Here is a 72089-nt window from a genome sequence, read left to right on the forward strand (position 1 = left end):
AGGGAGAAGCAGACTCCCCATTGAGCACAGAGTCTGACACTGGGCTTAATCCCAGGACCCCAGGATCATGACCTGAGGTGAAGTCGGACACAACCAACTGAGCCACCCAGGTGCCCCTGTTCCTAGGGTTTTACTGACGAGGTACATTGGAACAATATATGGGCATGAACATCTTAGTCATATGAAGAAAAAATTATCCATTATGTCATTATGCCAGGCAATTTGCTGGTCACTGATGATACAGGGCATGAGCATGAATCCTGAGATACACTGGATGAGCTACAGCCCTTGCCTTCCTTGAGAATAGGTTTTAATGGGGTAACATTCTACTGTGGCTGGAGCAGAGATAAACAAGGGAGGTGAAGAGTTAGAAATCAGCATTTCAAGGACTTTTTATGTCATATCAGAACTTCTGCAATTCATCCTAAATACACTGGGAGCTGTTGAGTGGTTTTAAAAAGAAAAGTATTAGGTATCTATTTCTGAAGGTCCTTGCCTGGCTATAATTTGGGAACCGGGTTGGATTAGAGCAGTTTTGTAGGTATGAGGCTCAGTTACGGCTGTTCTAGAAATCTGGGTCAGAAACCAGTTTGCTAGCAGTGAAAATGGAAATAAGTTGATGTATTTAAAATAAATACTGGAAATAGAAATGACAGGATTTTCCCTGAAAATACCTTAGGCTCAAGACACTCTGGATTTTGTTCAGCTCTCTGGATTTATAATTCCTTTGCTGTCATCTAGACAAGAATTTATAGATGTTCTTGTGTGTGTGTGTGTGTGTGTGTGTGTGTGTGTGTATACATATCTTGTTGCCTAGTGAATTTTTAGTCATCCTCTAGGACTGAGCTTATAATAATTTCCTCTGTGAAACATTCTCTGGTGTCTGAGACTGAGTTAGTTTCCCCTGATGTGCATTTCATATGTATCCTATAATTTTTACAAATCTTTCAGTGGGTACTAACTTTGTCCACAAACTGAAGGGTGGATGAAATAGATTTTATTTGTATACTGAACTACATTTTTCCAAGCCCCCATTCCATGAAAATTGCAGAAATTTTACCTAGTTTGGTGTGGGACTTACCTCCTCTTTCACTTGGGGTTTTATCTTTATTTCCAGGGATGGGGGTGGGAACTAGACATCTTGTACCAAAGGTTATCTGTCTGTGATCTTCTGAGCTATCTATTTTTACTGTGTTCCCCATTGTCAGACCACAAAGTTCACTGTGGAGATAATAAGAGCTAGTGCTTATAGAATGTTTACCTTGTGATAAATAACAGCTCTAAGCTATTTTTTGTAAATTTCAAATATTAAATCAATGAATCCTCACAACATCTTCATAGGTAGCTACTATTTAGTGGTTTCATTTTAAAGTGAGAATACTAAAACATAAAGAAATTTAAAGCAACTTGCTAAAGTTCACACAGCATATGACTAATGGAGCCAGATTTGCTGAGCAGTTTAGCCTCAGAATCTAAAATCTCATCCTCTACATTGTAATGTCCTTAAACCCCAATCAGCTGTGATAGTTATTTTGCTAATTTTTTTTTTTTTTTTTTTTTTTGCTATTTTGCTAATTTAATGCCACTTTAGGTACCTTGAAAATTCTTCCATTTCCAGAACATGCTGTGAGTTTCTAAAGCTCCTTCTGGCTTTAGCTAGTTCTCTTTTGCCACAACCAACCATTCAACTGGGTCTTGTTCAGCAAAGTCTTTTACTTAGAATCTGCAAAATCAGTTAAAGTCCAAGGTTTTGTTCCATCTACATCTGACCAGACTCACGCATGTACGTGCATGCATGCAAACACACACAGGGGTGGGCCTAATGGAAACTGCTACCGTCCCTAGGCAGTCCTAAGCTTAGGAATCTTTTTTTATGGAAAAGGTCTCCTGGCTTCCCCTTACCTCCCAGAGTTCAAAGCATTCACCATACAATCTAATAATGATTTTCAAATCTGGATATAGCAAAAAAAAAAAAAAAAAGGAAGGCCAAGGATTTCTTTTTGTATGTAGAAATATTCTCCACCTATATAACAAAGGAAAAATAACAATCTATCGCCCTTGTTGAGTTGGTTCTTGTGCAGGCAATTAACTTTTTCCCTCAGTTTTTAGTAATGAATTATTATTGTTTCTCAGTTGTGAAACATGATTTAGGGGCCTATGAAGTTTTTATAACAATACAGAGTCTTGAACTTGACTTACACATAGAGTAACAGAGGAATGAATGGGCATCTTCCTGAACTACTTTCCACAAATGAACATTCTGGAAAATAGAAAGAAAGATGAGCTTAAATACCTGTCATCACTGAACTGTGAACACCATTTTGAACTTAAGAGCCTATCACATTCAAAAAGACACACAGTTCGAGGCACTGTGTAACAATAGGTGAAATAAGAAGTGGCATTGAACATAGGATCGAGTGTCCAACTCTTATGCTTATGTATTGTCGTTTAGAGCACCACTACTCCTGACAGAGCCACCGAGTTACGTGTTTTATAAATATTATCTTACATCATTGTCAAAAAACAACCCAGACATGGCAATTAAAACAATCAAAGTCTGATTAAAACAAATCCTGTCTTATTCAAACTGAGACTCAGAAAGATTACATGTACTATCCATTGTTATGCAGGAATTAGGAGAACTAAGATTCATACCTGACACATTTCTGAAGTACTCTTTTCTTGTCTTCTGCATTTATTTTTGGGTGCATACTTTTTTGATAATTTCCTGATAAGATGAATATTTTCTGATTTTTCTATAAGAAAGAAAATAAAACTATTTCTATCATTTTATTCAAATCCTGATTTTTATCAAATTGTTGTCTTCATAATTCATTTTTGTCTTCATAAGTTATAATTGGTAAATGTCTAGGAATGTTGTCAAATTGCTGTCAAATGTTTAGGAGTGTTGTAGGAAAAAAAATAAGCTCCTTTTACATGTCAGGTATAAGATTTCAGGCATTTCAAGGTTCCTTAAGCAATGGCAAATCTTAAATAATTCTTGAATTCTTTAGCAGTTTGTTGTCAGTGTTCTTAAGGCACTGTTTTATTAGAGTTTCATGTAAGCTCTTTCAATGCTGGAATTTCATGGAGCATCAGGAAGAAATTTAAATCTGTTTTTCCAATGTGTTTATTTGATTTATTCCTCTTTACAGTTGGATTATCAAATAATCCAAGAGCTTTCTTGTTAGTGTTTTCTAAAAATATGTCTCTTCCACTTAGTAAGTTACTACTTTTGATCTAACCTGGTTTATATAACTGATTTTCTTGATTTTAAAGTATCTACTGATGTCATTGCTTATCTTTATCACTTCTGTATTCAATTTTAAATATTAATGTTCTCTCAATTTTATAAGTAATTTTATAAGTGACTAAATAAATTATCTTTCATAATAAACAAATCAGGAGTTTTTAACTTCTTATTGTTTTTTTGAGGTGTTCCAAAATATTTTTACGATGGCATGTTTTTGATTCAAATTTTCTTTAGCTGAATACTAAAAATGCCAATCTTCACAAAAGGAAGGGTAATAGAGGGAAAGTTGTAATAGAAAGATGTAATGTTCTTAACCAAAACTCTTAAATACCTTAATTTGGCAACTTTTATAAAAGCATATAATCATGAGAACACACTGCTAATCCCACTCCTAAGGCCTTTGAAGGTACTGTGTAAGTGAGAAACCTAAAATTTAGGCTTCATTAAATTAGGCTTCATTCACTTTAAGACGCTGTGTCTGGCTAGGGCTTTTCTCATCGAATGCCATTCCTTCTTTTGTAAGAATTCTCTCTTTTCTCATTCATCTTCTGAATTACAGACACTTCACATCCCAGTATAGTAGACACTGCTAGTTTTGGGCCTTCTTTTTTATAACAGAAATCAAATATCCTTTGAGGCAGCAATTTGTCCGATTAAAAGTATTCATTTTAACTTTTTTGCAGCTAGCAGTAGTCAATTCTGGTGAAGGAGATGTGAGAAGAAGTTATATGAAGCCTCAAAGAAGGCTCCTTAAAAATATTTTTTAAAAAGGGGGCGCCTGGGTGGCTCAGTTGGTTAAGCGACTGCCTTCAGCTCAGGTCATGATCCTGGAGTCCCTGGATCGAGTCCCGCATCGGGCTCCCTGCTCAGCGGGGAGTCTGCTTCTCCCTCTGACCCTCCCCCCTCTCATGTGCTTGCTCTCTCTCATTCTCTCTCTCTCAAATTAAAAAAAAAAAAAAAAAATATTTTTTAAAAAATTAATTAAAAAAAAGGGAGATGAACTCAGTTGTCTTGTGTCTTTAGTACTTTGTTCATTGTTGTCTTAGGATTTAGCTCCATTACTAAATTTCTACTGTAGAAACATTATCATTCTATGTTGAAATGAGCTTTTTTTGGTTTTGGCTGCCGTCTTTGTGAGGAAGCCCCTAAAGTGCTTCCTTCATTGATGGAACATCGGTACAGTCCGCTATGAACTTCCTAGTTGTGACTTTCCGATTATCTAGTATTGTTCTCCACCAGTTTAAACATTTAATTAATTAATTAGTTAGTTAATTAATTTATAGCACATGAAGAGGGAAGGGGCACAGAGAGAGGGAGAAAGAATCTTAAGCAGAACTCCTGACCTGGGGCTCAGTGTCACCACCCTGAGATCAGACCTGAGCCAAAATCAAGAGTGAGACGCTCAACCGACTGAGCCACCCAGGTGCCCCTTTTTTCCACAAGTTTATATAACTTGATACTTCCTCTTCAACCCCTAGGTCCATTTTCTTGAATTAGGATGAACATTAGTGAAAACCCTGGAACCAAGCTTTGCTCGGCTCAGCTGAATCTTCTTAGTCCTTTCAGTTGTTAGCTATCAGATTTAGAAGTGGATTTATATACATCCCTGTTCCCTTGCATTGTTGTCTTTCAGACTCCATCCAAATGCTTTCTTTTTCAAGATTTTTTTTATTTTAACAGTGGGATTGTATCTCTCATAACACTTTATCAATATTTCTTTTCATAACAAAGACTATCAAAAGAAACAAGCTATTTTCATAATATTAGACTTAGCCATTGCAATTTATTATAAGAATAATCATACATTTTGGATTTAAAATTACATTTTATGACATTGTGAAAATACATATATTATTTAATTTCTTTTCTCACAATGATGAAGATGAATAAAATGATGAAGATGATGATGAGAAGGAGATTGAATCTTATAAAATTTCTAATTCTGAGTTTTTTCAATTTTGAATAGGGAAGGTAAATGATATTGGACTGTTGTGGAAATTAAATGAAATTATCATGTAGAACATTTAATATACAGTCTAGAATTTTAAATAATTAGTAAGTGTTTTTACTATTTAACACGATGCTTACATTTGCCCATAAAATAAAGTCACAGAATATTAAATCAAGACCACAAAGGCCTGGGTGCTCTTTCTGAAAGAGGAAAATGAAATTGAGCTTACATCCTTTTGTGGAAAAGGTCTTAAGAGCAGAGTGACTAAAAAGCAATTCATTTATGAAATTTTTTGCTATGTAGCATACTTCATATCAAAACCCCTTACTTCCAAATTCTCAGGTTTTCATCCATTTGTGCTAACTGTGAAATCTGAAAAAAGGGGAAAATATTGCAAACGCAATAAATAAACCTAACTTCTATTGTTTAGCGAGTGATGAATGCAGGCTAACAAAAATGTAATAATTTGGTTTGACCACTTATTTGGTTTGAACAATCATCCATAAATAATATATACTTTATTATATCATGAATAATATCTCATGAGCAGGTATTCAGAATATACTTTCATTTCAAATAATTCTGAAATTCACAGATTTTCATTCTTAAGCATTTCCTCATGAGAAATAAATGATTTTGCTTTAATACATTTAGTATACTTGACATTTATACATATATGACATATATATATATATATATGTCTATATATATATATATCGTTAGGGTCACATATTTGCCTGCATATGTCTTACCTTTATTATATCTACAGTATTTCTGAGCACAGTTTCATACAGATCATAGGTTCAGAGTGAATATTTTTGAAAACATAAATAAATAACGTATTTTAGATATTTCTCCATGACACTTACATAGACACCACCAGAACCACTATACCTACCTGTGACAACTATGAATAAACAGTAAAATAAAAGTTAGAGTTTTAGACTCTTTTAGAGTTTGTGTGTGATATCTCTCTATACTTTCAGCACTTTGAAGTTTATTACTAAATCTAGTGATAAACTTTTATAACTTTGAAGAAACCTATACTAAAACCAAATTTATATACTCTTTCTTTTATTATTATTTGATCAATAAAATGCGTAGTAGAAATGGGAAAATATACTTGCTTAGTTTACAACTTAAGAACCTAAGAAAGACATTTCTTGTAAGAATCTAGATAGACAATTTGTATTTAAAATTAGGGACTCTAAATTATATTCAACTAACCAAATGTGATAGTTTGATCAATTACATACATCTTGTGCCACTATGATATAAAGTTAACATATATTTTAGAATTTCCATGTATTTATTTTACTAATAAAATGCTCAAGATGATTCTTTTACCTAAGGAAAGAAATGTATATATTATGAATACTCAGATATGTAATCTTCATAAAAATAATATTTTAATGTTGAATTCTAACAAAGTATAGTACAATGTATGGACACAAAATCATGAATATTATTTTTACTCAAATAGTCACCAGTTGTATGAGATTTAAAATTTTTCATATAAGGAAATGGCACTGCTCTATTTACTTCTATATATGTATATACAAAATTAAAATGTATGCTACACAATGTTTAACATTTTTACTAATATTCTCAAGTTGTTATAAAGACCTGGAAATTTTTAGAGCTACATAAATTTAATGTTCCTAAATTAAAAAAAAATATATATATATATATATATTCTATATTCTTCTCTATAGAAGGAAACATGAGCAAGTGTATTATTTTAGATTCATGACTTAACCTTATATTATTAACTATGCTATTTAAAAAAAAAACGTTAATTAGTGTTTGATGCTTATTTAGTCTTTCCTATTTTTTTTTTTTTTTAAGATTTTATTTATTTATTTGACAGAGAGAGACACAGCGAGAGAGGGAATACAAGCAGGGGGAGTGGGAGAGGGAGAAGCAGGCTTCCCGCGGAGCAGGGAGCCCGATGCGGGGCTCGATCCCAGGACCCTGGTATCATGACCTGAGCCGAAGGCAGGCGCTTAACGACTGAGCCACCCAGGCGCCCCTAGTCTTTCCTATTTTGAATAGAAAAATTATTTTGGATTCCTCACTCTATCATTTGGTATTCATTAGGTTTTAAATCTTTAAAACTGAATGTATCTAATTTTAGTGTGACATAAAATTTTTCATTTCCAAAATAAACTCCAGAGTATAGATGAAACATACTTTTAATATGCTGGACACAAAGGCTTTGCAGATTTGATGGTTTAATATTATTTCGTAACTTTATACCAGTGGGGTGCACTTTTTTCACAATAATATATTTGATATAGTTATAACAATCAAACTGTTTCACTAAACTAATAGGTACAATGAAACTATATTTGTATCTAGAGATTTGAAACTGGAAAGAGGCTTTGACTTAATCCTCAGATCTCTAGCACACAGAGAAACTAAAGCTATTTCTACAAAGGTAAATTGAAGAGATGAAGCAATCACATGAATGATTCAGGCTAAAGAAATACCCTGTCAATTTTCAAGAAGAGTTTGAGGCCTAAATTTATATATTCTGATTGTTTATTTTCGTCAAATATACTAATACCTAGCTAAACTAAAATCACTTTTCTCAATATTAAACACTCTTAATTGAAAATATATATTGCCAAGCAAAATTTATTTACAATTCAGAATAGGTTTGCTATATACACACTATATTTTTAGTATAACTAGGTAAAGTTATCTTATTAAATTGTGAGATACCTTATTAAATTGAGCCTATCAGTAGTGGCATAAAATAACAAATATGTTTAAATTCACGCTTGGGGGCACCTGGGTGGCTCAGTTGTTAAGCGTCTGCCTTCGGCTCAGGTCATGATCCCAGGGTCCTGGGATCGAGCCCCACATCGGGCTCTCTGCTCAGCGGGAAGCCTGCTTCTCCCTCTCCCACTCCCCCTGCTTGTGTTCCCTCTCTTGCTGTCTCTCTCTGTCAAATAAATAAAATCTTAAAAAAAAAAAAAATCATGCTTGAAGTTCGACAATATAGTCTCTTATTTTCACTTAATTTTCAAGCAGATTATACACAAAATCAAATATAAATATTGGTGCTACATGAGTTATATTCTAAATCTTATTCTCTCATTCTTTATAGAACCCATGCTGAAATATACCTACATCCATTACTTCAATTTTCTGCCAAGAAGGAATACCTAAGTATCTACAAGACATCTCAATATGTATGATCACAAAATCCTTCATCTCAATAAATACAAAAACTTAAGCTGACATGTTTTTTAAATTATCTTCCTTCTAAGTTATCAATTTCAATAAATGGCCCCTATCGGAAGAACCCACAACTCAAACAAGATGTCCATGCATTATTCATGACTCTGCCTTCTTTTTCCCTTACATTCCTTTTTTTTTTTTAAATTTTATTTATTTATTTGAGAGAGAGAGACAGAGAGAGCACAGGCAGGGGGAGAGGCAGATGCAGACTCCCAGCCGAGCTGGGAGCCCGACATGGGGCTCGATCCCGGGATCTGGAGATCATGACCTGAGCCGAAGGCAGACGCCCAGCCATCTGAGCCACCCGGGCGCCCCCTTCCCCCACATTCTCAGTGTGACTCTGGCTTCTCTCCTGTAGAGACCATCCATTCTTTCTGCTTCATCCAGGCAGATTTTGAGTTTCTCTGTTTTCCTTGCATTAGCTGTAAATTTTTGCTGGGACTGTTCTGCTAGGAATATTCTCCTCATCTCTTCCTAACCCATGAGCTAACCCTACTCATCTTAGATTGATCTCATTTTAGACACTACTTCCTCCTAAATGTCCTTATTAACCACCAAATGGGCTTCTCGGGAAATATGAGCCACTGTAGAGTCCTGCCTTGTAATTGCCTTTTTACTTCAGAGTTAGAGGCGATTCCCGCAGCGGTTGCTAAGTTCCTTTATGGCAAGCAACACATCTAGCGTGTTCAACATAGAAATTCCCAGTACTCGGCCCAGAACTCAACAAAATAAGTCTTTGTTGAGTAAATGAATTTTAAATCTACAAAAAGTTCAGGCTACAGAGCAACACTTTAAAATTATGTGTGAAACATACATTGGATATAAGAACTATTGGTCTCATGAAGTGTACTGGTGATAAAATCTTTGTAAGAAAAATTTCACTTAGCTTTTACAATTAAGAATGACTAGATATAAAGTAAGCATAGTAGACACTCCATTCCTTTTCTAGCTATGTGTCTAGAGGCACTGATGAATTAGAGCTATGAATTCAAGTAGTATGAGGTTCTTTTTATTTAAAAATAAAACAATCCTTCAAAAGATATTGTCAAAGGAATGTGATAATTTTTCATAAAGGTATAGTAATCCTTTATAAGTGATTTTGAATTTACCACAATTTAACCAAAGAATCAGCACAAATGTTTTCTTGAATATGCAATCAGATTTATAAATTATTTTTCATTAAAAATTTTTAAGGCTTCTTTTCAGTTACATTGAGATTCTAATAAATTTGTCTTATTTGTTGAACTCTTAACGCTATTTGCGTCTCCCTTAAACCAAATGTTTGAATCTTGTCTGTGGTTGTGATTAATAGAGATCAACCCTGTGATTAAGCCCTCCCCAGAAACCATGGTCTTAGAGATACAGCTCTCATGTACAAACTGTCCACCCCCTTAGGCCAATATAGGCTTCCTTTGTATCAGCTGTTTGAGGAGTACATGGGTAAATTCTGCATTGCCTCTTTTCACATTCTTTTATGTTTCCCCAGATTTACGATGCAATCATATTTTCCTGGTCAACCTTATGATTTTTGTCTCTTTCCCCCCATCTTTTAGCTCTTTCTTTCTTCTTTTTTTTTTTTTTTTTAAATTTAAATTCCAGTTAGTTAACATACAGTATAATATTAGTTCCAGGTGTGGAATTTAGTGACTCAACAGTTAGATACAATACCCAGTAGCTCATCACAGCAAGTGCCCTCCTTAAAATCCATCACCTATTTAACCCATCCCCCCACCCACCTTGCCCCTGGTAACCATGTTTGTTCTCTATAGTTAAGAGTCTGTTTCTTGGTTTACCTCTCTTTTTTCTCCCATGTTCCTTTATTTTGTTTCTTAAATTCCACATATGAGTGAAATCATATGGTATTTGTCTTTCTCTGACTGATTTATTTCACTTAGCCTAATACTCTCTAGCTTCATCCATGGCATTGCAGATGGCAGGATTTCATTCGCTTTTATGGCTGTAGCTCTTTCTTTTTCTAATAACACTTCAGAGGAGTGATTTGCAAACCCTAGACCGGGTTTAGACGTTGCAGCCGAAATCCGCAAAGTTGTGAGAATGATCTATGTAAGTAAAATTTTCCATTAAAGAATATTACAAAGGTAAAAACATAGTTGTGAAGGCACAGTTTTCCACATAAAACTATCATGTGGCTCATATCATTTGTAACAATAGATTCAGCATTATTTCCCCTCTTGAAGAAAATAAATAAAAATAATATATTTACACTGTATCCTTGACATATATAGACTTTCGGGAAGTATTTATTGAAAAAATGGAAGTTATTCATAAACTTAAACCAGAATATCTTGATAGAATGGAATCTGTTCCCACCATGGATGTTTAATATATAGAGAAAAACAAAATGATTCAATTAAAGAAGCTCAGAGGAAATACAGCCACTAAACAGAAACGTAATGGAGGAAGAGGCTGCAGTAGTAGGAAGGGTTCCTGGAAGAGGCTTTGCTCATTGCCATGCTGTATTTTAGAAAAGGCTTTCTTTCTTCCCTGACTCTGTTATTTTAAAGACTAACCCACCCCTGAATCTCATGTCTCCATAAAAAGAGTACCAACTATCGTTTCTGGTCTCAGAAAAAAAAAAAAAAATACAGCTCTCTGTCATCTGTATCCTGCCTATAATCTTACCATATTTTCTTCTACCCGTCTTTGGATTGTATTAATTGTTTGAAAGCCATGATAAGCTATCTGACTCTCTTCAGACAAGTAGGATCTAGTCCAGATAATGGATATGTAGACTGTTCTACTGTTAGGTGTATTAGTAAGAGACAGTCCTGATAATAAGTAATTGAGCAGAATAGTTAGTGAAAAGCCATATTAACCTAGAATGTATATATATATGTACATTCATATGTACATATATATGTATGATTTTTTAAACTTTTTTTTAAGAGTTTATTTATTTATTTGAGAGAGAGAGAAAGAGCATGGGGGGTGGGAGGAGCAGAGGGAGAGGGAGAAGCAGACTCCCCACTGAGCAGGAATCCCAACAATGGATTTCCATCCCAGGATTCCAGGATCATGACCTGAACTGAGGCAAAGACTTAACCGACTAACTACCCAGGCGCCCCTGTGTGTGTATGATTTTGAATCATATTTAATTTGATCTATTTACACATATATTTTAAATGATTATGTATACAAATTACACCACACATGCAAACACAAACACACACATCTTAAGTAAGTAAATAGGTCAAAATATATTTATTGCAAATAGAAATGTTACATGTCATTATTCTTTGATTATTTGATATAAATAATTTTAACTTCAGTTTTAAAAATGAATACTTCTTGGTAATGAATTTCTGATATCATTGTTTTTTTTTTTTTTTTGCATCTCCCCAAGAGATGCAATTTGCATTGCCCTAAATAGAAAGAGTTATGCCATAGTACATACCCTATAAATCCTCAAAAGATTTACTCCAACTTATAGACATCTTAGATATTTTTTTCTGTGACAACACATAAAGAGAATATTAAAAACCATTATTCTCTTTCAACCACAGGTGCAAAAGAAAAGTACTAAAAATGGCTTTTAAAAAAGTGTAATATTTCTAGAGTTACAATGGTAGAGAACTACTTCACTCTACCCTCCACTTAAGCATTTGGGTACCCACACCAACCTACCAGTGTGTCAGGGTCAGGAACTCTAAAAATAAATAGTATAACAGACAGGTTAGCAAAGTCAGATTCAAGGGATTGGAACAGTCCCATTAAAGTTACACATACCACAGTCACCAAGGTATAAAACATGAACACAGTAAGCAGTTTTATTCTTAGTCCAGACAGGGTCAGTTAACCTGCCAGTGTCTTATTTCCTTCATTGGCATAATTATAATGCTGTCCAAAACATGTAGAAATATGTCTAATATATGATCTCTACAGACCCTGAGGTGTGTTCTTAGCAGGGAGTTCAGAGTAGTATGCACACCACAGCGTGTGCAAGACGTCACGCGGGAGAAACATAATTTATGTTTCTGGTCATGTCCATATTAAAAATAAATTAATTAAGCTTTTTACCATTCAGGACATAGATTGGCACTGATGCCGCCACATGACCTGCATTTCAGGCAATCATGTTTTGGGAACAGTACTCAAGGAGACTTGAGAGAAGAATAGTTCTTCAAGTATGTATATTGACAGTTGCAACTCCAGTATTAATATGTATTATACTATCTATTTTAAATTAAACTAAAGCAAACTCAATCAAATGCAAAGGTGATTTTAAAGGTTCTTAAAAATAAACTTTGGTTTGACGATGACAATAATATAAGGCCAGGGAAACAAGACAATGGTAGAGCTAACATTTTTATACTCAACCATGAGTTCAAGGTAGAAGCACTGATCTACTGGGATCTGAAACTCAAAGAATTAAGACTATATAATATAAAGATTTATATCCATTTTTGTTAATGAACCTCACCTCAAATATGTTTTGAATTGAGGAAAAATTAGTTTATGATAACAACAAACTTCACAATATGTAAGGTATTTAAATATTTTTAAAAGAATTTCAGCTTTATCTGTCTTTGAAAATGATTATTTGTGTTTGCAGCATTCAGCAGTCTTATGTGTATTAAATTATAATAAACATATACATGTGAGGTGGTTGTGCTCCAACTTTATTATGCTGATAGGAAAATATGTTTGAAGAAGTTTGAAGACCCATTCATTGAAGGCATTCGTGCTTTGGCACAAATAATTAGGGACCTTTGGGACAAAAAGGAAATGCAATCTTGTAAGGGAGCCTGGAACACTGCCTAGAGCTAGATCAGTCCTTTCACAGTTACTAGTAGGTATAACACGGAGAGAAACCAACATATTGTGCTCATTTTACTAATACAATTTGAACCTCCAATATGAAGGGTGAGAATGATTGTGCTGAGAAAAAAAGGAAAGAGGTCACTCAAGGCAAAAGGAAGCCATGTAAGAATTGGTGAAAAGTGTCTTGTATGTGGGACTATGAGGATTTGTCTTGTCTCAGCCCAGTTTCCCTCTCTACTACTTCCTGGCTCTGTGAAGGGGCAAGTTACTGACTTTCCCTCCACTGTGAAATGACTGTGATATTATCACACAACTCACACACCTGTTATGGCTGATGCTTGAATTACTGTAAGCAAAGCACTTACCATAATGCCTGCCATTTTCTTCTTCTTCTTCTTCTTCTTCTTCTTCTTCTTCTTCTTCTTCTTCTTCTTCTTCTTCTTCTTCTTCTTCTTCTTGATTTTATTTGTTTATTTGAGAGACAGAGAGAGAGAGAGAGACTGCTCAGGTGGGGGGGGATAAAAGGAGGGGGACGAACAGACCCTGTGCTGAGCATGGAGACCAATGTGGGGCTCAATCCCATGACCCTGAGATGCCAGCCTGAGCTGAAATCAAGAGTCAGAGGCTTAACTGACTGAGCCACCCAGATGCCCCAATGCCTGCCATTTCCTAATTGTTGGCTAACATTATTTTATCATAGACTCTATGCTTTTCAATAGGAGCTTCTCTATTTTTACTCAGTATTGCATTTCCAGCACTAGCATCTTATTTTAACATGGCAGGGAGTGCTGACAGAATAAATAACTAAATAAATAAAACATAAAGTACATGCACTATCTGCAGGAGATGGATGGAGAGACAGGTCTAGGAAAAGAGTCATAACTTGGCTTTCCTACTTCTTAAAGGTATCTAGTTGTGGCATAAAGGCAGTCAGGAAACAGGACGTGTGTGTGTGTGTACATATATAAATATTTATCTATTTTATATTTTATATATTATATTACATATAATATACATATAATATTTTATAAATAATACATTACATATAATAAATAAATAATATTACATATAATATATTTTACCTGCTAAGAAATTTAACTTCATTTGATGCTAAATATTTGTACATATAGTCTACCATGGAGGCATACAGAACTGGATTAGTAAGCATATCACACAGGCAGGATCTAATATTTTATTTTCTGACTGAAATGTATAAATATTAACATAATTGATATTATTTCTTCAGATATAGTGCTTAAATCTTTGTTTATTATTAAGCTTTCTCTTTTCATAATTTGACAAATACTCAACTCATATTTTATACTGTTGACCATTTTCAAAAATCTGTATGTGATGCCTAATAGGAAATTTATGTGATGAAGTTAAAGCTATCATACAAGTAGTTTATAATCTGATATCCTATGTTTTCTTTTCTGATACACATTTTAAAGTCTAATAAATCTCAATTAATGAGTTCCATTACTTGGAACTCTCACACTCAATATTTTGGATTTCTTAGATGTAATTTTGGTTTAGGCTAACACACATTAACGTAACCTTTCCTGAAGGCTTTCCTTTAAATATAGCAGTATTTTTTTTTTTTTTAAAGATTTTATTTATGTATTTGAGAGAGAGAGAATGAGAGACAGAGAGCATGAGAAGGAAGAGGGTCAGAGGGAGAAGTAGACTCCCTGCCAAGCAGGGAGCCTGATGCGGGACTCGATCCCAGGACTCCAGGATCATGACCCGAGCCGAAGGCAGTTGCTTAACCAACTGAGCCACCCAGGCGCCCTAAATATAGCAGTATTAAAAAATCATTTTTTAACTTTCAATATATATTCAATTATCTCAAGAAGAGATTTCTAAGGAAAAAATACAATTTTTCAATATCACTTTCCTTTTAATATTTCCACAAAATATATATTAAATGTAAATCTATTTCCTTACTATATCCAAACACGTTATTATGAAGCTATAACTCCAACTGCTTTACTCTGCAAGATTAATTTTTAATTCCATCTTGTTAAAATATGTTACTGAACATTAAGAAACTAAGATGTATTTAGTTTAAATAATAATATGGGAGAATGTAGAGACTGAATAATAGAGTAAATGAGGAGATATCATGTAAGATGAAACTAATGTCATTTGCATAAAACCTACAAATTACTGAAAATGACATCCTCCTTGTTTAATACATATGTATTTTCAGTTTCTCACTGAATATTCTTATAAGATTAACACTGTCATAATGTGAATGAATGCTAGCAAAAATAACAAAACCAGCCTGATTGATTCCATTACATATTCATGCTATTCAATCCATAGCTTTTATTCTCAACAAATGACAATAATCTCTAATTGGTTCCCACAGATATTTTTCAAATTTTAAACATGAACCATTCTCCTCAACCTTGACGTCCTCACTCTCTGCAGACAAACTCACTCTCCATTTTGTGAAGAAGATAGGAGACATCTCCTGTGAACACCTTCAGTTTCTACTCTCAGAGTTTGTGACTGCAGGAATCTCCTACCCCCTTTTCTTATCTCAAGATTCATTCTTTCTCTTCTACAAAGCTAATTGCCCCACTTAAACTCGTGAGCGCATCTCCTCGCCTACATCCCAGATTTCACTCAAATGTTCTTCTGGACCTTTTTCTTATTTTTTGAATCATTTCTTTAATCTACCATCATCAAAAATAAATTCCCCTTCAGAAAAACAAATAGAGATAAAATTCATATCAATCTGTAATTAGAATTTACATCTCTCTACCTGCGATCCATGACTCAGTTTCTCCTTCTCTCAATGGGCATTTGACATCTTTTAGTATAACTTAGTGATAAAAACAGTGACTTTGTAATTTGCATCCACCACCAGCACTAACTAGTTCTGTAGCCTGAGGGAAGTTACCTAACCTCACTGTACCTTTGTTTCCTCAGATCTGAAGTAACAGCACCAACCTCCTAATGTTGTTGTGAGCATTAAATTTATATAAGCCAAGAGCCAATGAGTGGCATATACAGATGCCATGTACGATACATGGGCAATTCAAGCAACCTTACTATTAAAACAACCAGAGTGCTTTTACTGATTCTACTATTTTTCTTTCCACCTGCTATTTAAAATGCCAGTAATCTGATTTGCCATGGTTATTCCAACTTTTTTCCTTGGTCTCCTGGATCTTCAGTATTCACAGACTTCATTCCTTAAAATACATGTCACTGTTGACCACATTTTGAACCTTACTGCTTTCATCCATAGACACTTTTTTGTGCATACATGTTTATTCATAACAGCAAAAAGGTAGAAAAACCCAAATGTCTATCGATGGATGAATGAACAAATAAAAAGTGGTATATCCACACAATGGAAGCTTATTCAGTGATGGAAAGGAATAAAGTATTTGTACATGCTACAACATAGATCAATTGTGAGAATATGATGATGAGTGAAAGAAGCCAGACACAGAGTCACAAATTATATGATTTAATTTATATGAAATGTCCAAAATAGTCCCAGAAAGTAATTTAGTGTTTTTTAGTGCTGTGGGAGACTCATCCAAAGACATTTGATTGCCCTTGCTCTGCTACCTCCCAGATACTTCTGTTCCCCATTCCACATTCTCTTCCAGGTTTCTCTATATATACTTGGAGTTTCCCTAAGGTCCTATATTTCACCCCTCTCCTCCTTTTCTACATGTTCTTCCTGTGTTCCACTTATGATGTTTAACTTAATATTACATTAAAAAACAAGTAATTAATAAAATTAAGCATTAATTGAATTGATTGACTAATTTTTAATGTTTAATAATGCAAATAATATCTAGTTTTCCTTACAAAAGAACTGGAAAACCAGTTACCTAACTACACAAGTTACATATTATTCTTATGCTTTTGAATGCAAATTGTATCACATTGTACATCTCTGCACCTTACTTTAAATACATAATCATTTTGAGCATTATCTATATTAGTTCAATGCATCTAGTACATTCAATTTTACTCATAAGCAATATATCCTACCTACTATCTATATCACATTTTACTAAACTATACGCCTATAAATAGGTACTCTCTGGTTCACTTCATTTCCTTGCATTAGTCGAGTGTCTGTAAATGTATTTCTCTACCATAAGAAAAACTGAAGTGTGTATTTGTATGCTTTTTTTCTAGAACTTTTATGACATAATCTCAACTGGCAGGCTGTGTAGTTTTCAGCCTATAACTGTGTTTTATTAGTCCACTGGGTATTTCTCTATTGTTTTCAATTTAGAGCTGAGTTTTCTTTTTCCTAGATTATGGTTTTAGAAATGGCTAGGTTGAGACCTCTTCTTGTAGTGGACATCTGTGGTTTTTGCTTTTCAGGATATATATATTTTTTACTCTGGTGAAAGCGTTGAGAATATTTTTGAACCAACTTCTCAGTTGGCATTGATATTTACAGTGTGAGTTATAGACCAAGTAATGCATGAGACACAAGGTGTAATGCAGAGGTAAATTAGTAATTCCATTTTATGATCAGTTGGGGATTCTTTTTTTATGTTTTTTTCTCCCTTTTCTTTTTCACTTTTTCTTTATCGGCATGGTTTTTAAGTCCAAGATTTTCAGGGAGCACTGGGGGGTTGGGGTGGACATGTGACTTATCCCTCATAAGTAAGAATATTTTACTCATTGACTATAATTATTTGTTCGGAGATAAGCATATGCCCTGATCCACATTAATGAAAGTCATTTTGGAGAATTTTAATCAATTGGAAGAAAAGAAAATGCACAGTTTTTAACTCTCAGGAAAATAGGAGCCTGAGTCAGAAAACAGCTATGAAGTTGAAAGCCTGATTTGGAGTGATGAAAACCTAGGAGAAAGCCAGACCTAGAGGAGACAGGGAGAGAGACAGAGGGAGAGAGACTCCTAATCTCCTAATGCTGTGGTAGTGTGTGAGCACAGGCACCATTGTATTTTACATAAGGCAACACATATGCTTTTTTTCATCTAAGCCAGTTTGAATTGGGGTTCTTATCACTTGCTGCGGTGGAAGTAGTTTCAGTGCAATGCCTATTTCAATACAGAGCACCTGTTTTCTAGGCCATAAATAAGACACAGTAAAAAGATTACAAGTTAAATATGAAGTTATGTCCTGTTTGTTATTACAAACAGGACATAACTTCATTAACTACATTAATTTCTATGTAAACTTACCTTCTGAATACATCTTATTTTTTTGCTGTTGTTCTAAAAATTAGAATAAGTGGGATAATAAAAATATGTAATATAATGAATAATTTAAAGTTAACAGTTCATTAAAACTGACATACAATATGATTATTTTGTATAATATATTTTATTTTAAAACAACTTTTGCTGCTGATTCATATATATTCAGACAATTATGTTACTATTGGTTATTTCACACATTACATGAATAATAAATGTTCATTTGACTAAATTTCATACCTGCCTTGTAATTGCAAAGAATTTTGACACATTAACATTTAAATAGTAGTCTATGGCAAATCAATTTCATAGTAATTAATTCTTAAACTGCTAATTGACATTTGATAAGTGTGTTAATTGATATAAATAGCACGGTAGCTTATATGTTAAATGTCAAATGTGTGCTTCTTACAATTAAAATTTATTAGTAATAAATTAATTACATATATAGACCCTGTCATGTATGTTAATTATGTTAGAGCTTTGTCTCAGAAACTTATCCAGTGAATTTTTAAATAAATTATTAAATATTGAATAATTTAGTTATTTGATTATAAATATTTAGGTGTACTTGTACAATAGAAATACTGTACATTATTCCTTCCTATCGGGAGATTATAGAATTTTTAAAAGTTCTATTTCCCACAATGCCTGTATTGACTGTGGATGTATTTCTTTGAAGGAAAATAAACAGGTAATAAAAGTGAAAGTGCAGAGAACAGACTTAGAAACTCTCACGCAGCAATTATTATTTATGTATGAATATAGAGTTAGAGTAGATAATTAATGAATTGTAAATAAGTGAAAGGTGTATATTAGTATATGTTGGTGTATACTGGTATGCTTCATGATATCCCATAGGTTTCTTGCATTCTGTTTTTCTTCAGGTATCTTTCATCTGCTCTCCAGAGTGAGTGATTCCAACTGCCCTATCATGAATTTTGCTAATTTTTTTCTTGTGCTTGCTCAAATCTGCTCTCCATCTTATCTAGTGATTTTTTTCATGTCTGCTATTGCAGCTTTCAGCTTAATAATATCCATTTGTTTTCCTCTTTATAACTTATTTTTCTTTTTTGATATTACCTAAAATTTTCCTGGATTCCTTTAGCTCTTTGTCTATGATTGACTGTAGCTCTTTAAACATGTTTAAGAGAGCATGTTAAGTGTTAAAGTCTTTTACTAGTAAATCTAACGTCCAGGCTTCCTCAGGGATGTTCTCTGCCAATTACTTAAAATCAGAGGGAAAAAAAAAGAGCGAATAACTAAAATTAGAAATAAAAGTTGGTACAAAAATATTGACTGTACAGAAAAAGAAAAGGCGTAACAAGAGAATATTACAAATAATTGTATGCCAATAAATTAGATAACATAGAAGAAATGAACAAATTCCTAGAAACACAAAAATTATCAAAACTGAGTCAAGAAGAATTAGATAATCTCAAATTTAATCAGTAATCAAACACTTCCTAATCAGTTGGCTTCACTGGTGAATTCTGACAAACATTTAAGAATTAAACCAATACCACTTAAGTTCTTTCAAAAAAAAAAAAAATGAATAAAAGATGAAGGAACCCTTCCTAACACATTATATGAGGCCAACAAGACCTTGATCACAAAGCCAACAAAAGATAACATAGGAAAAGAAAACTACAGACTAATATCCTTTATGAATATAGATGCAATTGCAAATATCACCAACAGGTGACCAGCAAGCCAAATTTAATAATACATTATACATCTTAATCAAGTGAGGTTTATCTCAGGAGTAGAATAATAGCTTGCAATAAAGGAAAATCAATCAAGGCATAGCTGAGTGGTTCAGTGGGTTAAGCATCCAACTTCTGATTTTGGATCAAGTCATGATCTCTGGGTCCTGGGATTGAGTCTTGCATCACGCTCTGCCCTCAATGGGGAGTCTGCTTGAGGATTCTTTCTCTTCCTCTCCTTCTGTCCCTCCCCCTGCTCACACTCTTTCTCTCTCTAAAATAAATAAATAAATCTTAAAAGGAAAAAAAAAAGAAAATCAATCAATGTAATAAACCACATTAATAGGATGAGGGAATAAAAACACATCTGTGGCACCTGGGTGGCTCAATCTTTAAGTGTCTGCCTTCAACCCAGGTCATGATCCCAGGGTCCTGGGATCGAGCCCCACATTGTGCTCCCTGCTCCGCGGGAAGCCTGCTTCTCCCTTTCTCACTCCCACTGCTTGTGTTCCCTCTCTTGCTGTGTCTCTCTCTGTCAAATAAATAAATAAAATCTTTAAAAAAAAAACAAAACCAAAAAACAAAAACACATTATCTCAATAGATGCAGAAAAAAAATTTTGACAAAATTCAATACCTTTTCATGATAAAAACACTCAGAAAACTAGGAATAGAGGGAACTTCCTTAATATGATCAATGACATTTTTGCAAAACCCACATCTAACATCATACTCAATGATGAAAGCCTAAAAACTTTTCCCCTAAGATCAAGAACAAGTCAAGAATACCTGTTTTTACCCTACTTTTCAATATTGTGTTGGAAGTCCTAGCTAGGGCGGTTAGGCAAGAAAAAGAAATAAAAGTCATCCAAATTGGAAAAGAATAAATAAAATCATTTCTATTTACGGATGACATAATTTTATATACTAAATCAACTCATAAAAATCAGTTGTGCTTTTATATACAAGCAATGAACTATCTGTAAAAGAAATTAATAAAATATTATTAAAATTAATAAAATAAAATAAAAATTAATAAAAATAATAAAAAATATTTTAGTTATAATAGTATCTCAAATAATAAAATACTTAGTAATAAAGTTAACCAAGAAGATGAAAGACTTGTATACTAAAAACCACAAAATTAAAGAATAGCTAAATGGAAAGCCATGTCATGTTCATGGATTGCAAGACTTAATATTATTAAGATTGTAGTGCTCCCCAGGTGATCTGCACATCCAATGCAATCATTCAAAATTCCAATAGCCTTTTTTTTTTTTTTTTTTTTTACTGAAATGAAAAAGCTGATCCTCACTTTCATATGGAATTGTAAGGGGTCCTGAGTAGTCAAACAACACTGAAAAATAAAAGTTAAGGCTCAAACTCTTGATATCAAAACTTACTAATCAGTGTAGTGCTAACATAAGAATAGAGATATACACTAATAGAATAGAATTGAGAGTTTAGAAATCAACGTAAATATTTATGGCCAATTGATTCAGAAAAATATGTCAAGATTGTTCAATGAGGGAAAGAATCTCTGAAACAAAGCATGCTTGACAACAGGATAGGCATATGCAAATAAAATCAAGTTGGACTCACTACCTCACTCCATATACAAAAATTCATTCAAAATCAACAACTCTAATAAAAGAACTATAGTTATAAAAAGTATTAGGAAAAACCAGAGGTAAATCTTCAGGACGTCGGATTTGACAATGGATTTTTAGATTGGACACCAAAAGCACAAGCAACAACAAAAAGTAGACACATTTGGTGTCATAAAATTAAAGATTTGTGCATTAAAGAATAGTGTCTTAATCCATTTGGCTGCTATAAAAAAATATCATGGCTTATAAACAACAGAAACTTATTTTTCACAGGTTGAGAGGCTGAGAAGTCAAAGGTCAAGGCGCCAACAGGTGAGGATCTTTATGGTTCATACATGGTTATCTTTTGCTGTGTCCTCATATGGTAAAAGGGGCAAGGGTAACTTTCTGAGGTCTCTTTTATAAAGACACTAATTCCATTATGAGGTTCTATTCTCATTACCTAATCCCCTCCTAGAGGCCCCACCTCCAAATACCATCACATTGAAGATTAATTTCCAACACACAAAATTTTGGGGGGGAGGGCACAATATTCAGTCTATAGTAGACAATATCCAGAAAGTAAAAACATAACTTACAGAAAGGAAAAAATATGCATTTGCAATAACAAATCTTATAAAGGTTTAGTATCCAGAATAAATAAAGAACTTTTACAATTCAACAAAAAAGACAAATACAATAATTTTTAAAATGAACAAAGGACTTTGAGAATCCTCCAAAGGAAATGTGCAAATGGGCAACAAGCTCATAAAAAGGAAGACTTATAGAAATACAAATCAAAACCACAATGAGATAACACTTCAGACTAACAAGGAAAGCTTTAATAATAATAATAATAGTAATAATAATATTAATAATAACAATGTTGGCAAGGATGTGGAAAGATAGGAATCCTCATACACTGGGGCACCTGGGTGGCTCAGTCATTAAGCGTCTGCCTTCGGCTCAGGTCCTGATCTCTCTTCCAACACAAATGGTTAGAATGATTTTGAAGATTGATGACATCGGAAGCCTGGAGAATCTGAAAAATAAGGAAAAACTTGAGAATAAAATGTAGTAGTAAGACCCACTGCTGTGACTGAATAAAGGGATGTCTCGTGATGCATCTGCAGTTATTTATTACTGTGTCCTTTTTCAGACACTGTGGATGCTATTATAATAAATAAAAATAGCTGTTTGGTAAAAAAAAAAAAAAAAAAAAGGACCCCTGCTCTGCGGGGAGTCTGCTTCTCCCTCTCCCACTCCCCCGCTTGTGTTCCCTCTCTTGCTGTGTCTCTCTCTGTCAAATAAATAAATAAAATCTTTAAAAAAAAAAAAGGAATCCTCATACACTGATGGTAAGCCTCACAAACACTATGTTAAGTGAAAGAAGGCAGACACAAAATGCCCATAAATTGTGTGGTTCCTTTATATGAAATATGCAGAAAGGCAAATCTATAGAGACACAAAGTAGATTAGTGGTTGTCAGAATACAGGGAGGAGGATGAAGAATGACTGCTTCATAGGTATAGCGTTTTTGTGGGGTGGTGAAAAGTTTTGAAACTTGAGAGACATAGTAGTTGCCCAACATCACAAAAGCACTAAATGCCACTAAATTGTACATTGTATACTAAATTGTACATTTAAATAGTTAATTTTAAGTTATGTAAATTTCAGCTGAATAAGAAAAACAAATAAAAAAAGGAAATTGGGATTAAAACTCCATTTATTAAAGTGTGAAGTCATGTAAGATGTAGCGACATTCTGGATCTAGATAAGTTCATATACTCAGAGCTGTGGTAAATTCATATTGTGACTCTAAAAGAGATTAAAAAATGTGAAGAAGGAGAAGTCTTTAATAAAGACAATGTATATATCCACAATATACATATTTTAGTATTGAATTTAGAAAAGAGCTTTTAAGAAGAAAATCCAAAGGATTAGAAAACTGGCAAAAATGAATTCTCTTTACAAAAGTTCTTCTAACTTTATTAGGAGGTCAGATGGCAGTAGGGTGAGATTTATTTATTTATTTTTGTAAATCTGCATATGAGGGCCTCATCTGACTGCTGTACTTTGCTCCAGGAAGTAAAAATACAATATAATCCACTGGAATTTTCACACTAGGATTTTGAGGGTTATTATTTCTATAATTGTTTGACCTATAATTTTAATTCAGTAATATTGTACTTCTGTGTTCTTTCTAGAGTAATGCTTTATACATATAATTGCAATCTGGATTTAAAACATATAAACATTTTCACTAATAGAACTGCTAAGTACAAGTTAATAATTCAGAATATAACAAGGTACTTAGTTTTTGCATGAGAGTCTTGATTTTTAAAATGTCATACAATCAAAAAAAAATCATACAATCTATGGAGATAATTTGAGGAGCTAGAACTTAATTTGTCTTTTTTGTTCCCCTTCCAAATAGCATTAGATTATATTTAAGAGGCATTTATAAATAGCTCAGTATAAATTCAGTTCATTTTTACAATAATTTATTGTCCCACCTCTGTGTTTCAGGTGCAGAAATAAAAGACCATTAAAAAACAGACTACAAAACCTGCTTTATTCTCACTAGGTTACCTTTTCCAAATGTTGCTATGAAGATATATATCTAGTTAATAACAAACACAAAATTAGACCTTTCTGTTAAACCCTGCTTTTCTCTAGTTTATTGCCAATAAACGATGCTAATTGCATAAAATAAAGTTCATTTAAATAAAAAATGCTATTATTTTTTCTATTGTGTATTGTTTTTGGGGCTCAACAAAAAGTTAGAGTAGAAAAACTAAAATATAAAAATTTCCATAACTACAAATGACAAGTTCCACCTCTGAAAGTAGAGAAAATTTTAGAACAATACATCATGTTTTAGAAAAATACCTATACATTTTATCAAGATGGGTCATATACATAAATGCAAATTGTTTTATAAAACAAGTTAAACCTTCTGTCCCTGGAGCAAAGAATGAACCCACTGACATGTTGTCCCACCTTAAGCTCCTTTATATCTTTATATATTGTCCATATGAAATATTGGCTTTTTAGGATGCCAGCCAAAACACAATCTTGACATAAAAAATAATTTGGATTTTTTGTACTAAAGAAATAATTGTAACCTAAATTCAAATACAGTTACCAAATCTGTAACTGTACTTTAATAAGTGGATAATGGATAAAGGAGAGGTCAGCAGAAGTAAACTATTTCTACCTATTTATATAGAATGCACAATGTCATAGACATCACTCGCTGACTGTTATTGTTTGTGTAATTTTTCTAATTCAACCTACCTGTCATTTATTTGCATTTATTTTTTTTATTTTATTTATTTTTTTAAAGATTTTATTTATTTGACAGAGAGAGATACAGTGAGAGAGGGAACACAAGCAGGGGGAGTGGGAGAGGGAGAAGCAGGCTTCCCGCAGAGCAGGGAGCCCGATGTGGGGCTCGATCCCAGGACCCTAGGAGCATGACCTGAACTGAAGGCAGGCGCTTAACGACTGAGCCACCCAGGCGCCCCTACCTGTCATTTATTTGCATTTAAAAACACATTAGTACTTCTACTCTTGGCAACATATCAGATTAAATATTCTGCAGACTATCCTATTATGAATACTTAGTAATGCTGAATATGATTAACAAATACAGTTTTATATTTCTGACTGCATTCACAATAAAGCAAGAATAAAAAACCAGGGAGAGAAATGAAGAAAGAGCTAAAAAGAATTCAAAGAATATATTTAAGCCAAACACAAAGGTTATCCTCCAAATTTCTCCTGATGCCAGTAACTTGGAAACTTGGATTTTTTAATGGCTTATTGGATAAAGTTTTTAGTTATCATTAGTTGGAGTGTTGTAATAATGAATACTAATACTGGTAGACTACAACCTAAGTGAAAAAATGAGTAAGAGAAAAATCTATTGACAAAAGAAGTCTTCAAAGGTAACTTGTGTTATCTTAGGCCTAAAACTTACGAAGGCCAATGATTTCCTTTAAGAATTTGCAGGTACATGACTGCCCTCATATGGGTTTAATACTTGAATTTTCTTGATGTGTATGATATAGGAAGCTGAAGACCAAAGAAACGAGATGTTTTGCCATGGGTACATGGAAAAAATAAATACAAATTTTCTGTGGAAGTACACACCTGCAAGCCATATTCTTCAAGATTCCTCCAAGATTGGGCAAACATGAACCCTCAATCAAAAAGGAAACAAGCTACACAAGTATAGGCTGATAGACTATCAAGCAACAGAATAAAACATCAAGACATACTGATACTAGAACTATCAGATAATATATAAAACAGGTATACTTAAAAATATATGAATATATAAGACAGGATGGAAAACATAAACATAAATACAAATTACAAGAATATGAAAATGTGGAGGCATATTTGTAAAAATGGCCAAATTGAATCTTTAAATTAAAAATAAAATAAATAATAATAGTAATTAGGCAGTTCAGCAGATGGTAGTTAAAAATAAATTTAACAGAAAGACATTTCTAAATATATTATTCAGAATGCAACACAGAGAAAAGAGAAGATTCACAGAAAAGAGGATCATGGGAAATATGGAGGAGAGAATAAAAAGATCTCCTGTACATCTAATTGAAGTTCCAGGAATGGACAGAGATAAAAATGCAAAGGGATATTAAGGATTTTCCAAAATTGATGGAATTCATGAAGTCTCAGATTCAGTAAGTAAATGGCCTCATTACAGATAAGCTAAAGAAAAGCAATTGTGAGCTGAAGCTAGCTCATATTGTCCCTTAAGAGTCATTTGTTCAATATTCAGGAATTTGCCAACCAATCTTTGAAATATTGGTAACTGGAATTGGCCACGGAGGAAATATTTACACAGTGGAAATCAGCAAACATTATGGGTCAGAGGGTTCCTCTGGAGAGTTATTTTACCAGTACAGCCCTGAGAAAGGCATACCTTCATGCAGCCTAGGAGAATTTCTAAACACAAAAGAGAAAGAGCATTTTAAAAAGAGCCAGATAGAAAGGACAGATGATTGCAAAGAAGTGTCAGTTTAACTGACACCAGTCAGCTGAATAGCAGCATTGAAACACACAAGACAGTGAAGTATCTTCAAAATGCTGTGTGAAATGGAATTTATTTCTGGTAAATTATCATTCAAAAATAGGTCAAAATGCAAGAATGTTCCAATAACAGAATCTCACTAAGTTAACTTCTAGGATATACTTCAAAAACATAGAAAATGATTTAAGAAGGAAGTTCTGAGATGCACAAGGAAATGGTGAGAAAATAAATCTTCAAACACCTGGTAAGGTTTTTTAAAATCACTGAATAAAACAATAAAAATAATGTGCAACTGTGGTAAATTTAAAAAAGACAAGTTAGAACTAAAGTAATGCAGATAAAGATATAGTAGTTGGAACATATGATTGCATTAAAATATTTAATAAATAATTTTATTTAGAAAAGAAAAGACATGCTATGCTTATGGAAAGGAAGACTGGATATTACAAATATACCATATTTACTGAAAGAATTGATAGCAATAAAGATATACAGGTATACAGGTATAGTGTAAAACAGAATGGCAGTAGAAATTTTCCTTGAGATTAACAATAGATTTTTAAATTTATGTGGATGAGTAAAGTTTAGAAGAGTTAAAATACTCTTCAAGAAGTAAGTATAAGGACTTGCGGTACCAGATATCAATAAAAGTATAAAACTATTGTAATAAATAAAATTGTATTATTGTTGCAGTGATAGACAAATGGAGAAATTGATATGAATAAAACACCTAGTTATGGAAACTTGATATTTTACAATGCCAACTCTAATGGGAAAAAGTTGAAAATTGTAGATATGTTTTTGAGACCATTATTTATCCACATTCAAAAGCAATTGATCTTTGTTTCACAAAAATAATTCATATCCAGATGCACAAATGTATTAGCTGTGAAGCAAATTTTAAATATTTTGGAAAAAATACATGAAAGAATATCTATATGACTTTAGGATACAGATAGTCTTTCTGCAGCAAGGCATGTGATAACTCTAAGGAAAGATATAAATATTTTTAATATGCTAACATAAATATTAGTTTTTCTGTTTATTAAATCTCTCATAAAGAAAGCAAAAAAGCAAACCACAAACTAGGAGAAAATAGCAATAGCTAGAAAAAAGATTTATAATCCACAATATTTAGGAACACATACAAATCACTAAGAAATATTTTTTTTAAAGGAGGAGGTGGGTAGAAATTGTGTATGCAAGCACTTCCTAGGAGTATTCTTAGCTTGACCAGTAATCAAGCAAATTGAATTAAAATCATAACAATATGTCATTACATAGACATCAGAGTCACAAAATAATTGAAGTTAAGATACTGTCAGTTGTCATAGAAGATGTGAAGCAATAAGTAAGCCTTATTGGTGTAAAGACAGGAGTGTAAAATTTTACAACACTTTAAAAAACCATTAGGAATTATAATATGAAGTTTAATAGAGGCAAAGACCTATAATCTAACAGTTCCTTCTTTCTCTATAGCCTAGAGAAACACTTCATATTTAAGTGATAAATGCACAAATACTTATATACGTATTATTCCTAATGGCAAATAAATAGAAAGAGTGCACATGTCCATTATAGTGGGATGGATAAATAATGTAGAATTGTCAAAAAATGAAATATCATTCAGTGAAATTAATTACACATAGAAATACAAATTACCATTAATCAATCTGCATTAATTTTATATTATACCATAAAAATCATCAGAACTTTGTGGCTTAAAATAACACCTACTTATTATCTCATAATTTCTCTAGGTCAGAAGTCTAGGAGGCTCAGCTGGGTACACATGGTTTCATTGGGCTTAAATTAAGATGTTGCTAGGGCTCTAATTCTCATCTGAAGCTCAGAATCCTTTTCCAAGCTGACTGGTTGGTTTTTCTTGTTTGTTTGTTTGTTTGTTTGTTTTTATTTTTTATTTTATTTATTTTTTTTAGTGGAGGGGGTTGGGGGGAAGGGCAGAGGGAGAGAGAGAGAATCTTAAACAGGCTCACGCACAGAGAAGAGCCCAACATGGGGCTCCATCTCATAACCCTGAGATTATGACCTGAGCCGAAATCAAGAGTCAGTCATTTAGGGTGCCTGGGTGGCTCAGTCAGTTAAGCGGCTGCCTTCGGCTCAGGTCATGATCCCAGGGTTGTGGGATCGAGTCCCGCATCGGGCTCCTTGCTCAGCAGAGAGCCTGCTTCTCCCGCTGCCTGCCTGCCACTCCCTCTACTTATGCTCTCTCTCTCTCATTCTCTCTGTGTCAAATAAATAAAGTCTTTAAAAAAAAAAAAAAGAGTCAGTCATTTAATTACCTCAGACACTCAGGCACCCCCTGACTGTTGATAGAATTCTTTTCCTTTTTATGCTTTCCACATAGCCCCTTACATCTTCAAACCAGCAACAGTGCACAGATTCCTACTCTTGCTTATAATCTCTGAATTTTTCTGCCACATCTTTCTGACTCCAATCAGAGAAAGTTCTCAGTTTTTAAGGACTCACATAATTCGATTGGGCTCACCCAAATAATCCTGGTAATCTCTCTATTTTAAGACCCATAAACTTAGTTAGATCTGCAAAGTCCCTTTTGCCATGTAGCATAACATATTTACCAGTTCCAGAGATTAGACTATGGGCATCTTTGGGGTGTCAATCTTCCTATCACACAATCAAAACTAATTTTGTACAATAGCATCAGCTTCACACAAACTGTAATTCCACTTATATAATAGGAAAACCTAAACAATTGTTATCTTATATAGTTACCTACATATAAACTAATACTGTAAAATAAAATGAGGTGTGATATATATCTCTATATTTATGTAACTTTACTTTTGTAGGGAGAAGAACATGAGAATAACATAGGGCAGAAAAAAAGCTTCAAGGATTTTGGCAATGCTCTTTTTTTTTTAATTGGTTGATGGGACCCTAGCTGTTTATTATTAATCTTTAAATCTTTAAATGATGATTATTTGCAATTTCCTTTCATGTGTATATGATCAGTTTTACAGTAAAAATATAATCCTTTGAAATATTTTATTAAATAATTTGGAATAATTTTAAATATTAAATACAATGTGTGTAATTTCCTTTAAAATATGTCTTACTGATATGGAAACTGCAAGAAATACAAAGCGTAAAAATTCAAATAATCATTAAAAATAGATAAAAACCCACAAATAACACCTTGGGCAAAGAAGGGATTCCATCAATTTATACCACATATATATGAATATATGAATAATTTCAATATTATAAAAGCATTTGAAGAGAAGGCAGAAGGAGAGAACAGCTCCCATCTTTTTATGTGAGGCTTATGTAAACTTACTACCAAACAAGATAAGGACATTTCACTCAAAAGCATGGATGTGAAATCCTAAACAAAAATTTTACATGTTGAATCCATCCTAGGTTAAATTCTGAAGAGAAGCAGTATATTGGTTAAGTTGGATTTATTCAAGGAATACAATGATACAATGGAAATTTATTATATTAAGTATTTTCATTAAGGTAATCATGGGGATGTTAGCATTATTACAACACAAATAAGGATTCTAGTATTTGGAGTAAAATTTCCAAAGTTAGTAAGTGGTGGATCTGTGAAGTACTCCAGGGTCTAAGCTCAGTATACTCTAAAGTTAATAGTTTATGGTACACCATTTTTCCTTACATGTAATTATTGATGAAAAAATATATTGAAATTAACCAGTCAGTATTTTGTTTCACCTGACAAAAATTTAAATTATCTTAAATATAAAGTGATGTTTGCCTGAAATAATATCCACCAAGAGAAACTCTAAGACCCATAGGTGAAAATATTGAAGAACATAGGACCAAAGCTTGGGAGCAAATGAAATTTAACACTTTGGAAAATAACATATTTTGAAAAGCCTAAGAAAGAGGAGTTTTAGGAAAGCTACTCCAATGATGTTAAACCCATTCTCAAAATGTTCTCAGTGGCCAAAAATAGTTTTGGACTTAGTACATGATAGGAAGGAAAAAAAATAACAGTTATTTTTGCTGTTCCAGACTTAATTCTAAATTTTCTCGCATTTATTTATGAAAAAAATCAAATTTTTTTCCCTGAAACTTGAGCCATCTGTGTCCCAAAGAGATGGAGAACAGAAATATATCAGATAATAAGGAGTATGGTTTGGAAGCAAGTAGAAATTGAGTACATATAGACTATAATTTCATTTATTTTATGTGGGCTAAATTTTAAGCACATTCTTTAAAAGAAAATGGCAATAACTTGTTCTGTGGGAAATTTTCTATTAAAGGAACTGATTAATATAATATGTATATAAATATATTAAAAATGGTAAAAATATGCATAATTTTAACAAAAAAATAAAATAAGATTATAGGACAATGTTAGTGGAATCTTGGAGTGTTTGGGTGGCAGTTCTTATAGATCTATTGCTATGGGTAACTGCCTATGGTAACATACTTCCAAGAAGATCACCATCAGTGTTTTCTCTTCTTAAACATATACCTCATTTCCCCATCAAGACAGAGTCTATTCCCTCCTATCTCTTGAATCAGGCCTTAAGTAGACTTGCTTGACCAACTGAGTAAGATGTTCTAGGGCTTCTGAGCCTATGTTACTAGATTCTGCAGTTTTGCCTTGGGCCTCTTGGAATATTCACTCAAATCTCTGAGAGGCTTTTATAGGACCCTGGAGAGAATACGTGGAGAGAACTCGAGATCACACTGAGCAGGAGAGGGTTCCAGCCAAGCTTAACTATCCAGCTATTTGTCTTTGGCCCTCCAGACCAGACCAGGAACCAACTTAATACCACTAAGGTAACCGAGCTTTTGCTCTCTAGAACAGAATTGTCTAGCTGAGCTCTGCTCAATTTCCTGAGCCATAAAATTATGAAATATAGTAAAGTGATTATAATTTTAATTCAAAATGTTTGTGGATAGTTTGTTGTGCAGCATTTAATAACCAAAACATTAAGAAAGCAAAAATTCATTTGGTTTTATAGATAAGTATTATAATACCATATTTAAGTTACAAAATTAATGAAACAATGAGATGAATTGCCTTAGTCTCTCAGACCTGCAATAAAGCTGAACTGTGAAAGTAGTTTAACGCAATATCCAAATGATCTCTTTGTTCAATTGTCTATTTTTAAATATGTTTTCAATTGTTTATTTTACTATTTATTTACAGTAAAATATAAAGTAGTCTCTAACTGGTTAATGATTATTATGTAAATATCTGACATGATGGAGGACTAAAACACTAATGTATCATAATAATTTTGTTATAACTTAAATAGAAAAAACTAGTTGCTATTTAATGTTAAAACTTTGCATTTCTATATTGATTCATTTATTCATAATGAACTCATTTATTCCATGTTGGGACCCTGACTCTTAGTTTAGGATTTCATGAAACTGGAGATATTTAGTATATAAAATTGCCAATTGTTTCCCATGGTGTTATAAATGAAGATGTACATTTTTAAAGAAACTATATTTAACCTTTGTTTGCTGGCCGAAGTGATGAAGTCCTGGTAATTTACTGAAGAAGGGAAAGACCAATGTTTTAATCACTAATAAGAGTATGTCATTTTACGGATTAAAAACAAAGTCATATCAGGATTTAAGGTGACAACAATAAAATAAGGTAGACCATGAATATGCACAGCAAGGAATATGTCAGAAGAGAGATTCCTCATACTCATTGTATCATGGGTAGGTCCCCTCAACTTACTGCTTCTGATTCTTTTACCTAGAGAGCTTTGCACTCAAGAATTAAGATTATTATGTGATTAAAATATAAGAAATGCAATAACTCCAAGAAATCTCATTTTACAGTAGTGCCAGTTCTATTGCTAGAGGAAAAATCATGATCGATAAGACTGGAACTCATGTAGCAAATATGTTAAATGGCTAAGTATCCTAGAGCAAAAAATAAATAATAACATGTCCCTGTGCCATAATATAGATGAATCAGAAAGGTATATAAATGATATAAATCCACTGCTATAAGGGCAATGATATAAAGATAACAAAATAAAAACTTGTTAAACCATGCTCTGGTTCTCAAAGATGAATTCACAGACTAGGAAATAATTAAGCAGGATTCTGAATATAGAATAGTTCAAGAAGCATATAGGAAGAAGGAGAGAGTGCATAATATTTCAGAAGCAGCAACAACAAATATAAATGTATGGAGACAGGAAAAATGTTACCTATCCAGAAATATATGGGGATGACATGCCTGAAATGAAGGCCTCAAGAAAGATCCGTTTAATTATGGAAGATTTTTACATTAAGCAAATTAGATTTTTTTTTTTTAAAGATTTTATTTATTTATTTGAGACAGAGAGAATGAGAGAGAGAGAGAGAGCACATGAGATGGGGGAGGGTCAGAGGGAGAAGCAGACTCCCTGCCGAGCAGGGAGCCCGATGCGGGACTCGATCCAGGGACTCCAGGATCATGACCTGAGCCGAAGGCAGTCGCTTAACCAACTGAGCCACCCAGGCACCCGCAAATTAGATTTTTAAATGGTAGATAATCTAGGGGCGCCTGGGTGACTCAGCTGGTTAGCCATCCAACTCTTGATTTCGGTTCAGGTCGTGATATCAGGGTCGTGAGGTCAACTCCGACATCTGGCTCCACACTCAGCAGGCGCCTGCTTGAGATTCTCTGTCTCCCTCTCCCTCTGACCTTCCTCCTGCTTGGGCGCACACACTCTCTCTCTCAAATAAATAATACATAAATCTTAAAAATAAAATAAAGTAAAGTAAAATAAAAAACGATAGATAATTTAGAGGAGGGTTCAAAAGTTCAGGACTAGAAGCCCAGACTCTCGCTTCCCATTTCAGCTCTGTCACTTGTTATGTGAGTGACCATGGGCAGGTTACCTAATCGCTTAGGCTCACAGTTTCCTCATCTGTGAAAGAGAGGGAAAAACCCAACTCATGGCAGTTTTGTGAATAAATTGAGATAATTCTTAAAGCAATTGGAACACTGCGTGTGCCACAGGATACACTCAATAGATTTTTACTCAGTATAGCAAGCATTTTTATCCTGTAGTTGTATTAGTTTTTTTTGTTTTTGTATTATTATAGGCAGAAGTAAGTCATGATCGGAGATAAGCAGTAGTCCTAGAAATGAAAAGGGCAGATGTGAAAGGTGTTAAGAAAGTGGAAACAGGACAAGTATGTGACTGAATGCAGGTATTGAAGAGATGATTTTATAATTAGTTTTTGTAGTGGATTTCTTTAGTAACCCATCCAGTGGTGTTTTCATCAAATAAGACAGATAATATAAAATGAGGAAAAAGTTTGAGGAGAATTACATTGAGTTAATTTGTGGATATTATGTACATGTTCCATGTACACTTTAAGAAATTGTTCATTATCAGACAAGATTCTGCCTACGTTCATTTGAGTTGTGAGATATTAGGCTTGGTATAGAAATTTTAAAGGGATCTCATATAGAAACAGTAAAGAAAACTACAAAGAATGCGAAACTAGAATGTTACAATATACCACTTGGGATGCCTCGCTGGCTCAGTCTGTTAAGCGTCTGCCTTGGGCTCAGATCATGATCCCAGGCTCCTGGGATCGAGTCCCACATCGGGCTCCTTGCTCAGCGGGGAGCCTGCTTCTCCCTCTGCCTGCTACTCCCCCTGCTTGTGCAATCTCTCTCTCTCTGATAAATAATTTTTTTTTTTTAAAGATACCATTTGAGGTTTGAGAAGGCGCCTAAAACACTGAAAAGGATGAGCTAGGGATGAAGGTGAAGTAAGAAATAACATTTTACATAATGTTATATAATAATAGTACGAAATCTAAGGAATTAAGAATTTTGAGCTGGAGAAAATGGTCAACAGTGCCAAATGCTGAACAGAGATCAAGCAATATGGGACTCAGAATGTTACTTGATATTTCCTTTTGAAAGAAATTAATACCAATAATAAAATAATTTGGGATGTTATTTAGTTTCAGTATGCTCAGAAACAGAGAATGTTAAAATCTGAAAGAAACCAATTTTGATCTGTTAGCTCAGTTTAACTTAATTTTATTCTTTCTTACCTATCAGGAAGCAGAAACTTGGGCGCCTAGGTGGCTCAGTCATTAAGCATCTGCTTTCTGCCTTGGGCTCAGGTCATGATCCCAGCGTCCTGGGATTGAGCCCCACCCCACGCCGTTGAGCTCCCTGCTCAGCGGGAGGGCTGCTTCTCCCTCTCCCACTCCCCCTGCTTGTATTCCCTCTCTCGCTGTGTCTCTCTCTGTCAAATAAATAAGTAAATTATTAAAAAAAAAAAGGAAGCAGAAACGTTTTAATAGTTTTCTCATGTATTTAAATAACTTAAAGTTGACATTTATCTAATTTTTCAAAATGCAAATCCACTTAATGAAAGAAAGCATATTTAGACAAAGGTATTTTCCAAATTATATATTATGACACATTATAGTTAATAACTTATCATTTGTATATTGCATGTTCATAAAAATAGATGCAGTGATTTTTATTTAAAAATGTATTCTATGCAGTTGTTATTTTTAAAATTTATACAAAATAATACTCTAAGGCTGAAAATAGTTGCTTACAAAAGTTCATTCTAATTCAAAGTTAATATTCTTCATTTTATGTATTTTAAAAAGAAAATTATCACCTGTTCCATGCATTGATACTGAGTAACTAGATGTTATTTTGGGAACTGTGAGATATCAAAAAGCAAACCACGGTTATGAAAGCAACAGTTAAAGCTTAACTGGAGGGGGCATCCCACTTTTTAATGGGAAAAAAAGTGGTTTATCAATGCATTTATACACTCTAAGTATAAACAAAGAAGGTATTTATTTCTCAGTTTAAATGTAAATAGAGGTATGTTTTAATATGACTTTATATAGTTCTATTCCCTCTAAAAATTACCTTAAGGAATATCTATAGTTTTATTGATTCCTATTGGTATACCGAATTATACTTTATTTTAACTGTAAAATGGAATTAAATTAAGGTAAATTTTAATAATACAATTGTAGGTATTATGCAGGAATTATGCAAAGTAACTTTGGTACTCCATTAATCAGGAAATAAAATGTGCATATAAACTATGATTTATTGAGGGAAAATGCTATTTTACATCTGGTGCGTGGTATAAGGTCTAATCCTGTATGCAGCACATTAAAGAAACTCACACTAACCATGGATTAAAATTAAAATTAAACTGCATAATGAGGCATGTAGTTAAAATAATTTTATTTTATTTGTGATGTCACTTGGAAAATATCTCTATCCATACTGTTGCATGTATATCTTTTAAAAATATAAATCACTCTCAAATTTTATTAAAAAAAGGCCTTAACTTTTTATGAGTCAAATAATTTAATGACTCATATTTCACTTTAAATATTACTCCTGTATTATGAGAGCTGCTCTCATATAAAAATCATAGTAGTTCTACATGCAAGGTAGTGAAACAAAAAATTTTAGGAGGAGCAGAAATTTTGATTTTGTTTTTACTTTCACTTTCTTTTAAAAACTTCAAGTGATATCTGCAAATCAGGCTCTTTGTGCTTGGAACATATTGATAGAGTTTGGAGGGTTAGTGCTGTTTTCAGAAATAATGGTGTTTATGGTTGTTTTATATTCTCAATAGATTTTAATGAAAGTGGGATTGCAAAACCTCCTGATAAAATATAATCATCCATTATGTAGTAAAATATTTCTTTTTTGCTACCAATCTATTTTGAAAGACAGAATGTTAACCAAACACATCACCCTTCCTATTGTCTTTTTAAATTACAGCACAAGTTACATGTTTGAAAAGGTAAAATTTGTATACTTCTAGAATTAATGTCAAAGAATTACTTAGGCAAAATGATCTCTTTGGGGAATGAAGACCTGTATAAACATTTTTGAGACTGCAAGGGAATTTTTTTTTTTTTTTTTAAGATTTTATTGAATTATTTGACAGAGAGACACAACGAGAGAGGGAACACAAGCAGGGGGAGTGGGAGAGGGAGAAGCGGGCTTCCTGCAGGACTCGATCCCAGGACTCTGGGATCATAACCTGAGCCGAAGGCAGACGCTTGATGCCTGAGCCACACAGGCGCCCTGCCAGGGAAATTTAAATGAATATAAAGTGTCTTTTATTTATACATTCAATGAAAATGTACCTGGTCCTGTTCAAAATGTTCAACAATAGCTTTGCGGAGTGGCAGTATCGTAGCCAATGAGGTTTAACCGAGGCGCAGTTATTGCTAATTGAAAACTTTTCCCAAAATGTTCAACAGTACTACAACGTTGCATTTAAATTAATAACATTTTGAAAAAAAAGAAAAACTCAGAATGGGTTACCACTATTTATCTTAAATTTTTTTCTGTTAAAACACGTAAGAGGGGCGCCTGGGTGGCCTAGTCCTTAAGCGTCTGCCTTCGGCTCAGGTCATGATCCCAGGGCCCTGGGATAGAGCCCTGCATCAGGGTCCCTGCTCCGCGGGAAGCCTACTTCTCAATCTCTCTCTCTCTCTCTCTCTCGCTGTCTCTCTCTCTGTGTCAAATAAATAAATAAAATCTTTAAAACAAAACAAAACAGATAAGAATATGCCTTCCACTTAAACATCCTGAGCCATCAGAAATTCTGGATTACAAATTACTTTCAAAATATATCCTCATACTATTTGTATATATTTTATAAAATCTTAATTATTTGTAGTTTAGAACTATGGCTATTTTCTAATATAATAAGATTCCCTTATAACTTTACATGTCTTATAAATAAAGAATTTGCTTATATGTACTAAATCCTCAATAAGACAAAGGGTAGGAAGAAGACGTGAATTATGAGTTATTAAAATGTAAACATAAGGAAATTAAAGGAGAAAAAGAAATGTATTATTATACAGTATATAGTTGATGCCAAACTTAGTGAATATGTTGAATAGTATATTTTAAAACAGAAGATCAAATACTTTTGCTTTGATAAGCTGAAACTTTTTTGCATGTACACTGCATAAAATTTGTATTTTGAAAGTGCCTTTTTATATTCTGTTCTTACATGAGAAATACAAATATATGCTTTCCAAAAACAACCTTTTGGTTTGAATAAGTCTTCTCAGATGATTTTTATCTTCTTGGTTATCCACCGAATCATATTGTGAATAAGGTTCACATAAATAAAGTTTCCTAAATAGATATTTCATTTACTTATAATTTAAATGATCTAAAAGAATTGTATTAAATAATGAACTCTAGATTTTTCTTTATATGACTTCTTTACATAGTCCTGAATCAAAGCAGTTTTATTCAGTTATTTTAGATATTGCTATTCTAACAAGTACTTACTCAAGAATCAGGCCAGCTACAAAATTAGAGGTTAATGTCAACCAAATAGTGATAAAATACACTTTTTTGCATTATCCATATTCTTCATCCTCTGAATAGTAATTGTACAGGAAACAAAATTTTCTATCACTGATAAAAAGGAAATATATTTTAATGGATTTAATGACTTAAAAAAATTTTCTAGGGGCCCCTGGGTGGCTCAGTTGCTAAGCGTCTGCCTTAGGCTCAGGTCATGATCTCAGGGTCCTGGGATCGAGTGCCGCATCGGGCTCCCTGCTCCATGGGAAGCCGGCTTCTCCCTCTCCTACTCCCCCTGCTTGTGTTCCCTCTCTCACTGTGTGTCTCTCTGTCAAATAAATAAATAAATAAATCTTAAAAAAATAATATTCTAGTGAAAAACTGAAATGACTTTAAAATATAGAAATATACCAATATATAGCAATAGTTATATATGTTAACACAAAATACTTGCTTTATTTTATTTACAGTTCAGTTGACTATGTTTTAATTACTTTTTCTTTTTTTTTATTTTTTTTTATTTTTTTTTTTTAAAGATTTTATTTATTTATTTGAGAGAGAGAGAGAGAGAGAGAGCACATGAGAGGGGGAGGGCCAGAGGAAGAAGCAGACTCCCCGCTGAGCAGGGAGCCTGATGCGGGACTCGATCCTGGGACTCCAGGATCATGACCTGAGCCGAAGGCAGTCGCTTAACCAACTGAGCCACCCAGGCGCCCTACTTTTTCTTTTAAATGCCACAAAAATGGCCAATTTAAAATTCTCTGGAACTACAGTTAATGTTTCAAATATAATTAACTGAATAACCAATAAGTTACTTAAAATAAAACCAAATAAGCAAAACCAAAATTGTTTATTTGGTTTTATACCATCATAAATAACTATAATTTCTTAATGAAAGCCATGTTCTAATGACATCATTCTTTATCCACATGATATAAACTTTCAGTGAACACTTTGTATTTAAGGCATATAGAACACCTGTGGTTTGAAATCTGAAATAATATATCAGACTTCAATTGCTATTTTAATTTATTGTTTCTTCTTTTCCAAGCATGAAAAACAAAGCATAATACAGCATTCATACTGAGCTAAGATGCAATCATTTCAGGCTCAAGTGAGGGTCTCATCATGTTATCACAAGATTGCAAACAGCTTATTATGCACTAGAGCAGTATGGACACCTTAAAAAAAAAAGCTTTTAAATGGTAACCATGCTGAGCTCAAATGAGACAATTATGGATTTAAATGGATCTTAGTAGTAATAAGAGAATTATGAATATGTTGAACAGTGAAACCAGAACGTCTTTTCAAATAGCGAAAATATGCAATGTGTATTTTATCGCTAATTTTATATTTATACATCTTACTTTTTCTTTATTTATCAGAGTTTTTAAAAATATATGATACATCATTTCTCAAATGATATCATATATTTTTAAAAACTCTATATGAATGCATCATGAGACCCTAAAGATAGTATAAAAAATCATGTATTATTAACTGCATGTTCTTTTACTATCTTAATATATTACACTCAATACTGAAGTTTATCTGTGATTTTATAGATATGAACATATTTTTTATTATTTATTTCCTCAGCATAGTGAACACATTACAGCCTCCCACACCAGAGAAGGCTCTGGAGTTTTGATTTCTCAAAGGAAGAAAATGGGTTTCCTTTGGTGTCCATAGATGTTCCATTTTTCCATTGTCTTGGTTATTTAGTGTTGCATAGTATTTTTTTTTATTATTTATGTATTTATTTATATATTTATTTATTTATTTTGTTGTTTTCTAAAACATAAACCTGAGAATGCTATGCAGGGATATTGCATAGAATTCTTTAAGTGTTCTTTTAAATATGCTCACCTATGTGGGGAATGTATTTAGCTGAAGATTCATAGAAAAATATTTTCTAAAAGTTTATTACCCTGGGGATCTACATAAGCTACAGGATCTTAGAAGTTTTTGGGGACAGTGAAGAATATTGGGCCTATAGTCAAAAAGATGTGATTTCTATAGTATCTCTTAGTCCTCTGTGGAATTTGACCTCTTAGGTCTTCATTGTTTTTCAATTTAAAATGATTATAGTAAACTGGATTTTTTGAGTTCTTTTGGTAGGCTAACATACAAAATGTATTTGACTTGAGTTATTGTCTCCAAGAAAAATAATTCAACTTTGAGGTTTGCTTCCTAACTTCTGTTTTCTTTTTGTATTAAGTACATGTGAAATATTAAAGTTTCATGTAAAGGCTTTGGAGAAAAGTTCTCAGGACTTATGAAACTGTGAAAGGCATGGGAAAAAAAATGGGAAAGGGAAAAGATATGATGCCTGGCTATTTCTCAGCAGGCGAGAAGAAGAGATTCTGGAAAAGATGAAGAGTCCCTGTGCCACCCCTAACTTGGGTCTTAGCTAGGAGACTTTTGGGCAGGTTACTTCCAGGCAACTATAGCATAGTTAATGTGACCAAGCAAAAAGTGAGAATAAGTTGTTCTCTTTAGTCTGCCCCAGTTCCTGCGTGGAACAGATAGTATATGGAGAGCCAAGGGGCCTCCCGTCCTGCGCAAGCAAAAAAGCAGAGTAAGAGCTTAAGCTAAATGCTAAAACAGGAGGATGTGCCATCTGAGAAAAGTGTGTAGCACCATCCGGACAGTGAGAGTCAGAGTAAATGCTGACTGGTACAGGGGTTGTAGTGTGTATAAAACTGCAATAATACTACTATGAACGATAATCTTTTTTTTTCTTTTGCAAGTTTGAACCATAATCTTTTTTTAATTTTTATTGTTATGTTAATCACCGTACATTACATCATTAGTTTTTGATGTAGTGATCCACGATTCATTGTTTTCGTATAACACACAGTGCTCCATGCAGAGCGTGCCCTCTTTAATACCCATCACCAGGCTAACCCATCCTCCCACCCCCTCCCCTCTAAAACCCTCAGTTTGTTTCTCAGAGTCCATCGTCTCTCATGGTTCGTCTCCCCCTCCGATTCCCCCCCTCTTCATTTTTCCCTTCCTCCTATCTTCTTTTATTTTCTTTTTTTTTTTAACATATATTGTATTATTTGTTTCAGAGGTACAGATCTGTGATTCAACAGTCTTGCACAATGAACCATATTCTTTTAACCAAAACAGTCATAAGAAATGGTTCTGGAAGTGCCAATTTACTATATAGTCATTGCATTACTTAGTCAAGTAAGGAAAACTATTATGCCAGGAACAGAATTGCCTAAGAACGACTCTGGATGGTCTGCACAACATGACATTTTTCCAACTGTGGCTCACTTCCGTAGGCAGGGGTGCTGAGATGGACAGGGTTGGGGCATTTTACAGGCACCACAGGATCTAATGCCTCAGATGCACTGTAGCTCAATTTCTCAGGCAACTCCTGAAAAGAGCAGGCACTCGAGACTAAATGACACCAAACAGCCATGTGGGCCAATATTTTTTTTTTTTTTTTTTTTTCCCATTCTAAGGAGACCCACAGAGCAATGTGGGATTTCTTTACTGGAATCAAAGCATAGCCAACTGCTACTGTGACTCCGCCCTGGGACGCCACTCCACTGAATGATGTACAGACTGAGGAGCTAGGTGACTTTGTCCTGCTGATTCTGCATTTGTGATTTTTTTCCTATCTCAGTAAATTCCACTCCTTAAACCATGGTTCTGACTTTGTAGAAGTTTTTCTGACTCCTGGTCCTAGTAGCAGCCGTGAAAGGACCAATCCAGAACAACACATTTTAAACTCTAACTAATAAAAAAATTCCTAAGTAGTTAAATTACTGTTTCAGTTACTGAATTTTGCACAAATCTACTTGAAGAACATTTCTTTGCAACTTTGTATCTGCTAGCTTATTCAAAAAAATAGAAAAAATTAAGAAAAGAGAAGAATTTAAAATTAGTTAATTCTACATTTCACACTATTCATTGCATAACAGTGTTTTCCAAAGAAAACTTCCTTAAAGGTAATTATTGCCTAGTGGAAGGCATATGTCAAAATCAATTTCATTTTAGAAATGGTAAAGAGAACGTACAGAGAAGTCACATGTATGGGGGCACCTGGGTGGCTCAGTCGGTTAAGCGACTGTCTCCGGCTGGGGTCATGATACCAGGCTCCTGGGATCGAGCCCCACATTGGGCTCTCCGCTCAGTGGCAAATCTGCTTCTCCCTCTCCAGAGCTCTGCAATCTCTCTTGCTTTCACTCTCTCTCAAATAAATAAATAGAATCTAAAAAAAAAAAAAAAAAAAAAAAAAGAAGTCACAAACATATAATAATGTTCACTGACTTTTTATCCCTTTTTTTTTTTTTTTAAAGATTTTACCTATTTATTTGAGAGAGAGAATGAGATAGAGAGAGCATGAGATGGGGGAGGGTCAGAGGGAGAAGCAGACTCCCTGCTGTGCAGGGAGCCTGATGCAGGACTCGATCCTGAGACTCCAGGATCATGACCTGAGCCGAAGGCAGTCGCTTAACCAACTGAGCCACCCAGGTGCCCCTATCCCTTTTTTTTTTTTTTTTTTAAGATTTTATTTATTTGTTTGAGAGAGAGAGAGCAGGAGCAGCAGGGAGGAGCAGAGGGAGAGGGAGAAGCAGATTCTCCGCTGAGCAGCTGAGCAGGGAGCCTGCCATGGAGCTCCATCCCAGGGTCCTGGGATCATGACATGAGCTAAAGGCAGACACTTAACTGACTGAGCCACCCAGGTGCCCTGGAAAATAGCTTTTTAATTATGACATTTTGCAGATAAGTAGCATTTTACGATGATATAAAAAAAGGTAGGTATTTTTTTTCAGTAAACAATTAAAATGTGTTAAAAATCACAAAATAAAGTATATAATTTAAAAATTATAATATTTTGTTTGCTTCAAGTTTATTCCAGAATTAAAAAAACAGTAGTTAAAGCAAAGTCTTGTTGAATTATAATTGTTTATTTGTATCATCTGCTTAATAAATAAAAAGTAATAAACCAATTAACATAGAAAAAACTTGTTTAGAAACAGCTTTAGTATAACCATTCAAATAAAAATAAATTTCAGAAAGAAAATTAAACATTTTTGTTGTTATTCAAAACATGCATTATTTAAGCAACTTGATATAATTACTGTAGATATTTCAGTGGAATATCCAAATCAGATAACAAAATAAACTGTATGGATTTTACACAAAAATTTAGTATTTATTTTCTGATGCACTTTTACAAGTAAGGTTTGGTGGTGCCAAAATTATCTACTGATATTCTGCTGTGCATAGTCTCCATTGCTTAAATTGAGTTTCATTCAGTTGGAAAATGCCTATCAGCACTGTGTTTTGTGACACACAGTAATTACAAAGTTAATTTTGCAAATCTCATAAGCTTAGCACTTTCAATTCTTTAAGTGATATGCCTAATAATATTTTGAACATTTTAAACAACTTTGTTAAATTTGAGTAAACTATTATTTTAGCTAAAAATGACATTGGGGTTCTTTCAAGTTCATTTTTACTTTTGTCATCATGAATTTTAAAGGGGGATTTAAGTTTAAGAGATCAGTAAAAAGAAAAAAATGATAAAATTGTAATAGTCTAATCTCAAAAACATACATTTGAATAAAATATTTTAAAGTTAGTCATCTTTTTTTTAAAGATGTTAGAATAATTTCAGGAGGGCAGTAGTCATTTAGTAGATTACCTTTTTTAATTTCAATATCAGTAGTAATCTTTTTAAATCTAATTTATCTCATGGTACTTATATGCCCTGAAATTATATTATAATATCATTTTTTTAGGAAGTAAATTTATTAAAAAAACTTTCAGGTAAGCAATTCAATTGATCATTGGGCTCATGATATTAGAAAATAACAAATACATTAATGAACAATTTATAAATTAGAAAGTGTTTCTTAACATGGATTTGTTGACAAAAGGGGTAAGGCTGGCTTTAGGAATAAAAATACATAATATGGATAGAGATTATGTATAATATATAAATATATATTATATCATGTTGACAATGTAGAGAGGCTATTATATTACCAGATAAAGTTTATAAAGATGAAATAATAACATTTTCTCATCCTATAATTTCTATTTACTATCAATTCTAAAGTCTAGCAAAAATTAAGCTTTTCTATGCTATTCTAATTACATTATTAAACATGATTTTTTAAAAATATTTTATTTATTTATTTGAGAGAGAGAGAGAGCACAAGTGGTGAAGAAGAGGTGGAGGGAGAAGCAGGCTCCCCACCAAGCAGGTAGTCCCAAACTGGGACTGGATTCCAGGACCCCGAGATCATGACCTGAGCCAAAGGCAGACGCTTAACTGAACCACCCAGGTGTCCCTCAAACATGAATTTTTTAAAAAACTGAATTTAAATAAATGTTCGTGATTCAACTAGGTACTCATAAAAATATATTTTATTAACTTTTCACCCTTTATATATTGCTAGTTTCTCCCAAATTGCAAAGGGCATTTACCTATTATTATTGTTAGTGCTTATCAAAGGACCTAGGTCAGACATTGAGTATCTGGAAGATTAGTAACATATGTAACAGCTACATTTCCAATTATAATGTGTGTGAGCCAAAGATCTCTGAAATTGCAAGTTTTAGCACTATATAACAAAGACAGTTATTTTCATCAGTAAAACGTACTTTGCCATAGTTATTTTTGTTTGTTTTACTATAGACTTTCTTTTTGAAGGAGTTTTAAGTTTACAATAAAATTGAGTGGTGGATACAGAGTTTTCCCATATATTTCCTGCCCCCCCACATGTACAGCCTCCCCTCTTATAACATCACTTAACCATAATGATACATTTTTTACTACACATGAACGGATACTGACACATTAAAATGAGCCAAAGCCCATAGTTTACTTTAGGGTATTTTTGATGTTGTACATTCTGTGGGTTTAAACAAGTGTATAATGACATGTATTCATCGTTATAATATCATACAGAGTATTTTCACTGTCCTAAAAATTTTCTGTGCTCTGCTCATTCATCCTTCCCATCCCCAACCTCTGGACCACTGATCTTTTTACTCTCTCCATAGTTTGGCTTTTCCATGATCTCATATAATTGGAATCATACAGAATGTAGCCTTCTCAGACTGGCTTTTTTTCACTTAGCAATATGCATTCAATGTTCCTTCATGTCTTTTCATGATTTGATAGCTCATTTCTTGTTTGGGCTAAATAACATTCCATTGTCTTGTTGTGCCACAGTGTATTTATCCATTCACTGACTGAAAGACATCTTCCAAACTGCTAATGATATTGAACATCTTTTTGTGTATTTATTTGCCATCTTTAGGTGGTCATTGGTAAAATGTCTGTTCGAAGGTTTTGCCCATTCTTTTATAGAGTTGTCTATATTTGAGTTTAGAGGGTTCTTTATATATTACAGACACAATTGCTTTATCAGATATGTGTTTTGCAAATAATTTCAGTCTGTGGCTTGTATTTACATTTTCTAAACAGTGCCTTTTGAAGAGCAGAAGTTTTAAATATTGATGAATTCCAGTGAATATTAGTTTTTTTTTAATTTTTATTTTTTAGGTATGCTTTTGGTGTCATAGCTAAGAAATGGTAATCTAACATCATGAAATTTTTCACAGATGTTTTCTTTTAGAATATGTAAGTTTTATATTTCACATTTAGGTTTATAATCAATTTGGAGGTACGGATCAAGGCATTTTGCATAGTAGTGTGCAATAATTACAACATCATTTGTTGAAAAGACTATTTTTTCTGCATTGAATTACCTTGTGACTTTATCAAGAATCACTGTACCATATATGCGTGGGTTCCATTTTTGGATCCTGTAGTCTATTCCATTACCTATATGTCTATTTTTCCTCTATACCACATTGTCTTGGTCACAGAAATTTCATAGAAAGTCTGGAAATCAGGCAGTTAGACTCCTCTGAATTTGTTATTTTCCAAAATTGTTGATGCATTTAGTTCTTTCGAATCTCCATATAATTTTATAAGTAGCTTGTCTATTTTTACAAAAAAAAAAAATTCCTGGAGCATTTATTGGAATTGCCTTAAATCTATAGATCAATTTGGAAGAATTAGCATCTTAACAAATGTGTCTTCTATTTATATCTGTCCATTTTTAGATCATGCTGGATTTGTTTTATCACTATTTGTAGGTTTCTTTTTTTTTTTTTTTTCTTTTCACATATCGGTCACTTATTTTGTTAGATTTATACCTAAGGAGCTAATGTTTCTGGATGCTATTATATGTGTGATAATGTGATATAATAAGAAATACATATTTTTGTCTTCATCCCTGGTTCCTGACCAGAATTCCTAAAATCTTTGTAATTTCCTAATCAATAAAAAAAAAAAAAATGGTAGGAATATCTTTCATTCTAATGTTCGATTTTTGACCTTGGTTCATGACACAGAGCTCCTAAATGCCTTGGAATTTCCTAGGTAAGAGGAGCATCATTTGTTCTAATGGAGCAACTTTTGTTGGGCTCATGGATAGCTTCAGAATGGGGACTGACCACCAGACCAAGCCACGGTTAGAAGTTTCAGAAAAAAGAGGGGCTGAAGCTTGAGTTAATAACTGACCATGCCTACATGATGAAGCCTCCATAGAAATCCCTGAACTTCTGGTTTAGTGAATATATCCACATTCCAACTCACAGGAACAGAAGATCCTCTGCTCAGGACCCTTCTGGACCTTGCCCTATACATATCTTCATCTGGCTGTACTTCTGTATCCTTTGTCATATCTTTTATCATATAATAAGCAGGTAAATATAAGTAAATGTTCCTCTGAGTTCTCTGTGCCGTTCTAACAAATTATTGAATGCAAAAATGGGGTTGCAAGCCTCCAGATTTAGCTAGCTGGTCAGAAGTACATGTGACAACCTGAGACTTGTGCCTGGCATCTAAAGCGAGGCGGTCTTGTGGGACTGAATCCTTAACTCATGGGATCTGATGCTACTGTATTTAGACGGTGCCGGAATCAAACTGAATTACAGGACACTCAGCTGGTGTAGAGAATCAGTCAGTGTGGGAAAAATCCCATACCTCTGGTCACAGAAGTGAAGTGATATGACTAGTAGAGGAGAAACAGGAGAGTTTTTTCTACGGCACTATTTTTATTTAAATTTCCAATTTTAAAGAAATTAACTGAATTTTTAAAATATTGACCTTGAATCCTGTGATATTGCTAAACTCACAGAAGAGTTCTGATTACTTTTTTGTAGATTCTTTAGAAATACCAACATAAAAAAATCATGTCATCTGAGGATGCAGACATTAATTTCTTCTTCTGAATCTGTCTGCATTTAATTTTTTTTTTTTTTGTCTCATCCCATTGGCTAGAACCTCCATTACAATGTAGAATAGCAATGATGAGGGCAGGTCTACGTGCCTGTTACTAATCACAGGGAAAGCACTCAGCTGTTCACTGTCAATAACAATATAAGTTGTACTTTTTTTTGTAGATGGTCCTAACCATATTAATGGAGTCTTCAATTCATACTTTTCTGACAGTTTTTTTAATCAAGAATGATATTTGAACTTTTCAATTTTATTTTTTTCTGTATCAGTTCAGTTGATCATATAGATTTCCTTGTTTAGTCTGCTCATTGGTGAATTACAATTACTTTTTTCTGAATGCTGAAACAACTTTAAATTTCCAAGAAAAGCCAACTTGATCATAATGTAGTACCAAATTCATATATTTCTTGAATCGTTTATATTTTTAAAAAGTCATTCGTTCTTTTTAAAATTTTTTAATTTAAATTCTAGTTAGTTAACATGCAGTGCAATATTGATTTCAGGAGTAGAATTCAGTGATTCATCACTTACAAACTCATCATAATGAGTGCTCTCCTTAATACCCGTCAACCATCTAGCCCATCTCTCACCCACCTTCCTCCATCACCCCTCAGTTTCTTCTCTATCATTAAAAGTCTCCTATGGTTTGCTTCTCTCCCTCTTTTTCCCCCTTCCCATCTGTTCATCTGTTTTGGTTCTTAAATTCCACATATGAATGAAACCATATGGTATTTGTCTTTCTCTGATTTATTTACCTTAACATAATATACTCTAGCTCTATCCACATCATTGCAAATGTTAAGATTTTATTCTTTTTGATGGCTGAGTAATATTCCATTTAAATATATACAGACATATATATATATATGTGTGTATATATATACATAGTCATCTTTTTCTGTCCATATATAAAATGGATATAAAATAATCTTTATTCATTCATAAGCTGATGGACATTTGGGCTCTTTCCATAGCTTGGCTATTGTTGATAATGCTGCTATAAACATTGAGGTGCAGGTACCCCTTCAAATATGTATTTTTGCACCCTTTGGGTAAATACCTAGTAGTGCAATTGCTAGATTGTAGGGTAGGTCTATTTTTAACTTTTTGAGGACCCTCCGTACTGTTTTCCAGAATGGCTGCCCCAGTTTGCATTCCCACCAATAGTGCAAGAGTGTTCCCCTTTCTTTGCACCCTTGCCAACGCCTGCTGTTTCAAATGACTAAAAGTCATTAGTTATTTTCCCTTTCCCATTATTACTCTTTGGAAGGAAGTCACTCTGCAAAACCCACACTTAAGAACTGGGGAGTTATGTGCAATCTCCTTGAAGTCAGAATATCTATATAATTTTTTTGGAATTTTTCTGACTAGAAGGTTTGTCTCTTCTCCCTCACTTATTCATTCAAAAATTTCTTTATACCACTACCACTAGTAATTATTCTACATTGATGGGATTATGTTAAAGGGTCATAAAACAGACAACTGAATAGAACTCCTAGCAGCAATAGTCAGAACAATTTGAGCAACCACATAAATAAATTAGTATTCATTTATAACCCAAAGATAAAATGAATATTCATGAGTTCATATTGATATAAGTAAATGATTGAATGAATAAATGCATCAGAGAGAAAAGACAAAGCTCCCATGCAAAAGTATTCTAAATAATTAATTTAGATACCCCACCTTCAACGAGGTGGAGCATAACTTCCTATTCCATAAGTGTGGGCTACACATAGTAACTTCCTTCTAAAAAGTGCACCATGGAAAGAGAAAAATTAACTTTCCAGTGGAACATGTAGAGTAAGTTTACTCCACAGTAACTTCACAGTAGAGAAATCTGTCAAACACTACCTCAGCCAGGTGATCAATGTCAACATCAATAGTGAAAGTCACGTGGATGGTATTTACCCTTGATATCATGTGTTAGAAATAGGATTTTATTTTGTGTTCTTTCTCTAAAAGACCAATGACTCAAGTCTAAATAGAAAAAAATACCAGAAAAATTTTAATAATCATTCTACACAATATTTGACTAGTGTTTCTCACTACTATAAATATCAAAAACAAGGGAAATCTGGAAAACCATCACAGCCAAGAATCGTTAGCATAAGGAAACACAATGACTAAATGTATGTGATATCCTAGACAGATCTTGGAACAGAACAAGGATATTAGGCAAAAATTAAGGAAATCTGAAGAAATCATGGGCTTTAGCTAATGATAATGTATCAATATTAGTTCAGGAATTATAACAAAGGTGCTATACTCTAAGACATTAGTAGGGGAAACAGTGTGAGGAAGATGGAAACACTGTGCTACCTTTCCATTTTTCTGTAAATCTAAAACTGAATTAAACAAGAAAGGTTATTTCAAACAAAATGACTTTAAAAATACATAGCAGAAATATTTGTTTAATCATAATATGGCACATATATGCCTATATATGTATGCACATCTACCTCGGGGAACTCAGAAGCACTTAATGAATTAAAACTTTAGAAGGAAAGAAGACTGGGATGGAAGATATGCATGCATCTCAAATGTAGAGTTGACCTATGTGCTGTCTGACTGCAGACTAAAGTTACAAATTTTTCAAGTCTCTGCAGATATGCTGAGTTAAAACAAATAGGTACCCCAGGGTTAGGTGCCCTGCAGTCCATCTGATTACAGCTTCAGAATTTCAAGGGGCTTCTAGCTGTAATAAGTGCTTCCCCATCACCCTTTTTATTCTCTCCTTGGAAAATGTGCTCAATGATATTTGTCCTTAACAGTGGAACCTGAATTTCCATAGTGTTACATACATAACAATTTATATTCTTTCTCACAGGAAATAATTATGGTGCCAGACCTATGTCAAAGGCTCTTTATGTCACTCACTATGTGGAGAATAAATTTGTCTTCATAAATTTCTCTTTGAATGTGTATAATGACTAGCAATTTGCTATCATTTCTGCTGGTCGGATAGCAATAGTTACATTCATTTTATATGAAATGAGAAGTAAATATATTATGTATATAAAATCACATTATCATTATGCATTTCCTACAAAATAACTAAGGTTAAGTATTTGGAAAATAATCCCATTTTGGAGAGTGCTGGCAAAGAGACAGTACCTACTTCTTATAAAAATGTCTTGTGTGAGAGTATTTTGTCACTGCCTTTGTGACTATACAATTTTAAGTGAGGTTGAGGAAATCGGGAGTAACAGTAATACCTGAAATAGACTCTATGTGTTTGGGTCCCTGAGCAAACACAGTATTTCAAATCATTATCTTTGGGAATTTTTCCCTTCACATAAGCGACAACTTTTGTACAAAAATAGCACTACTGGCTGTAATAGGAAAAGATGAGAGTAAATGTTGTAATTGATATTTTTTTCCCCAGAGAACCTTGACAATTTTAAATTGTGTTTATAAGTGCTGAGGATTCTATTACTCAAACATGCACTAATAAAATTATTTGGGAATCATAAAGCTTACCAAAAAAAGTGAGAGAAATATAAAATAAGTGTAATTTTATTTTTAAACATCAGTTATTTCAGAAAAGATGATGGTAAAAATATATTATTTCAATTTGTATGGTGGAAATGCACTTTTGACCAAAAAGGATGTATGTGCAATTTTATTCTAGAATTGGTTATTTATTACATGTTGCACAAGTCATTTTTACCTGTCATAGATTTATTTATAGTATTATTCTTTACACAGATTCTGGTAGGTATAAAATAATCAAGTGTCAAAAAAGTTTGTTTTTTTTTTTTTTTTTAAGCTTCCTAAAAGAAACCATTTTAGAATTTCGTAAGGAAAACACTTTTTTTTTTTTCTACTGGTAAAGTTAAAATGTTATTTCTGTTATAAGATAACCACTTTAAAAAACTTTTTTATCCAGATGAGAACGTGCTAAGAGAATATATGTGAAGCAATAAACAAAGATATTTGAAGATAGTAAAGAAATTATTAAAAAAAAACTATTTTCATTTCAATCAATATATATCCCCTTTCAAAATATTATATTTTTAGCTACAAATATCTGTAATCTCTCTTAAAAATAATATTACCTTAGCCCAGTTCTTGTCATGAAACTTGCCTTAAACAGATCATGGGTTATTATGGGTGGATATATCTTAAATTCATGTAGAGATAGAGTATTGATAGGCTACCACAGATATGTTCAAAGAAAGGTTGGTAAGTAACTCTGGATCCAACTATAGTACAGGCAAATTGGTGTCCAATTAAATAATATTCTGTTATGGTTTTGTAACTTAATTAATGCTATCTTTTCCATATTTACTAATTTAACCAGTAAATACTCATTCAAAATGGAAAATATAACCCAATCAGTTATTTAAAAATGTAAAATATCTTAGAGTTATTTCAGTAACTTGAAATGTTTTACTCAACCCAATTTAACAGTTTTGCCTATTTAAAAATACACAAAAGCAAAATTTAAGCTCGATTATCTGCCATGTATACATGTAAATGTATAAAAATTACGAGTTGAGCTTTAAAAGTAAATCTGGGTAATTTAAGGTGAACACTTTCTTTTTGTCTTAGAATTTCTTATTTAATTTCTAAAATAGAAAATATTTCTATGTAGTTGTATTACCTTCTATCATAATTAGTGAGTCTGAATCACAAGTTTCCAAATGATTCTAGGAGCCTATTTTTTCTGCATAGGAAGAAATATTTGGATGAAACATTTTCTAAAATTGAACCAGTTTGTATGTTATGAAACTAACACCCACTTCCATATGTTCATGTTAATTAATTTCAAAGTGTTAGTTTGCTGTCATGTAGACAAATCCATAAAAGAGCATAGACCACTCCACCCCTGAGATAGTGAATGACAAGGCTCTGGCAGCAGATGGTGACTAGGTCATTCCTTTTTCCATCTGGAATCATACCTGACTAGATTAGAAAACACAGAAATATCATTAGAAATATCATCTATTCTTTATGCCTGGACTGCTCAACTCAGAGCAGGATGTAGGAATGTCTACACAAAGTTAAATGCATGGCTGAAGATGGTGGCTGAAATCAGTGCATTAATTACCTTTATTGATGCTACCATTGAGTACCATATTTTAGATGGGCCAACTGATGAAAATCAGACTTATTTCATGATATTAAAGATAAAAATCACCTGAGGACTTATGAAAAGTTGGATGAAAAATCAACACTTTTTCCAGTTCTCTGACAAGAACTAACAAGGTCTGAGTGGAAAGGGCAGAGAATTTCAGAAACTATTAACAGGTAATTGGCAACCTGGCTCACAGAATAAATAGTTCCATATGCACCTTGATCATCTAGATCAGCATCAAAATTATTTATGTAAACACATAGAGTTAGCAGAGTGAAATGTTTGTTTATACTGATTTTCCATTAAAATGAAGGGACAAGTAAAAGGACAAATGGATGCCTTTCATGCTGCATATAATAATTAAAGACAAAATAATTTTATGAACCAATCTCATTGAAATATCATTGACTTAAATGTAGCCTGCAATGAATATTTGCTGACTTGATTGAGTTAGTTTCTACATGTGATTAATTGGTAATTCTTAACTCAGACATTCATGCTTCAGCTTTCTTTTTTTTTCTCTTTTTCTGGCTTAAAATTTTCTTTAATCATACTTAAAATAAAAATTTAAGTTAATACTTTTGTTGATAAAATGCTAAATACATGTGAATTCTCTTGTCTTTTCTCCTTCGATTCTTGCCGTATCAGTTCTTGTTTTTCTTGTTGTAGTTATTTTGTTTGTTCTGGTTGGATTTGGATGTTGATGGTGTAAGCTATTAGTTTCCCAAGTAGAATGCCCATTAAGTTGATTTAGATTACTTAGCAAGAAAACTAAAGATCACAATAAATGGAGGAGATAACACTGACATGTAGGATGGAGTAACTCATTCTCCAAAAACTAAATTTCCTTTAACTTTACTATGTGCATAGCCTTTATTGTTCATTGATAAATCTTCAAGGATTATATCCTTTTTAGAATCATCATAATTAAAATATGGAACTAGAAAAGTGCCCTGGTGAATGATATCTGAAAACAATCTGAATATATGGGTCTATAGGATCCTACATGCTAAACCAAAGGTGCTAAATAAGGGAGACAACATTTATTTTCTATCACACTGATGTAGTTTTTGAATGTTGGTGAAGTCTGGGGCCAACGGCCAAGAAAGAATTCTTGAGACGTCTTTGGTGCAAAAGCACGGGGGACAGGACCTGTGGGCAGAAAGAGCTGCTGCATGGGGATTGTGAGGAATGACTGATTATATTCTTGGGAGTTGTGGGGAGGTAAGGAAAAAGGGAGGAGTCCAAAAGGACTTTCATATGCTAAAGAAGACCCTTAGGATACTGGAGGCCTGGCTATTGTAAGTTAAGGCTGTTTTTCCTTCTAGTAAGGCATTAATGTTAAGACAGTTCGGAGCTTCCTGGAGGAATATTATACTCTGCCTATCTCAGGTCCTTTCAATGTGCTGCAAGTCATAAAGAAATTTAATTTTGTTAGGGATGGCTTAGTCTGTTAAGTATCTGCCTTGGGCTCAGGTCATGATACCCAGGTCCTGGGATCAAGTCCCACATCGGACTCCTTGCTAAGCAGGAAGCCTGCTTCTCCCTCTGCCTGCGACTCCCCCCGCCACCCACACCCCCGCCCAGCTTGTGCTCTTTCTCTCTCTCTGACAAATAAATAAATAAATAAAATCTTAAAAAAAAAAAAAAGAAATTTAATTTTGTTTACTTTCCCTTCTGCCTTGGTTTCCCACATCATTATGGAGGGGAATGTGATGTTAGGGCTCCAGGAAATTGAGTTATGGGTCTCCTGAAGTTAGGGTATTGATAAGAATACTTTTTCCTTATAAATCACTAAGACTGGTAAATTGATGGAGACTCATGTCTTGCAGGACTGTGATCTCTATTAGTTAACCATTTGTTTTTTTCCATTCCTTAGTTTTAGGGCAGCCAAGAGCGCCTGAGGAATGTCACACAGATCCCAACTAGGAGCAGCTAGGGGTGGGGGTGGTTTTGCGGTGTGTCCCCTTGTGCTTTGTCCTCAGCTTGCCTTCTGCTCCCTCATACATTGCATAGTACCAGGTAATGTTTTAAGATAATCATATATCTTAGATTTTATTAACCAACAAGTCTATTTTGTGTTTTAACCTTTAAAAATGTAACATAAGGACAAATATTTTTGCAACTCAAATTAAAATTCAGGGCAAGTAGCAATTACATAAGTATCAATATACCATATTATCACATGCAACTTTGCTGATTATGTTTTCATTTTGTTTCAACAATGGTATCAAAAAATTACATTGTTGAAAAATAGAGGTAAAATGAAAAAATACACTTCAATAGAGAAAACAGATAAATAGGCTTACACGGGTTTTCTTTATTCTTTTATCTGCTCATTAATTGCTAAAAATAATAACATGATTTCAAGTGGTTTTCATCCTTTGGCAATAATGTTTTAGATCATCTTCAAAAGATAGTTGTAATTATTGTAATAGTTTTTTTATGGTTTAATTCTTATCCCTGATATTCAAAACATACTCTATATACATTATTTTATAATGGATATTGCTTTTAGTGATGTTATTTTCCCATTAGTATTTTTGGGGAAAATTAACTTCATAATACAAATAAGTGATGTGTCATGAATTTATTTATGTGAATCCCTGTTAGATTAGCTCTTGAGAATCATCTAATGATAAAGGCACGATGGCAATAAACTTTTTGATTTTGTGTTCTAACTTCAGAGGAACAGCTTGAGGGACTATTACACAGACCATAAAAAGCTATGTTGAATACAATTAAAAATAACAAAGAAATTTAATGATAAAGCCACATGCTAACTTTTGCAATCATTTCAGTATGTCCATGCTTTTTTTTTCCCTTCACACATGCATGATATTCTTATGTATTTCTTTAAAAAAATATCTCACACTGTTGTTCCTAAGAGAAATAAATGCAATAACTTTGCAGGTTACCATCACTTCACGTTATAAAATACTCCAAGAATTCTAATTTTTTCATTCATTTGATTGCCATCTTATCCTTCAACACATTACAAAGAAAGCAACGAAAAATAATTTACATGAAAAATCTTTGGTTAACTGTGAAAGACTCATGCTATTTTTACTTTTATTTATTTATTGGAATTTGCTATCACAAGTTAGTCTTTCCATTAGAAAATCAAGTTGGCTTCATTTATAGCTACCAATATAATTGAGTATGTCAAGTAGCAGAGTAGAGTAGAGTGATCCACCCTGAATCTCTCTGGCATCTATTCTGTTATATCATATATGAATTCTTCTAGATTATTTATAAATGCCTCTCAAATTAAGTTTTTGATTTGCATATTTACTTATTTATTTAAGAAAGGGTATGATGGCCTCTAGTGGTACAGAAAGAAACATCAATGCTTACATTTTCAAAGCAATAACAATAAAAATATTTTTATAAAAATAAAATTATGAAGTTCATTCACATGTTGTTCATGGTGCATTGTAATTTTTGAGATAATTACTCTCAACACATTATGTACATAGACAGTAAAATACACTCAATTGTTACATACATAAAGTGCATACTTAAGTATATGTTATAAGGTTACTAAATGCGTTTCATTGTAGGGAGTATGAGTTATTGATGACATAATGAGAATTTAAGAATTTAGAAGATTTATTCATATTTTAGAGTATGTATTAAATATAGCTATCTTTGTGAACAATCATAATACTTACAACAATAATAGTTAATATTAACTGAAAATTTATTATGTGCCAAGAACTGTGCTGTTTTACATAGAGCAGTGTTTTTAACTTTACAATAACCAGATCAATTCACATCATTGTAACTCATATTTTATAACAAAGGAAACTAAGCTTCAATAATTTATATTTTTAAGTCAACATCCCATACTTTAAGGGCAGAGATAGGTTTCACACTCAGGTTTTCTGTCTCCTGAGCCCAAAATCTCAATAACTATTTTATATCAATCAAAATTGTGATGATATTTTATGAGAATCAATAAAAAAGTTGTTTTTTGGTGGTATGGATTTTTAATATAAAAGTACTTATTGAAAATAAACTTTTTGAAAGATTACAACTATTAAAATGTATTTGTTATTGTGCTTAAAATGTAAGTCAAAGTCTGAATTTCAAACTCGTTTTTATAAAATGCAAGACATTTTTAATTTTTACATTGGACTTAACAACTGGCATACTTTATTAGGTAGCACCAAATATAAGCAATAAAAACCAAGAAACAGACTCTTAACTATAGAGAACTGATGGTTACTGGAGGGGAGGTGGGCAGGGGATGAGCTAGATGGGTGATGGGTATTAAGAAGGGCACTTGTTATGATGAGCACCGGGTGTTGTTGTAAATGATGAATCACTAAAATCTACACCTGAAACCAATATTACACTATGTTAAGTCCCTGGAATTTAAATAAAAACTTAAAAAAAAAAAAAAAAACCCACAGATTTTGTTGCTATCTTATTTGGGAGACTGAATCATTTTTTTTAAAGATTTTACTTATTTATTTGAGAGAGAGAGAGCACAAGACGGGGGGTGGGGCGGGCAAAGAGAGAGGGAGAAGCAGGCTCCCCGCTGAGCAGAGAGCCCCACTCAGGGCTCCATCCCAGGACCCTGGGATCATGACCTGAGCTGAACGCAGATGCTTAACCAATTGAGCCACCCAGGCGTCAGAGACTGAATCATTTTAACAACTGGATACTGTTAATTGAAAGAAACTGGTACCCACTCACTTAGAAATTTCCTTAGGAATAACTAAAGAGGGACACCTGGGTGGGTCAGTTGGTTAGGTGTCTGCCTTCAGCTCAGGTCATGATCCCAGGGTCCTGGGATCGAGCCCTACATCGGGCTCCCCACTCAGCGGGAAGCTTGCTTCTCCCTCTCCAACTCCCCCTGCTTGTGTCGCTGCTCTCACTCTCTCTCTCTGTCAAATAAATAAATAAATAATATTTAAAATAAAAGGAATAACTAAAGAAAGATTTCCACAATTTTGCTATGTTAGCATGCAACAGTATTCCTTCCCTTCCTTTCCCACTCCCTCTTCTTCATTCTTTCCCTCCAACTCTTCTTTCCTTAGGCATTATGTCTGATTTTTTCCCCTAAATATACATGCATTAAAATGGACTGATTTTGGTGTACAAGTCTGAGTTTAGTACCTGTATAAATAGGTTTGTCTAATGACCATTATGATTAGGATATGGAAGAGTTCTACTACTCAAAAAACTCATTTGTACTGCCCCTTTGTAGTCAACACTCCCTCCAAACCTAACCTCTGTCAAAGATTGTTCCTATAGTTTTCCTTTTCTAGAATATTATATAAATGGGATCATACAATATGCAACATTTTGAAATTGGTTTCTTTCTCTCAGCAAAATACCTTTGAGATTCACCTCTGATACTGGGATTAATCAATAGTTTGTTCCCTTTGCTTGCTGGTATTACTCCATTGCATGGATAAACTTACAGTTTGTTTATCCATTCACCTGTTAAAGGACTTTTGTGTTGTGTTCAGTTTACAGTGATTATGAAGAAACATTCATGCCCAGTTTTTGTGTGAATGTAAGTTTTCATTTCTCTAAGGTAAATAGCTTGCCAGTCATAGGGTAACTGTGTTTCACATTATATGTCAAACTGACCTGTTTTTAACTTTCAGATTCTCCTTTGAAAAAAGACTTTTCCTCCAATCTATATTATTTCTTGCTTTCTGTGCATTTTCCCTGAGCAAACCTACCAAAATTTCTAGCTTTTATTTATTTAGTTATTTAGTTAGTTATTTTTAAAGATTTTATTTATTTATTTGACAAAAACTGAGAGAGAGAGCACAATCAGGGGTAGCTGCAGAGGGAGAGGGAAAAGCAGGCTCCCCACCCAGCAGGGAGCCCAAACTGGGGCTGCATCCCAGGACTCTGGGATCATTACCTAAGCCGTAGGCAGATGCTTAACCTACTGAGCCATCCAGGCACCCCTTTAGCTTGTATTTAAAAGATTGCTTACTTTAGAGGCACCTGGATGGCTCAGTAGGTTCAGCTTTTGACTCCTGGTTTTGACTCAAGTCTTGATCTCATGGTTCCTGAGACCCAACGCCACCTGGAGCCCAGCTTCTGTGATCTGCTCCATAGTCAGTGGGGAGTCTGCTTGAATATTCTCTCCTTCTGCTCATCCCCTCACTGGCTTTCTCATTCTCTTTCTCTCAAATAAATAATCTTTAAAAAAAAAAAAAGATTGCTTACTTTAGTGAAATTTGTAAACCTCCATTTTGTTTTCATCATGGTTTTGAGATAGTCTGTTTCTGTGCTCTCAGGTTTCTCCTATATAAAAGAAAAATGACACTGCTGGACTGGGTATTCTATAACTTATTTATGTAATATTTTAACTTATTTTGAAGAACCATATAATAATTACTTTATCATATAAACATAAAGAAGTATTTTGTATATGAATTTTCTTTTGATTCATAGAACTGTGCTGCTTTCTAACTCAAATTTGATCTACATTAGTTTATTGAGCAAAGAAATACTTGGGATAAAGTAGAAGGAAGGATATATACATAATTTTGAAATATTAATTCAGTGCTTCTTTTAATTACTCATAGATTATCAAAGACAGGGAGGCATGTGTTGTTAACTGAGTAGAAAGACTTTGTTGGAGGAGTTGTCATCAACAGCCTTCAGTATAGCAGTAATGATAATGAGCTTTCTGATGTCTTAATAACCATATCAATTGGCTATTAAAATGCAGCATTGCACATTAAAATTAGTTTACTAATCTTGAAGAAATATTCAAGAAATATGCAGTTACTCAACAACTTTCTGCTGTTCAGTGGTAACCTATGACTTTCATATGAGTTCTTACCTTTTCAAAAATCCTGCTGGAAAAAAAACAAAAACAAAAACAGAAACAAAAGCCTCTCTCAGGGGCACCTGGGTGGCTCAGTCAGTTAAGCATCTGCATTTTGGCTCAGATCATGAGGTCCTGGGATGGAGCCCCACTTCAGTCTCCCTGCTCAGCGGGGAGTCTGCCTCTCCCTCTCCCTTTACCCCTCCCTCTGCTCATGCTCTCTCTCTCTCCCTCTCTCAAATAAATAAAATCTTCAAAAAAACCCTTCCTCATCTCTCTATCATCTATATCTATCTAATTTGACAAGACTATTAGACTGTGATCATCTCCTTAGCTTCTCCCTCATTTAAATCTCTCCTCCTCAAGTTCAACACTGTCTTAGAACTGGAATTGTTTATAATATTTTCAGACAAACACATAACTTTATATATATTTTATCATATAAGCATTATATATAATATATATAACATTATATATTATATAGTTATATATATAATGCTACATAATTCTAAATGAAATAGAGGACTGAGAGGGTAATACTTATTTTCAGGGCCTCTAAAATTTATATACAAGATTAAGTCATAGCTGAGAAAGACAAATGAGTCATATATGCAAAAATTGAAACTTCAGATTTGAAACTATGGATAAATAAAATCTTTTTATAAATTTGAATTCTAATTATGAAGGGAAATTTGGATTAAAACTTTGAAGAGATCCATTTTCATTTAGAATTGATGCTCTATATCAAAGAATTAATAAATTTGAACAGATATAGAATCACACAAAATAGAAATTGGAAGGTGTTATGGGGGGGGAATTGTGTTCCTCCAAAATTCGTATGTTAAAATCCTAACTCGCAGTGTGACTGTAATTGGAGATAAGACCTTTAGGAAGGTTAAATGAGATTAAATGAGTGGGACTGTAATCTAATAGTACTGATATCCTTATAAGAGGGGACACACCAGGGATGTGGCTGCAGAGAGAAAAGGCCATGTGAGGACACATGTAAGCCAAGGAGAGAGACCCCAGTAAAAAATAAATCTTTCAACATCTTGATCTTAGACTTTTAGCTCCTGAACTGTGAGAAAATTAATGCCTACTGTTTAAGCCACACACTCTTTTGGTGTTTTGTTATGGAAACCCTGGAAGACCAATACAGGAGGAATATCAGTTCAATGGATTTTACACCATGTCATGAACAAGCATCAGTGTTAGGCACAATTATGTTTGGGCCTCTGGCAAGATTAAATTTTTTTGTGGGAGTTTGGGTGAAGGGTTTCTGTGATTAACCAAAGGACTGATATTAATGTTAGAGTCAAATTATTTCTTTATTCCTCATTTTGTGCCAAAAGCTGTTTCTATTGGTATATCAGAATGGAAACACTTAATTAATCCTATATTACCTACTCTTTAAATTTGAGCTTTACTTCCCAACTGAAGAATACAATTTCTCCAATTATAATCACTTCATCAGAAAAGGCATGCAATTTAACATAATTTTTAAAAATATTTTATTTATTTTAGAGAGCGGGGAGGGCAGAGGAAGACAGTCTTAAGCAGACTCAGTGCTGAGCACAGAGCCTGACGCAGGGATCACTCTCACAACACTGAGATCATGACTTGAGCTGAAACCAAGAGTCAGAAGCTTAACCAACTGAGCCACCCAGGTGTCCCAATTAACATAATTTTTAGTTAACATATATGTAACTGCAGGTCTTCTAAGAAGTATATATGAAGACAGGTTTAGACTGCAGAGATTTTATACTAAGAGAAATACCTGTGAGAGAAATTAGGGAAGGAGCCAAGTAAGACTAAAAGAGCCCCAGATTTTGGTGCAAGTGTGATTCCAAAGGAAAAAAGGAGAGATAGTTGGGAGGAATCCTAGACTGCCACACAGTCTACGAAGATTTGGCAAAGCACTTAGGAAGTTCTAGAGTCAAAATTGGATGTCAAAGAAATCCCATGTCTTGCAGGAATGGAACAGCCCTTGGAGAGCATGACTTCCATGCAAATGTGGTGATGGAATCATTCAGTAATTGTCTTGCTATATCTAGTTGATTACACTTAGCGTAATATCCTTAAGATTCAGCTTGTAGCGGGCGCCTGGGTGGCTCAGTCGTTAAGTGTCTGCCTTCGGCTCAGGTCATGATCCCAGGGTCCTGGGATCGAGTCCCACATCGGGCTCCCTCCTCGAGGGGAAGCCTGCTTCTCCCTCTCCCACTCCCGCTGCTTGTGTTCCTGCTCTCGCTATCTCTGTCTCTGTCAAATAAATAAATAAAATCTTAAAAAAAAAAAAAAAAAAAAGATTCAGCTTGTAGCAAATAACAGGATTTTCTTTTTTAAGGATGCATAACATTCCATGGTGTGTGTGTGTGCATGTGTGTGTGTGTACCATATTCTTTTTATGCATTCATCTGTCAGTGAACATTTAGGTTGTTTCTACTTCTTGGTGATGGTTAATAATGCTGCAGTGAGCATATAGTTAACAATACTGTACACTTAGAAAATTGCTGAGAAGGTAGATTTCATGTTAGACCACAATAATAAAAGAGAAAAAGGTGATGACAGATTTCAGAGAGCAGCGTCTGGGGCCCTTGGTTGCTTGTGCCCCCCATTGTTGGAGGCCTGTGAGACACATGCTGTTGCCACCATGGTCTATCCTTTGCACTGTGAAAATTTATTTCTCAACATTCAGGAAACAGCTCTTCCTTTGTGTGGGTGGGCCTTTCTTCCTAAGGGGAAACTCAGAGAAAGGAGGTTAGTGGGATGAAATAGTGCTCCTATCGCTACAGTGGACTCTGGGCCACAGCCACTATTTAACATCTCCTTCCTCCATATTCATTCTAGAATCCCCCACCTTAAGCTATACTATTGGAAAGTCTTGGGTGACTTTTCTGATGGTATGACTGAAATATTCATTCCAGAAGGGTCTGAAGCCTTGGTAAATATACCCTTCTCATTTGGGGGTTGCTGCACATATCCATGTCAGTTACAAGGAGGGCATGAGAGCACTGACAGACACCCAAATGGAGTGCCTCTACCTGATACTCAGTTGTTCATGATACCACTGTGTAGGTGGAGCCCTCCCTCTTTCTGCTGATGAGGATAAATTACTGTGATGGTGAGACTATTTTTGCCTGCTGGTCTGTGGACACAAGTTATCTAAAGTGCCCTGGTAGCAACTGTAACTTATAATTCAGAGAGATCCTTGCTTCTACCCTGTGAAGAGTGAATCCTCTCTGGAGATCAGGATCTCCCACCCTGCAGAGTCAGAGTTGTGGGAACAGGAATCACAAAAATCCCCAGTGGATTTTTGTAAATGATGGCAAGTGGGCCACGTAGGCTTCCAATCCGTTCTTCTCAGACCCAAGTATTATCCATATTCAGACCACAGCACCATATAGGAGTCTCCAATTTAACAAATAAACTGTTTCCTAAGCAATGGCACCCTGTTGTTTTCAGAATGTTGCCTCTCATTTGGTGCTTTAGCTGCACCTTTAGAAGGCAGTTCCAGGACTCACTGAGGTCAGCAAACTCTAGATGAGGTGGTACATAACACAACCAGTGGATCCCAAGGTCATGAGCCCACTGCTATACCTCCTTCACTGTAAAGTGGGTTCTCTGGTCAGATGTTGTGCTGTGAGGGATATACACATACAGTAAGCATTCCATAAGATCCTGAATAGAAGTACTGGTCAAAGCTCTGAAAGCAGGAAAGGCAAAAGCATAGCCAGAATAGCTATCTAGATCTGTGAGAATGAAATGCTGGCCCAGCAATTTATCAATGAAATCTGAATAAAGATAAGCTCATAGATTATATAGATATTAACTATTTGAACTCTGTCTGAATTTCATTTTAGAGTTAGGTTATGAATTTGTGAAATCTCTTATACATGCTTTAAAATTCAGTATGTAAAATAACATAGGGAGATGTATCTTCCACATTCAACTTGTGGAACCCGTGTCTAGATTACCTGGGCTTAGAGTCAAGGGAAAGAGACTAGCCTCATCCTTTACACATAACAGTTACAATAAAGAAAAGATTAAGTGAAATAAAAATTACATTGCCAAGTACCTGAAGTATAGGAGGAATTTATCAAGAGGATTAATTCTCTCTAATGAAAAAACACTTTTCTTGAATAGCAGACTCTTAATGCTATCAAGTGTGAATGGTTTAAAATGAAACATATAGATATTCTGAGTAGAATATTTAACAGCCTGCAGTGATTTGGTCAGTATAATTTTAAAATCATTTAACATTTAATATTGACACTTCTAAAGCAATTCATTCTGGGAAAATATCTCTGCTTTAGCTACAGTTGGATTTCCAAAGCTAATATTAATTAAATTACATAGATCTGTATCAGAGTTAAATGCATTCATCTAGTTGTTTATTAAATGCTCTTTAATTTCCCTTGACTTTAGTAAGCTCTTATTATATGCAATAAATTGGGTATTATGAATGCTGTTGGCACAGAAATTGTATAAAGAATGGTAAAACTGAGATGAAGTTAAAAAGAGAAGGTGAAAATGTCCTGCATGTCAATAAGTTCTGAAGAAACAGGAAAAGAAGTACAGTTTTTTTTAAGGCATGTTCTCCCTTCCCTGGCTGGGGACACAGAATTACATCATTTGCCCACTTTCAAATCTATTTTCCTAAATTATGAGTTGCAATGTTTATCATTTGTGGCTTATATTTTGAATAGTTTACCAACGTTTTATGTCTATTTTTATTTTTTTCTCAAAACTAAAAAATACTACTTCTTTTAGCAAAGTTTTATAAATTAATTTTGATCTTTAATTATTTAATTTTTTATAAGTTGGTTTGCTGTTGTCTTTATTTGTTGGGTGAAAATTTAAAACTATCTTTCAAAGTACACAAACTAGATTCTATTTAAAGGAGGAAATCCAGGGTGCCTGGTGGTTCAGTCGTTAAGCGTCTGCCTTTGGCTTGGGTCGTGGTCCCAGGGTCCTGGGATCAGGCCCCATGTTGGGCTCTCTGCTCAGCGGGAAGCCTGCTTCTCCCTATCCCACTCCCCCTGCTTGTGTTCCCTCTCTCACTGTGTCTTTCTCTGTCAAATAAATAAAAAATAAAATCTTTAAAAAATAAATAAAGGAGGAAATCCAATAAATTATATTTTTAACCTTTCATAAAAAAGATAATGAGTTAGATGAGTAGGTGCTGATATTCCTGAGTGCCATTTTTAGGTTTCCCAGGGACAAGTATTTTTTTTAAATATACTTGACATATAATGTGTAAATTTAAGGTGTACAACATGTTAATTTGATACATCTATATATTGTAACATGATTGCCATTGTAATGATAATTAGCACATCTATCATATTACATAATTAACATTTCTTTTTAGTGGTTAAAATAATTAAGTTCCAGTCTCTTAGCAAGTTTTGTGATTATAATACAATATTCACAATTCATGATATAATATATTCATGATAGGGTGCATTAGGTCTCTAGGATTTATTTGTCATTCATTGCAAGTTTGTTCCCTGAAACAACATCTGTCCTACCCCTCAATCCCCCATTTCCTGGTAACCATCATTTTAATTTCTGTTTTTATAAGTTTGGCTTTTTTTAGATACTAAATATAAGTGGTATCATACAGTATTTGTGTTTCCTTATCTGACTTATCTTACGGGCTCAAGCTCCGTCCATGTTGTCAAAAACGGCAGAATGTCCTTTTTCTCATAACTGAATAATATATATACAGTATACATACACACACCACATCCTCTTTATCCATTCATCCATTAATGGGCATTTAGGTCATTTCCATATCTGGGTTATTATAAGTAATACTGCAATAACATGAGAGTGCATATATCTGATATCCAATTTTCATTTTCTTTGGGTATATACCCAGAAGTGGAATTGCTGTATCGTATGGTAGTTGTATTTTTAGTTTTTTCAGGAAACTTCATACTGTTTTCCAGAGCGTCTGCACCAATTTACATTCCCAGCAACAGTGCACAAAGGTTCCTTTTTCTCCACATTCTCACCAACGCTTATTATCTCTTGTCTTCTTGATGATAGCCATTCTAACAGGTATGAGGTGATATCTTTTTGTGGTTTGCTTCACATTTCTCTGATGACTAGTAATGTTGAGTAGCTTTTCATGTACGTGTTGGCCATTTGGATGTCTTCTCTAGAAAAATGTCTATTTATTTCCTGTGCCCATTTAAAAAAAAAAAAAAAAGATTTATTTATTTACGAGACAGAGAGAGGGAGAGCAAGTGAGCAGAGAGAGGGAGAGAGAAAATCTCAAGCAGACTCCCTGCTGCGGGCAGAGCCCTACCCCGGGCTCCATCCCATGACCCTGAGATCGTGACCTGAGCTGAAACCAAGAGTCAGATGTTCAACCAACTGAGCCACACAGATGCCCCTCCTGTTTCCATTTTTAAATTGGATTTGTTGTTGTTATTGATTTGTCTAAGTTCTTTATATATTTTGTATATTAAGCCCTTATCAGAAATCTGGTTTGCAAGGTTTCTCCCTTCTGTAGGTTGCCTTTTCATTTTGTTACTTGTTTCTTTTGCTGTGCAGATGCTTTTGATTTTTATGTAGTCCCATTTGTTGATTTTTGCTTTTGTAGTTTTTTCTTTTGATATCATATCCAAAAAATTATTACCAAGACCAATATAAAGGAGCTTCTTCCCATTCCCCAGTTTCTTGAACACTAGTCAGCTCTTTGAGTTTTGCCAAGGCTTATTACTCTTGTGGGGACAGGAGAAATGAAAACAGTGGAGAGAAAAAGGGGCTCAGGGAGTAATATAAGACCCAAATGTACATGACAAAAAATAGTAAGACTTCCAACAATATTTCAAATTGATTCAGTAAGGAGAGACACTTGATCCTTCATTTTCTTAAGAAAAGATGGATAAACTTGGAGAGAAGAGAAGTTGGAAAAACTGAGTTTCCATATAGGATATACTTTCCCAATCAATCTCATGAAAGAAACAAAACTGGAGATAAACAGGAGAGTTTTGTGCTTCAAGGTTTAGTTTAATGAAAACAATCATGAAATTATGTGGATCAAAGTTGTCATTGTTGATGGCAGAAGAGGTGAATTTACCAAATCTGAATCATCAGTGTTCTATTGTCATGGGTCATCAGAATTATTAAAGATGAGTTATCCTTAATCAGAAATTCAGCTTAATTAAACAAACAGAAACAACACCGCTGGGCACTAATTGTGTGTGAGTATTCCTTTTATACTTTTTCAAGGCATGATTCCTTCCAAAATAAAACTAGAGAGTGGAAGTCACTTGTGAACAATAATGGCAGACCCACAGAACATCAACATAGTAACTAGGAAAGATATATAAGAATGGCCTCAGCATTTATCTTTTTAGAATTGACTCACAGCTAGTAGTGAAGAATTAACTTAAACAGATAATCTGTTCATAAACAATAATATATTTTTGTTTTAATTTTCTAAGTTTACATCTAGGACAGTGGCAAATAAACCATTTAATTCCAGGAAGTAACGTTTTGTGCTTAAATAGAGTCACTCTTTCTTTACTAGCTCTTTAGCTGATTGAATAGAAATAGTGGAAGTATTTACCTTTCTTGATTTCATTCATATGGTCAGTTGCATTTATAAAAATGAATCTTACCAAACCAAAAAACGCTGCACTGACAAGCTGTGAGCAACGACAATAATTGCACTAATGCAGTTGCCAAGTACACTAATTATCCTAATGATGACACAGTCGTCTGAGAATCACATTCCCCAAGGACCATATACAGTCAATCCACACAGCTGCAGAGTCCTCTCCAGGCTCATTTTGCTTTTTCCTGTCTCGGTAAAAACTACATAATATTACTTTATTAGCATAAAATAATCATCATAGCTGAACAGGAGCTGAACATACAGATAGCTAGACTGCTGAAGGGTAATCAAGGAGACTCCTGCATGAGGTGCTGTCCCGTCATTCATTTCTTCAGTACTTGATAGAGCCATAATTTAGACCACAAATCTGTTCGGTGTAAAGTGATGGTGTGGATTTTGAAGGAATAAGAATACTTAAGTGGTCTATTTACCTAAATCAATGGGCACAGGGCTGGATAAAAATATTTTGAAAACATAACTAAGTGATGTCTTTATAGGTTTGCTGGAAAATGCTTTTTTTCTTGCCTTCCCGAATTCTCAAGTAGCAAACAAAACTGGCTTTCACAAGTCATTGAATTTTAAAGTATAATTTGCAATGAGGGAGCATTTACCCTTTCATAAAGGCAAGATAGCAAAACTTGTATTTGGGAAAAGGCAATTTAATGGTTATTTGTTCCACATTCAATAATTTGACAAAATATTTTTTTTAAGTTTTCTTTAAATTAAATTTCTTGATTAGACTTTTTCAAGAACTGGGGGGGATTTAAGATTTTATAGTTTGTGTGCTAGCAAGTTAGTCTGTCACAGTTTCATGGTTACGGAAGAGGCTCCCTAGTCAGAGACAAAAAACTCTAATATCTACAGCACTGCATACAGCAGGAGCTGCATGTTTGCATCGGTTCTTCTTGTTCCGTGTCCTATGGGGCAATGTGGAGCTATCTAGGTGGGTGCTGTCTACACAGTTGCTTTGTGTCACAACAAAGTAATAAAAACTTAGGAAATACTGATCTTTTAAAGGATCTACTAGAGAACCTGCCCACTGTTTGCTTCAGAGGGAGAGATTATCTTTATTATCCTGGACAGCAGTCACATCTGCTCTCTGTCCCTCATGGAGAAACTATCCCTAATTTCAGCCTTGAAAATATAGTTCAGAAAAATGTAGCAGAGTAATGTCCCTGCTGATAAAATGTGAGGAAACACGAGAGATTAATGGATATCATCTTCCAACAGATTTCCCAAGCTTTAATCTGATAAATGATTTTCAGAAACCATCATTCTCCAGATATGCTTTATTTTGATAGTATTTATAACCTTCTTTTTGTTTTTATTTGTTTGTTTTGAATGGAATAATAAATATGGTACATGGAAAAAAGAACAGAGCCGTAATGTAAGTTTGGGTCCTCCAAAAACAGATAACAAGTCAGAATTAGACATGCCAGATATTTGTTGAGAAAAAAAGTCTTTTGTAGATAAAGGGAAAAGGAAACAGGGTTAGGCAGAGAGAGCCTTCAGAAAACAATGTGCATCTGGCACCTGTGAACGAGCAGCAGGGAAGAGGGCTGCATGGGAAGAGACTTGGATTGCAGTTGAAATCCTGAGAAACACTCATCCAATTCTATGAGGAGCCTCAAAGCAAAGATGGTCTGGTAGAGGAGGCCAACTCTAGTACCCAGGCTAATTCGGACATTGACTGGGAGCAGTCTGGGGAGAGCATGGGCTTGGCTTATGTGCTTGGTTTATATGTTGTGTTGGACCCTGAACCTGTTAGTGTGTTAGCTAAAAATCCCCCTAGATAAGTTCTTTCTCGAGAGATGTCATCAGAGCATGCCGTAGCAAGGATAGTGAAACTCGCAAGGATAGTTAAATAGCCACAATTTACTTCTGTCTTGGAATAGCCTCTGTTTCACAAATGTTTCAAAGGTTTCCATCCTGGGAAGACATTATTAAAGATAAATGATCTGATGTTTTGTAATTGGAGAATAAGATACAAATCCACAGCTCCCTGCGATAAACCTAAAAATGAACAGGTAGAAACAGAATGAAGAATAAAAAACGCTTTGCAGTTGTAGACACAGGCCAGCAAACTTTTTTTAAAGTCTGGATATTGAATATTTTGAGCTTTTATGCCACATAGTCTGAGTGGCAACGACCCAGCTCTGCCTTTTCTGTGTGAAAGCAGCCACAGACAATATATAAACAAACGAGTGTGGTTGTGATTAAATAAAACTTTTTCCAAAAACAGTGCTAGGCCAGATTTGGTCCATAGATCATAGTTCGTCAACAACCAGTGTAGAATAATGTGCTGACTATGTGCTCTGTACATGTTTGCCATCTCTGTACACGACCAGTAGTACAAATTGACCAGAGATGACAAGTCCCATCTAAGATCTACAGAAGCCACACACTGGAAGTGTATGTTTTCTTTGCAAAGTTATAATGTTGCCTATTGAAGAAAACATATTTAGAAAATCAGACACCTCCACTGGTGTATGGAGTTCTTCTGTGTTTTAGGGGTACAGAAGTTTCATCTAAAGGCCATGCAGCCATTTATGCTGCAATAAAACAAGAACCATATGAATGGCTGGGACGGGGGGGGAAATGAAGAAGTCACAAATGTATCCCAATGTTTTCTATTTTTTCATGCCATGTATTAAAATAAAGCTATTTAGTAGAAAAATAACTCATACGCATTTACTGGTATAAGAATTTGAGATAAAAACAAGAAAACAAAATAAGTGCCAATACGTATAAAGATTTTCATTTTATTCTTAGGCAAAAAAAAAAAAGAGTCACTGCTTACTCAAGTGAATACACAATTCTCTGATTTAGTTTGTGTTCTCCTAAGGCATCACCCAACTGAAATGGAGGTATGGTAAGTGATCCCGAGAAGTACGAATAGAGTGAAACAAAAAAGGGAAGAACTGCATACCTGTGTACAGTTGTCAATGTTGCCGTGGTAGGTAACATGGACTCATTTCCTCTGGAACCACTGACGAGTCATGGCTTGCCACCCAGAATTGTTCATCTTGGATGATTGCAATCACCTCTCATTTCAGGGTTGTAATCACCTCTCATTTCAGGGCTCCCACATGAGATAATGGGATTCAGATACAGTGGGACTCAGAAAAGTCTCTGAGTGAGAAAGTGAAGAGACCCACAGCTCTAATGATGCTAGAAGCAGGATGCTAGCTCAGAGTGATGCATCTGAATTCAGAGGACTTCGTCTATAGTAGCTGAGCTCTCAGAGATGTGCTGAGGGTACACAGTGCAGGGCACCAAAGGCATTTGTCTACACCCTTGTATTTGACTACTGTGTATTCTGTCTATTCAAAGAATCATATATGTTTTCTTTTAATTTGGGAAGTGTTTACACTGCTTTCATAGATATAAAAGGGGTACCTGTGCTAGTAATCTTGGTTCACCTGAGATCATTAGGATAATAAGTTGAAATGGTATTTTTTTTTTTTTAAGATTAAGGTTTATTCACTACTACAGAAAGCAGATCATACATTGTTGTAATGTTACAGGATTGCTGAGCAACAATCTTTTCACAGACTTACTCCTATACTCCAAATACCAACTTTATGCTATTACATATGCTAATTTAACAAATACGCTGTACTGTTTTTAGAGAATGGAGTTAAATAAGAAAAATAAGGATGTAAGAATTGTTTTTAATGGTATCTCTGACATCTTTGCTACTATATCTGCAGTTGTTCCTCACTCTAATTTTATAATATTAGACATTTTTTTTGTTGTTATGAGTGGTCTTTTTTTTTCAAGTTTTCATTAAATTCCAGTTAGTTAACTTACAGGGTAATATTAGTTTCAGTTGTGGAATTTACTGATTCACCACTTACATACAAAACCGGGTACTCATCACAACAAGTGCCCTCCTTAATTCCCATCACCTATTTCACTCATCCCTCTACCCATCTCCCTTCTAGTAACCATCAGTCTTTTATTTATAGTTAAGTGTCTGTTTCTTTTTTTTTTTTTTTTTAAAGATTTTATTTATTTATTTGACAGAGACACAGCGAGAGAGGGAACAGAAGCAGGGGGAGTGGGAGAGGGAGAAGCAGGCTCCCCACGGAGCAGGGAGCCTGATGTGGGGCTAGATCCCAGGACCCTGGGATCATGACCTGAGCCGAAGGCAGATGCTCAACGACTGAGCCACCCAGGCGCCCCTTATAGTTAAGTGTCTGTTTCTTGGTTTTCTTCTCTTTCTCCCTCCATATGTTCATTTGTTTGGTTTCTTAAATTCCACATGAGTGAAATCATGTGGTATTTGTCTTTCTCTGGCTGACTTATTTCTCTTAGCATAATACTCTCTAGCTCCATCCAAATCATTGCAAATGGCAATATTCCATTCTTTTTGTTGGCAGAATAATATACCATTATATATACGTATATAGACATATTATATATATATAATATTGATATATAGATATAGATAGATATATAGATACAGATATATATAATGGAATCCCTGACATCTGGTGTGTGTGTGTATATATATTTTGATAGTATTTTGCTATATATATATATATACATATATATATATATATATATATACATACACCATATCTTCCTTATCTAGTCATCAATCAATGGACACTTGGGCTGCTTCCATATCTTGACATTGTTGATAATGCTGCTGTAAACACCAGAATACAGGTACCCCTTCAGTGTTTGTATCCTTCGGGTAAATACCTAGTAGTACAGTTGCTGAATCATAGGGTAGTTCTATTTTTAACTTTTTAAGGAAACTCCATACTGCTTTCCAGAGTCTTTGCACCAGTTCGCATTCCCACCAACAGTGTAAGAGGGTTTCCCTTTCTCTGCATCCTTGCCAACACCTGTTGTTTCTTGTGTTGTTGATTTTAGCCATTCTGACAGGTGTGAAGTGATATCTCATTGTAGTTTTGATTTGTATTTCCCTGATGATGAGTCATGTTGAGCATCTTTTCATATGAATATAGACACTTTTTGATGGACTTACTTTGGTTTCCCCTTTGGTCTTCTAATTATCTGAAAAAAAGTCTCATTTTCTGGAAATAGACATCATTGACTTACTCAGTTTTTTCTCCAGTCCTTTTAACTAGCACAGATAATTCCATGAATAATCCATTGTTTTAAAATTA

General features: G+C 34.0%; 1 pseudogene; it reads left to right on the plus strand.

Annotated features, from left to right (window-relative positions):
* The first annotated feature begins 36973 nt into the window (after positions 1 to 36973).
* LOC116637642 lies at positions 36974 to 37106 on the plus strand (annotated as a pseudogene).
* Positions 37107 to 72089: the final 34983 nt, after the last annotated feature.

The sequence above is a fragment of the Phoca vitulina genome, unplaced genomic scaffold (assembly GCF_004348235.1).
Source record: "Phoca vitulina isolate PV1807 unplaced genomic scaffold, GSC_HSeal_1.0 scaffold14, whole genome shotgun sequence".
Lineage (NCBI taxonomy): Eukaryota > Metazoa > Chordata > Mammalia > Carnivora > Phocidae > Phoca > Phoca vitulina.